At 55.8% G+C, this 62,526-nt stretch overlaps 1 protein-coding gene across 2 annotated transcripts; it reads right to left on the bottom strand.

Moving 5' to 3' along the window:
• Window positions 1-603: 603 nt before the first annotated feature.
• Window positions 604-58,893, bottom strand: PLEKHA1 (pleckstrin homology domain containing A1). Of its 2 annotated transcripts, XM_055118814.1 has the most exons (13): window positions 58,704-58,893; window positions 43,347-43,507; window positions 33,679-33,735; window positions 30,122-30,167; window positions 26,950-27,047; window positions 23,752-23,877; window positions 21,595-21,735; window positions 19,968-20,036; window positions 14,784-14,848; window positions 13,352-13,415; window positions 5,478-5,567; window positions 4,181-4,221; window positions 604-2,931 (listed from the first exon to the last, which is right to left on the bottom strand). In XM_055118814.1, the coding sequence occupies exons 2-13, from the start codon at window positions 43,485-43,487 to the stop codon at window positions 2,748-2,750; spliced, it is 1,122 nt and encodes a 373-aa protein (XP_054974789.1). In that variant the 5' UTR covers window positions 43,488-43,507; window positions 58,704-58,893; the 3' UTR covers window positions 604-2,747. The 2 variants fall into 2 exon arrangements, with proteins under 2 accessions (XP_054974789.1, XP_054974788.1); XM_055118813.1 differs by lacking the exon at window positions 4,181-4,221.
• Between the last annotated feature and the right edge of the window lie 3,633 nt (window positions 58,894-62,526).

The following is a 62,526-nucleotide window of genomic DNA, read 5'->3' on the forward strand; positions in this document are numbered from 1 at the left end:
AGCAATTTCCTATCAAGTGATGCTTTAAGAATTTGCAGATTTGGGGGGCTGGAGTGATAGCACAGCGGGTAGGGCGTTAGCCTTGCACGTGGCTGACCTGGGTTCGATTCCCAGAATCCCATATGGTCCCCTGAGCACCGCCAGGGGTAATTCCTGAGTGTAGAGCCAGGAGTGGCCCCTGTGCATTGCCAGGTATAACCCAAAAAGCAAAAAAAATAAATAAATAAATAATAAAAATTGCAGATTTGGGTAGGAGGGACCATACAACAGATATGGAGGGTGCCTTGCATACAGCTGACCCCAGTTTGACCCCAGCACCCCGGGTGGTCCCCCAGCACTATCAGGAGTGATCCCTGAACTCACAGAGTCTGGAGTAAGCCTGAGCACATGGGGGGGGGGGTCCTAAGATAAAATTAAATGAAAAATATAAACTGCAAACTACTCGCAGATCTGCAGTTTCTTCTACTTTCAAAGGATACCAAGTAACTCCTTCATCCATAAATATGTAAATTCAAGTCAATTACCCAAACACAATCTGGACGAGTTCTATTTCTATTTAATTATTCAGAAAAAGTAGCTGAAGCAAAGCAAGTGAGAAAGCAGTGAGAACCAATTTTGAGCAGTTTATTCTCAATTCATTACAGTGTTTGACATATGAAGATAACAGGCGTAAACAGTGGGAAGCGCTTGAATATCCCCCGTTCCAAAAGAAGACGTGTCATATACACAAACAAAAACTGCAGCAAATATTAAGGTGTTCAAAGGAACTTTTTGATAACTCAGATGTGACATATTTACAGAAAGTATAAGTCTTAAAATAATTAAATAATTTTCATAGAATTATAAAAGTATCGAGATAAATATTAGGAGACCCTGACAATCACACACAAAAAAAAACCCTTTTTCCTCGGCTGCGGAATACAGGGGGTACGTCTATAAAAAAATTCCAAAATAGAGCTAGTATTTATTTGGCCACCGTTAAAAATATCAAATCACCAATACCAAAATAGGCTAAAATGCACATGCAGTGTGGAAACGGTACCAAGGAAAAGAGCGCAAGGCTCCCGACCGTCACGAACGGCCGGCCCGGGGCTCAAGGCGTCCCCGTGAAAGAGCCACATCCACGGGTGTGTCAGCACAAGTCACTGCCTCCACTTTTCCGTTCCGCCGGTTTCAAATGTGGATGCACACAGGAAAACAGAATGTAAATATAACTTTCAAACTATTAGCTTATAAGAAAAAAAATTTAAAAAGTTAAGTGGTGCATTCTCGCCACATGGGGGTCTGGGAACGGATGCCAGGGAACTGGAGCCCAGGGGACCGTGACCTCCGGGCCCCCCTCTGCAGGGGGAAAAAAATCTCTTTTCCCTGGACGTGCAGTTCACTGTAGAAAATGAAAAGGAGAAACCACGGCGATGTGCAGAACTCAAAACAAAACAGTACTGTCAAATAGCAAAATGTAAAAATAGCAGCATGTGAAACTCGAGACTGTTCTCTTAAGCGAGTTTAAGAAGACGGAACCGCACACGCGACACTTAGCTCAGCGAGGGCTGTGGGCGCGAGCCGGGGATGAAGAATGCCCCGAGACGCGCGTCTGCGTGACAGCCCCGGGAGCGGCTCTCTGCTGGAGTTGGGTGTTTCAACACGTACATATTGCACAGGGAGCAGGAGATCGATGCCCTGGCACCTGACATAAAACGACCCATTTGTCACGGTCAACTAAGTTACTGAAAATTAATCTTATCCTGATGTCTAAGACCCGTCAAGTGAAGCTTTCGAACCCAGGATTCTCAAAACTGCCCAACCAAGATTCTGCGACAGGCACTTGAATCTAGGTTGGAGGGGGTGAGGGGAGGCCCCACGGCAGGGCTGCCACCGGGGGGTCTGATGCAGGACGCCACGTCTCACCTGGGGGGTCTGGGGCTGGGACAAGGCCTGCCGACAGAATCCGGTAAGAGAAGCCTCTTCCGGAAATTCCACACGGAAACAATTTTCACGCAATGACGGCTGCAGGTGTTGACCAGACATTCCCGAGATGCAGCTCCTGAAATCCTAATTTTCCCTTTTCTCTCCCCGCCGTGCAGCCCACAGTCAAATAAAACCCCTGGTGCTAAACTCTGCACCCTCCTCTCGACCCACGGCACCCCAAACAGTCACGATCTCCAGAGTCTGTGTCATCTCTCGGTTTTACAGCACCTCAGACAGGGCGCGTCTCCCGCTCTCCCCCTGCAATGTCCCATTCGACAGTATCAGCCAGGAAGCACGTCTAGAGAGTAAACACCTAACGGGAAGTCAGAGTAGCAGTTTATAGATGACCAAAATAATTAATAAGCATTTTGAATATTAAGACACTTAAATGTTCAAATTCACTAGGAACACACACACACGCGCGCGCGCACACACATGAACACACACCCCCAAATCAGAACACACGCGAAACTGACACGGGGACGCTTGGGTTTTTGCCTTTCTTTCCTGTTTCCCAGGAGATTACATTTGGTTCGGCCGCGCCCTGGATTCTTGGTTTGCCAGCTGAGAGAAGGCGACACCTCAGAGGCAGTGTGACCGAGCGCGGGAAGCCACCGTTCCGCCCTCTGGCATCTTTGGCTAGAAGGTCCCGGGGGCGGGTCGCCCGCGCCCGGCTCACACGTCGCTCACGGGCAGGCTGGCGTCGTCCAAGTCCACGGGCTCCCGGCCGTCCTCCCGGGGGCCGCGGGCCCACCGTGCTTTCCGCAGCGCTTGCTCAGTCACTTGGGAAGCTGGTTCTCTTGGAGCGACAGTCTGGACCTTGACGTTCCCTGGCTTGACCTTGGCAAGAGATTCGTAAAATCCTCGCTTCTCCACGGCAAGGCTGGAGGCCAGAGAGTGGCTGCGGGCGGCGGCGGCGGCGGCGCGCAGGGGCCGGGGCTCGGCGGGGCCGGCGGGCTGCTCCTGGGGAGAGGGGTGACGGGCGGTGAGGGGGCGGCCAGCCGCAGCCTCCGTGTTAGTAGCTCCTCGGCGTGAGACGCTGCTCTCCGAAACACAAGCACGGCGCGGCGAGGCACGGCACACGCAGAGCAGGGCAGGGCAGGGCAGAGCAAGGCAGGGCAGGGTAGGGCAGAGCAGAGCAGAGCAGAGCAGAGCAGGGCAGAGCAGAGCAACAGAGCAGAGCAGAGCAGGGCAGAGCAGAGCCATGCAGTGGCACGCGCGTCCCCCCAGAGCGATGCGTTAGGAGCGAGCTCAAAGCGCCAGCCAGCAGCCACTGCAGCTAAGGGACCTGGCGGGGCGGGGGGGAGGGTTCCAGTCACGGCCCTCGGGGGGTCTGGCGGCTGGTGGCCCGGGCTCAGGGCGTCTGTGCTCCACCACGCTGGCCGACAGCCCCCAGAGCTCAGGAAGATGCAAAGTGGGAACAAGGACAGAGCTGGGCGTGGGTCACGCCCAGACAGCAGCGGGGACCCTCGCTCTGCTTCCCTGAGCTGGACCCCGCTAGTGACTGCGGTCTTCACGTATTTATCGACCTTTGAGTACGCATTTAACGCCTTGAGGTTTCAAAAGCAGGGAAAGGGTCAGTTTCACTAACGCCCGCGGAGAACGAGCCGTGGAGAACAAAGCCGGTGTCCGCCCGGGCCCAGCCTGCGGCTGCCGGCGAGAGCCGACCGTCCAGCCCCGTCTACTGTGCTCGAGGACGTGACTGGTGGCATCAGACCAGTGCGACAAATGCCCTGAACACCAGCCACTGGGCCTGACATCTCAAAGGCCGCACGCACGTGACCGAGCTCCGCCGAGGCAGACCCGGGTACGAGTCCGCGGAGGTACATTTATTTTCAAGTGGAAGAGTAAAACACGTGTGGAAAGACACGGGGAGTGTCAAGACCGAAACTCGTGGCATTCAATTGCGAGACGAGAGCTGAATGGGATTTTCCCATCAGTGACTTTTTTGGGGGGAGCATTTGGGTTCTGGTGGATTTTTTTTTTGGTGTTTCGTTCTGTGTGGACTTAAGCATCCGAACCCGGCCTGACGACTGGAGGGAAGGAGTGTGCGTTAGTGCGGACAAGGCCAGTCGGGGTGACTGCGGGCGGCAGCCTGGTGAGCTCGGGCTCCTACGGCCGGCGGGCGGGGGCCGGCCGGGCCCTCTAGTAAGAAGGCGCGTGCATGCGCAAGCCCGGGTCCGCGCTGCCGGCCGCGCTCCTCGCCGTGTACCTCTGAACACACGGGCTCGACAGCCTTCGGGCCTGCCGCATCTGGAACACAGGGCAGAGCCGCCGTTAGAGCCACCCTGGACGGGGAGGGGGAGCAGAGAGTCGTGCGGACAGGGCGCGCCCCCAGGCCCCATCTGCCCCCACCACGAAGCACCGAAACGTGAAGGCCCGACGCGGACAGTCCTCTTCCCAACAGTGCTCAGGCAGAGTCCGGGGCGGCCGCGGAGAAGGGCCCACGCACCACAGGCAGCTACAGACCAACGCTGGGGAGGAGGGGGGGGGAGGGCCATGCGGCCAAGGGGGGGACTCGGACTCCCTGGCTCATGGTCACAGGCCCGGGAGCCTGCTACGGGACAGTGACACCAGCGGGAAAATGAGCATTTATGCAAAGGGACTCAGCACGGAGGACACCGGGCTGCCTGTGACCCGCCTCTACAGTTAAATGGCTGCATCTCCCCCCCCACCCCCGATTCCTCCGTCGAATTTGCGTTTTCAGGGGCCAGTGATCAGAGCACTCTGGAGTCCAGTCTTGGAGTCACTCACACAGGGCCAGTGAAAGCCACTCTGCTGAGTGCTCTGGGCCCTGCCCTTGTCCCAGAGTTAGAAGCACAGGACCGCAAGACAATGACGGCAGTGGAAAGGCGGCCGCCTGCACAACTCACTTCCTCGGAAATGGGAATGGAAACCGGACACGGGAAATGCCGCCGGGAACACGAGGGGGCACGCCAGGTCCCCGGGGCCCCCCGCGGTCTGTCAACCCGCACTTACGAAGGCCCAAAGACCTCCAGGGAAACGAGAGGAAGGAAAGAGGAAGCCGAGAGGGTCACAGAACCGTGGAAAGCCCTGCCGAGAAAGTGCTTCACACAGCTAGGCCGCCTGACAAAGAACCTGCCCATTTACACCAAACGTGGGCCCGCTAATAAATCAGAATTCCTGAGACAAAGAAAGGAAACGTTCATTCTTTAGCTGCCCTGCTTGTGCACTGGACACAATACAATGCACAGAAAGTCGTGTATACACAACACTCCAAGGAAGCATTAAATTAGAAATGCATTATTCTCTGCGAGTCCAGTTGGTATCCGAGTCATGCAATGAAACCTCAACATGGAAAGAGACCAGCAGGATTGGGGGGGGAGGAGAGGAAATAACCCACAGGCCGGGGCGGCGTTGGGGGGCAGTGCGGGCCCAGCAGAGTGGACGCACACAGGAGACGCTGACCGGCAGGGAAATAACTGCCAGACCGGGGGGTCGGGGGTGGGGGGTGGGGGGAGTACCGGCCCGGCGGAGTGGACACATACAGAAGACGCTGACCGGCCCGGTCCCCGCTGCGCCACGATGGCCCCAGACACGGCTTTGATCCAACTGTGCATCTCCTCAGGGCTGTCGGCCTGCGGGGAGGGAAGGGCTGGGTGAGTTCTCGCGCCCTGGAAATGAGCTCGCAACCAGCCCACGTCTGTAGCAAAATCACCCTGAGGCACTGATTCCCCCAAGTTTTAGAGAAAAAAAAAAAAAACTCCTTAAAACTGGGATTTGGGGGGCTGGAGCGACAGCACAGCGGGGAGGGCATTTGCCTTGCACGCGGCCGACCCGGGTTCATTTCCCAGCATCCCATAGGGTCCCCTGAGCACCGCCAGGGGTAATTCCTGAGTGCAGAGCCAGGAGTAACCCCTGTGCATTGCCGAGTGGGACCCAAAAAGAAAAAAAAAACAAAACTGGGATTTGCCTGAGGAAGTTTCTCTGCGGGGCCCGAGCTGGGCACTTAACATGTGACTGACGGCTGGGCCCACCGAAGTGTCAAATGCGTTCTTTTGGGGAAAATGAGAAGGAAAGCAAAGATCTCGTTCTGCTTAATCTTCCGTGTTACGGTCTGAACCAATCACTGCACCAACCATGTGGCTCAAAGACCAACCGAGGGCTGGGGCGGGAGGACAGCGGGGAAGGCTTTTACTCGCCCTGCACATCCCACGCGGTTCCCCGAGCACTGCCAGGAGGATCCCCTGAGCATCACCGGGCGCGGCCCCAAGATGAAATAAAAAAGCGCCCCAAACCAAACCTAACTGAAATAATTTAATGTTATTGACTCTAGATATAACGGAAAGGCAGTCACAGTCCACAGTGCTCCAGCGCTCGGCAGGACACAGCCTTCCCCCGTGATTAAAACCTCACTCTGCTCCCCGGGGCCAGAGAAACAATACTGAAGAACCCCAACTACCCAAACCACCATCCCTTCACTGTGTCTTTGTTTTTTTCTTTTTGGGTCACACCCGGTGATGCACAGGGGTCACTCCTGGCTCTGCACTCAGGAATTACCCCTGGCGGTGCTCGGGGGACCATATGGGATGCTGGCAAACACCCTACTGGCTGTGCTATTGCTCCAGCCCCTAAAACAGTTATTTTTTAAATCTTTTAAATCTTTTTTTCTGGGTGCCAGAAATCGAGCGTCGCATGTGTAAGTCAAGTTGCTGAGTAGAGAAGCTGCCCTGCCGACCCACTGCTCTTTCCGAAGCTGTAGAGAAAGAGATACAGCGATATCTCCTGTATCGCTTAGGAGATACTCCTGGCAGTGCTCAGGGAACCACAGGGGATGTGCAAGGCAAGTAAAAGCCTTTCCTGCTGTCCTTCATGACTCCACCTCCTCCTTTCCGTAACTTCAGCGGCTCACACAGCTGGCTGTGGGCCCACCCCAGTACAGTGCTCACACAGCTGGCTGTGAGAGGTCAGACCCCAGTGACAGTGCTCACACAGCTGGCTGTGAGAGGTCAGTCCCCAGTGACAGTGCTCACACAGCTGGCTGTGAAAGGTCAGACCCCAGTGACAGTGCTCACACAGCTGGCTGTGAAAGGTCAGACCCCAGTGACAGTGCTCACACAGCTGGCTGTGAGAGGTCAGACCCCAGTGACAGTGCTCACACAGCTGGCTGTGGGACCGACCCCAGTACCGTGCTCACGGTCCTGCTGGGCGTGTGGGCTGGCGGCAGGGCAGCCCTAAGGCCCGGTGCCTGCGGGCCAGACTCTCCACATGCTGCTATCCCCAGGCGGCCCTCAAACGTCTGCTTCTAATCTAAACACAGGCGCCTGTGGCCCACCGGAGAGCTGGAATCTTTCCTTCAAACACTGAATTCTATCACCAAAAATGACACACCAGGTGTCCGAGCTCTGCCAGGAGTGCTCCCCGAGCACAGCGGCGTGACCCAAGCCCCTCGACCCCCACCACCAAACCGCACCTAAGCTGGGGGTCCAGGCGTGGCTGGGTGTCCGCGCGTCCACCCCCCCTGCGGGGAGCCGCCATCGCCACCAGCCTCAGGGCCACCGTGCGCGTGAGCCCGTGTACGCCACAGCCTCAGGGCCACCGTGCGCGTGTGAGCCCGTGTACGCCACAGCCTCAGGGCCACCGTGCGCGTGTGAGCCCGTGTACGCCACAGCCTCAGGGCCACCGTGCGCGTGAGCCCGTGTACGCCACAGCCTCAGGCCACAGTGCGCGTGTGAGCCCGTGTACGCCACAGCCTCAGGGCCACCGTGCGCGTGTGAGCCCGTGTACGCCACAGCCTCAGGCCACAGTGCGCGTGTGAGCCCGTGTACGCCACAGCCTCAGGGCCACCGTGCGCGTGTGAGCCCGTGTACGCCGCAGCCTCAGGGCCACCATGCGCATGTGAGCCCGTGTACGCCACAGCCGGGGGTGCCCCGGACAGACAGCGGCACACACAGCGCCACAGCTGGGCTGCTGCAGCTCAGCCGACACTGCGGGCCCTTCCCCCGTGCCCTCCCATCTGTCTGTCTGTCTGTCTGTCTGGGGATCACCCTGGCAGTCTCGAGGGCCGCTCCCGGCCCTGTGCTCAGGAGTGACCCTGCCGGCACTCCGGGAACCCAGGGCAGCAGGACGCCAGCAGGAGCCCGAGCTCCTGGGCGGGCAGTGCCAGCTCGTCTGGGAACCGCCTCTCTGCCCCAGGGACTCGCTGCAGACCGCATCCCAATCTGCTGGTCAGTGTCTCTGACCACTTTTTTTTTTTTTTGCTTTTTTTTGGGGGGTCACACCTGGCGATGCTCAGGGGTTTACTCCTGGCTCTGCACTCAGGAATCACCCCTGTCGGTGCTCAGGGGACCCTGTGGGATGCTGGGAATCGAACCCGGGTCGGCTGCGTGCAGGGCAAACGCCCTCCCCACTGTGCTGTCGCTCCAGCCCCTTACCACGGTTTAAACCGAGCGAGTGGTCTCACTTGCCGTGTTGTATAAAAATAAAAAGAAAAGGCTCGGGCGAGGGAAGGGACGCCTCACCGCACCGAGCCAGGCACAGGGCCTAGGGCAGCAGCCATCTCTCCCGCCACCCGAGTTCGGTATCCTCCAGCCACTTCCCCCACCCCGGGGAGGTTGATGGAAGCCATAGAAAAGCAGGTGAAGGGAAAGGAAACTCAGGAGCTTTTGTCCAAACAATTGGCCTTTGAAAATGCTAATGAGGATTGCCAGGCCATTTTGCGCCCCATTAAGTAGAAGGAGGATATTATGGGATACTTGAAGGCATGTAGGAATGTTGGTTCTATCAAGCATCAGGCGCGCATTAATGCAGTTGAAGCCTGTGCCATACAGAGGCAAGATAAGGGCAAATGTTTTAATTGTGGGAGATCAGGCCACTTCCGCAAGGACTGCAGGGCACCTCCAAACCGTGCCACTGTGAGAGCACCACCTGGACCTTGTCCACGATGCCGTAAAGGAAACCATTGGGCCAGAGATTGTCCCTCCAATCTTGGTGTGGCTGCTGACCCCAATTCGGGAAACGCAGTGGGGCCAGCCCCAGGCCCCGAAAAATCAGGGGATATTCCCAGCTGCAGCCCTTCTCCCCAGTGTGGAGCTTCAGAGCTCCAGTCCGTAGATTCACTGCAACCAGCCACGGCAGGGAGCAATGCCTTGGATATTCCCTGCCCTGATACAGTTACCATCTGCCTCACCCAGAGTCCCGACACATTAAATTCTGAAGTAAAGGGACAAGATTTGAGCCCCCAGGTAGAAAGGGAGCTTGCTCAAGTGAACCTTGCAAGCAGCACATCAGGTTTTCATGGTTGTCTGGAGGATTTCCTGACAGTGAAGGTAAAGGCGTCGCCAATCTCTGACGCCACTCATGGAGTGCATCTAGAATCTCAAGGACAAGCGGCTGAGTTCAGGGAACAGGAAGCTACCCCGTGTATGGGACATGCGGAGCTGAGTTCTATACCTAATGGGCAACAGGTTTTGAGCCAGGATAAAAGCAAGGAACTTTGGAATCAAAGAGTTATGTCTGTTGGTGAATTTGCACTGGCTAACCGAGCAGAACTCTGTGTAAAAGGGCTCAGCTACCCTGAGAGGCCTCAGTCAGGCCAGAGGTGGAGAAAGCCTTGTCTAGTTTCTAGTCTCAATTCCCAAGATCATCTGCCAGGAACTCAGTCTGGACAACCAAATCTCAGGTTTATCAGAACCTGTGGTGATGTGCCAGTTCCAAGGAAGGTTATTCAAAGATTCAGGCTGGTACAGTTTTATTTTTGGGGAAGTGAACTCCCACTTCTAGTTCGTGAGATGCCACCTCTGGAAAAACGGCTTCAGGGCCAGTGGGTACGTGGTTATTCTCCCACTCGGCAATTGCTTATTGACCCAGGAGGCACAGAGACGCCTCATTCCTGGGTGCTCACCCACTCAGCCACTACAGATGCTGAGTCTGGTGAGGGACAGAAGGCATTGTCACTAGGATACTTCTGCTTGTGTGTGTGCATGGTTATGAAGCAGGTTATTTCTGATATCAGGAAAGAGCTTCCAATGAGGGCTGTAACTTGCCACGTTGGTTTCTTCATTGCCCATGTGCCAGGGCTGGCTAATATAATCTCAAACTCAGTTTATGTTGTTGGTTTCTTCCCTGGTATCATGACTGTGTCTCTAAATGCATCAAACACTATAATTCAAAAATTGCTTCAGCAGCTACAAGCTGTTTTACAAAAGTGCTTTGAATTTTTTTTCTTTTCCTTTATTACTCTTATCAGATCTCATGCTGATCTTACTGGATCTATGACTTGAGCACAGTTTTAAAAAAAAAAAAAAAAAAAAAAGGAGGTATGCCCCGTTTGACTCCTTGTCCTTGACATTGTTTTCTTTAAAAATTTTGAATTTACCTCAAGGAGAGCCATTTACAACAGCTGAAAGGCATTTCCAGGAAGGTGCACAGGCTCAAGAAACTACTAATTCTCCTATTTGGATTAAAATTGACAAAAATTGGATAGCAGGGAGACTACTCATTCGAGGAAAAGGCTATGTTTTTCTTTCAACAGATATCTCCACCAAGAAACTTTGGGTCCCGTTTTGCATTCCGTCAGGAGCCGAATTCATCTGCCCGCTTTAACTTTCAGAACTCTGCAGTTTTACAACCCTCCAAATTCCAGCCACAAGCCACCGCCAAACTGATTTCAGCTGGCAGCCACAAGAAAACCAGAGGAGGAGTTTGCATCAGAGAGCCTGCAGCAAAGGCCTCTAACTCCTCTAACATATCATGAGGTCACATTAAGAGCATTCCTTGTATCTTTCTTTCACAGGTTGTAGAAGGACAACGCCAGGACCCCATATTTTGGATTAACAATTCCTTACTTTTACCCTTTCCTTGGAATTCACAGGTGCCTCAGTTTCTGAAGGAGGAAGGAATGACTATTAATAGGAAAAACTTTTAATTTCTTTCTAGAATAACTGTTCGTGTCGGAGTTCCCCCTGTCTCTTTCTCTACCTCTAGGCATGGAGACGTACCAAACCCCAATGATCGAAGCCTCTAATAATAACTTTAAAGTGTTTTTTCCAAACATAAGCTAGGTTACACAGATATGACTGCCAGTGAACCTGACCAGAGAATGGCTGCATTCCCCTGCTGAAGGACTCCTGACAGAAGTTGTGATGCTCCTGTTCCAGTGCTCCCTGCCTGATCCAGTACTTCATGAAGTTCATCAGACTCCTATAGCTGCTCCCCTAGGACTCATTGCTGTGACCACTACTGCTGCTGTTGCGGAAACAACTCTTCAATTCTGATCCAGACACTTCATTTCTTCAGAATGGGACTGACTGACTCTCATCATTGGTGACTTTCCTCACCCTTGGACAGTGCAGGACAATTGGACGCTTTATTATAAGCACTGCTCTGGCCAAGGGTCGGACTGAAATTTTACTACAATTTATAAGACTGTATTGTGTTTGGTATTGTTCCTCTTTCTATTTCAAATTTTTGTAATTTTGTAAACAGAAAAGGGGGAGTTGTTGGATGTCATTGGTTTGTCCTTTCTCCCCTTGCCACTAGGATTTTAGGTATATGGATCACGCCCATCAAAGTTATGTTCATACAGTCAAAAGAGTAGAAATAAGCCTGGTATGGCAATGTAAAGATAATCAGTGTATGGATGCAATAGATTTTTTTCTTACTGCATCACTTTAATTTGGATTTTTAACCTGATGTATTTTAACAGAAATTTAACTCTTTGTTTTAGCTTGTGCGCCCTTTTGATTTCCTTTAGATTAGAATTATGCTTTATTTTGTATAACACTCATGTTGTAAAATTTGACTGAATTTTTATGGGATAATGTTAAGAATCATTTGTTAGCATATAATATATATATGAGCAGTTAGAATAATGGATTTGTAAATTCATAGTACCTGTAATAACTATCCTTCTGGTATTGGGTTTTCAGTTATATGGCAAAGTATTTTTGATGAGTTAAATCTATGATTTTATATGTATGAGTGAGATATTGTCTTTCTCCTCTCTTCCTGTCTTTTGAATAGTTTAGTTTATAGCCATTTCTTTTTGTATGGACAAAGGAAGACATTTAATATTATGCCTTTGCAATTGGGATTTAATTGGCTTTGAATATTATTAATTCCCGGGCATCTGCTTTCTTGACTGTAGCCTTGGTTACCCTCAGTTCCTAGCCCTCTAAAAGGCAGGGTCCCAACGTGGGACGAAGAAGGACCCAGGGCAAGCGGTAAGTTGTGTGCTACCCTGGCATCGAGATGGGCCTGGCCAAAGCGCCTAATGCTTAACTATATGTTAAGAGCTTGGTCATGGGATGTCATTTCATGATCCAAAAGCAACGATGAGACAGGGCCCTGCTAGGGCTAGGAAAGACTAATCTGGCCTGAGCGCTGTAGTCTGAGATCGAGGTGACTCCCGGAGAGCAATTCTAAAAGTTTAATGCATCTCTTGCTATGCCCATACAAAATGATTAATATTGTGAATGCTTATATGTTTTCAGACAAGGAGAGGAGAAACACAACCATTGGGATTTCATCCTTGGATGGGTCCTGCTGAAAGAGTATCTGTCCTAGAGAATAGGTGTTCTGCTAGTGTTATTGAACCTTTTGTGCCTAGTATTTTATTTTATGGTTAAAATCTGTTCTAAACAAAAAGGGGGGAGATGTTGGAATATTTCCCCTTTTCCAGCTGCCTTCTGGAGTTTTGTCACAGAAACCTTTTGTCACAGAAACCTAGCTGATCTTTGACCCCGCAGATCTAAGGTGCTAGCCAGAATTGATTTGACATTGTAGATTCCAGGCTGCAGCCCAGCCTGGTCTTTGGGATGTAAATCCGAGTGCTTTCAGCCCAAAGAAGGCTTCTGTTTTGGTTTTGTATCTTCTTTCCAGGGGGCCTAGATTAAGGGCCTGCAGATACAAGAGAATTATGTTGCCTCAATGTTCTTCCTGTATGATCTTTTGGTGCTTTTGGTGACGTCAATGTATTGCGCCCTTTAGAAGGGCCATGATCAATAAAAGGGGTTGGGAGAGAAGGTGAGGGGGCGGAAAGTGTATAGAGGCAGAAAGTGTATAGAGGGCGGAAAGGTGTAGAGAGGTCGGGAGAGTGTATAGAGAGAAGATTGGAATAAACTGCAAGTTAGACCAACCATCATGGCTCCGTTCCTTCCTTCGCCTGCCACATCTTTGCCATCAACCTGCCCGGGGTGGGGGAAGTGGCTGGAGGCTACCGAACTCGGCTGGCGGGAGAGACAGCTGCTGCCCTAGGCCCTGTGCCTGGCTCGGTGCGGTGAGGCGTCCCTTCCCTCGCCCGCGCCTTTTCTTTTTATTTTTATACAACTGGCGTCCCTGGGTGGGCCCGAACCACCATTTCGTAAGCAGCAGCTTTATGTTTACATCATTTCTAAATTCCACCTTGTCGGGAGCATCTTACCTGCACGTAGAAAGTTCGTGACGACGTGACGATTTCAAAGAGGTTGTCTCTCATCATGATGTCACTGCGACAGAGAAAGCAGCTGTCTGACAGCTCCCAGGCCCGGGTTAGCCCAGCACCAAAACACAGTCACAAGGCCAATGTAAGAAATCAAACGTTCCTGAACTTATACTTTAAAATATTTAATAAAAACAAAATTATTTTAAATGGATATTATAGTTTAAATTTTTATTTTACTATAACTTATACTTTTATTTTTATCATTTTTATACAGTTAGATATATTTTTTTAAAAGTTTGTAAAATTTTTAATAAAAAACTCTTCCAGCTGGAGACACCAGTTTGCTCAAAGAAATAGTAGCATGGTCGATACATCCTCGTATCGTAGCTTACACATACCTCAAAATATTAAAGTGATATTAGCTTGTTAAATACGACTGTACAAAGCTTGCAATGACGCAATTTCTGACAGATATTTCTCTGGACTTAGTTACTAAAATACTAAAATACTGAAATCCAAAACCGTGCGGCTGCTAGTGTGGCCTCTAGACCTCAGATCTCTTCATTCTCAGCAATGGAAAACAAATTATCAAATGCTTCCTTTTCAGCAGGTCCGACTTTAGTGGGGGGAAACTCCAAATAATAATAGTGAGGCTTTTCTTTTTGAAATATTGAATGTAATCAAAGTAAAGTGAAAATAAAGTGAAATTTATCAGTTACACAGGCGGGGCGGGGGGCTGGGCAGGTGGGGGTTGGAGGGAGGTATACCGTGATTCTTGGTGGTGGAGTATGTGCACTGGTGAAGGGATGGATGTTCGAGCACTGTGTAACTGAGACTTAAACCTGAAAGCTTTGTAACTTTCCACATGGTGATTCAATAAAAAAAAAATTTTTTTAAAAAGCCAAAAGAAAAAAAAGATGACTGTACAGTTAAACTCATATTAGATTTCCCCCTTTCCATTAATAAGCACAAGAATTGTTTCTGCAAATTTAATTTCCAAATAAAACGAATGCAGACCTTTATTCTCGCAAGTTTTTTCAAGGGCCTCCTGAGCGCCAGGAGCGAGGGGAGGTCTGAGCTGTGGCAGCAGGTCAAAGGCCCTGGCGCCGTCCCCTCCCCTCCCCCGGGGAGCGCCCCTCGGAGCAGCCCCGATGAGGCGGCCCAGGTGACCCGTCCTCCGGGCTGGGCGTTCTCGGGCTGACTGAATTCCAGGCCCGGCCGGCTGAGAACAGCCAGGCTCCCCGGGCACTGATGGGAGGAGTCCCCCCACACCACACACACACACACACACACACACACACACACACACACACACACACACACACACACACACACACACACAAGGCTAGGACCAACACTTGCACACACAGCACAGCAAGCATCACGCAAAGGCGACTACCGTGTCACGAAGCCGGCCAGGCACGGCACCTACCTCTGCTTACATTCCTGGACCTTATGAACCTCTTTAAGTGGGATCACACGGAGGGGTTCCTTTTCCTGGCAAAAAAGAAAAAGAAAGGAAAAGCAAACAAACAGGTAAATGACATGCATACCTTCCTGCGGCAAACAAACAGGTAAATGACATGCACTCCTATTAAGGGTTAGTTGCCTTACTTGGCAATCTGAAAATTATGCTTCTTTCCAGAAGCAGCAAAGACACAAACCTACTTCCGGGAAGTCATCTAGTATTAAATAGTTTAAATATTATATAACCTGGAGCACATTAAGGTTTGAAACAAGGGCACAGGCATAAAAGTCATCACCACATCACTCCTGGCCTGGGTGACAGTGCCGCTTAGTCGGTGGCTCTAACCATTAGGCTTTCTCCGTGGTCCCCACACACACACAGAATGCAGCACTTCCTCCTCTGATAAAGGGGAGGGGGGCAGGGATGAACACCGCCTCTCTGCTTTCAGGGGTGAGAAATGGCTCGCAGGTGGGGCACATGCTTTGCAGACGGAGGCCTGGGTTTGATGCAAGGCACCTCACGGTCCCCCCGGAGCCACAGCAGGCCTCAGACACCAAGGGCATGGCGCCCAAACGAACAAACGGGAAAACCGTTGCTTTGATGAGAATCTCCTATTTTAACATGCTTCAGCTGCTGAGGAGCCTAAACACCAGGGTGTGTGCTGAATTTTAGGTGTGGGATTTCACTCACACTTTGATAATCCTACAAGATACGCATTAAACACTGTTCCCTGAGGGAACGGAAGATCCACAGGGGTCTCACTTGAGGCTGCAAAACTGGATGCCAGAGAGAAAGTTGAGCTAACAGCGGTTTCCAACTACACAACATGTACACGGACATTGCATAAAACCTCATACCAGGGGCTGGAGCCTTAGCACGGCGGGTAGGGCATTTGCCTTGCACATGGCCTACCCGGGTTCGATTTCCAGCATCCCATATGGTGCCCTGAGCACCGCCAGGAGTGACACAAAAAACAATAAATAAATAAATCTCATATCGAATTTCATTGAATGATACTATGAGACTAAGACAGAGGATTATTTTATGTAGCACTTCAAAAAAATGAGATAAAATAGTAAAATTCTGAACACATAAATCTCCAGAGTTTTATGTAACAGTTCATTTTAAATTGCTTTTGGACTGTGACTATATGACTTATCAAAAAATGGCATACAAAGGCTTCCTATAAACCCTTGTAACACTATTTCCAAATGTAACTTTGATACTTGCTACGTCACTGCGCGTGTATTTAAACATGATTTCTGTGTACATACAGTTTTATTAGACGGAGCAGGATTCCTTTTACCTATGAATGTGAGACCTTCAGTGTTGGCTTCCTTCCAGATCGGGGCTGCTCTCTGCTCCAGCAACAATGCAAAAGCCCAGCTAAGGCCGCCTCAGTCTCCCCCAACTCAATACTGCCTCACGCCAGCCTCATTCGCCCAGCACCAGCCTCATCAGCCACGGGAAGACCATGTCCCTCCTGGCAGGGCCGGGCCTCAGTCTCGGCTCCCGGCCCCTTGCCCCCTTTGTGATATGGGTCCTGTGTGTTTTTTCTCTTTCTCCCTCTCTCCCTCCTTCCCTCCCTCCCTCCCTCTCTCTCTCTCTGTGCCAGCCTTGCTCCGCCGACACACTAGCTGCAGGCAACTGCCCGCGTGTGGCCGTGTGGTTTGCCCTGCATGGCATCCAGACCCTCCCTCACTTGCCGTCCAAGCCCAGACTGGCCGGCAGCTGCAGCCACGCTGGCCCCTGGTGAGGCAGCTCCGTTCGGCATCTGCTGTAACGCTCTGTCTCCCACCCCGACCCGGCCCGGCCTGCCCCAGCTCTCGGGAAGCCCTTGCTGGGCGACTCGCACTGTGCAATGGGTCACAATCCCTGCTTCCGGCTGTTTCTCCTGTGGCTGGAAGGCCCCCGCGGCCCACTCTTCAGCCGCTCTGACCTGTTCCCGTCCTCCTCCAAGCCACTGGCCGCTTTCCCTCACAGACGGGGCCTCTGGGCCCAGCGCTGAAACCGGGCCGATTCCTCCGGCCCTGGCCCCCCCTGCAGCCGCTGTGGGCGAGAGGTACCCGGCAATCGGGCCCGGTGCCCTCTGCGAGAGATGCCGGGTCGCCCCTCACAGGCGGAGGCCCCCTCTGGCGGAGTGAGTGAGCTGCCTACCTCTGTCTGCCGCCCTCTTCCTCCAGAGTCTCCCTTTCTTCAAGTCTCTTAACTTTTAGAGTGGGGGGAAGGGGGGCTCGGGCCACACCAGACTGTGCTCGCGGCTCATGCCTGAGGACCACTCACGCCTGGTGGGCCCTGGGGACCCGGAGCCCGGCTGGCCGTGCACAAGTGCCTCACCCCCCGTACCATCTCTCTGACCCCAAGTTTCCCGGTCTTGAAACTCTGAACCCACGACAAAGGCCCGAACAGCACAAAGAGCTGGTTCTCCCCAAGCCTTTCGAGTGGGCTGCCGGCCTGGCCTCTGCCCTTCGCACAGACGGCTCCTGTCCCCACGGCTGCCAACACCCCAGGGTCCCCCAGATGCCTCCGGGCAGTCCGAGGATTCGGCCCGGACCCAGACCGCACCGATGCCCAGCTGGGCCCACGGGGCAGCGCGTGCTGCAGGGTCCACCCGCGTGTGCCCGCGGCCCCTCGACAGGGCCGCCTCAAGCTATGCCGCTCTCCTTCAGACCATCCCGGCGGGTGACAGACAACTACTCAGGCGTCTCTCCTCGGGGGGAAGTGGATGCCTCTGGAGCTGGCTTGGCTCTCGGGCCCCCGTCTCCTAGGGTCTCCCCCGCCACCCCCGTCTCCTTCTTGCTCTCCCGGAGCTCTGCCATCCCCCCACTTCCATTCATCTGCCTCACCTGAAAAGTTCAGGCCCAGGGGCTGGAGCAATAGCACAGCGGGGAGGGTGTTTGCCTTGCACGCGGCCGACCCGGGTTCAAATCCCAGCATCCCATAGGGTCCCCTGAGCACCGTCAGGGGTGATTCCTGAGTGCATGAGCCAGGAGTGACCCCTGTGCATTGCTGGGTGTGACCCAAAAAGCAAAAAAAAAAAAAAAAAAAAAAAAACGTTCAGGCCAGAACCGTCTGGGATTAACGGGAAGGCAGCGGGCAGCAGCGAGCCCGAGTGAGGAAGAAGCCCCCCCCACCCCTGAAAGTCGTTACAATTTGTGCTGTTAAGTGTTTTAATCTCTGAAGTATGTTACAAATTCTCTCCCCCAGCCTTTCAGCTGCGCATTTGTTTAGATTTTTTCACACTTACTGAAAAACCTGGAAATCTTTCAGAGATGCACCCAAATAATTACAGATAAAAATGATTAACGCCTAGGATTTGCTTCCACACACGAACAGGAAGTGGGTAAAAGAACAGGAGAACTGGGGGCTGGAGCGACAGCACAGCGGGGAGGGCATTTGCCTTGCACGCGGCCGACCCGGGTTCAATTCACAGCATCCCATAGGGTTCCCTGAGCACTTCCAGGGGTAATTCCTGAGTGCCGAGCCAGGCGTAACCCCTGTGCATCGCTGGGTGTGGCCCAAAAAGCAAAAAAAAAAAAAAAGAGAATAGGATAACTGCAGCCGTGCGGTGGCCGGGAAACCTGGGCGACAGATTCGGAAGACACGGTGCTTCCGAATACTATTCCAGCTAGTTTGTGTTGTGCTGTGTTTTCTTAGTGAATTCACGTGTGTGGTTCCGGGGACCGAATCCAGGGCTCAGGCGCAAGGCCTGCATTCCGCGCCCCCACCCCGACGCCAGACCCTCAGGATTCCTCTCTCAGATTTACAGCATATCCACCACGCAAACTCTGAAACTCTGGAAGTGTTTCCACAGGCGTTCCCGTCCTACTAGGATGACTGTGGGGGACGGGGCAAATGTCGAGTTCCCCGGGAAGCCAGGGCACCGCTGACTGTTCTCTTTATTCCCAGGGCCCCACACTCCGCCTCAGGACCCCGGGGAGCTGAATGCGCGTGTTGCAGGGCCGGCTCTCCCCGAGAGAACGGGCGTGAATGCCAGGCAGCGAGTCAAGCTGCCTGCCAGCCCGGCACCAGAGCGGCCCTCTGAGTCACGACAGCTGGTTCCATGCCACTTTTCACCCTTCCCCAAACACTTGCGGGCGCTCTCCGCCAAGGGCCAGGCACGGCGCCGCCCACAGAAGGCCCAGAAGAGAACGGCCACTCCCCAGAAGCGCACGAAATGGGCGCAGAGAGGAGAACACGCAGATGGGCACCGGGGCCCACAGCTCGGGGAAGGCCCAGAGTCCAGCACCCAGAGACGCCCCAGGAGAACAGCGTGGGAGATTTCTGCCGTCTGCCCGCCCTCGGCTCCGGGCCCCGCTCTCCAGCACAGCCCTGCCACCAGCTAGTGGAACTTCTTAGGTTTAAGTGAACGGATGTTAAGACACGCAGGGTCTAACTTGGAACTTAAGGCTTGCCAGGCAGGCCAGCGACACTGACGCGCTCGGTGGCCGTCGGGGGACGTGGCCAGCAGAGACGGAACATCTGCACAGGGCCCCCGATCTGCACCGCGGACAGGCAGCTCATCCGACCACCCGCGGCAGAAGGCGGGTCACGGGGAAGGCAACGTTCAACCTCTGCCTCCGGAAGAGGCGAAAACATCTCACGTCAGAAAACGAAGTCAATCTGGAACAAAAACGGTCGAGGGAAAAGAAGGCAAAACCGGAGCGTTTCCTTCTAGAGATTTCTCTCCCCCACCTTCTCTTTGGATGCGTGTTCACAGGAGACCTGCAGACACTGACGGGTTGGGGGATTCTGCTTCTTTCAGCGGGAACGCTGCTGAGAACGGACCCTCTGCACTCAACATGCTTTTGACAAAATGCCACTGGCCAAAAACCATTACAACAAAGCAAACCGCACATCTCAAAGGCAGAATTATTTTAAAAGCAGACGGGGATAAGAAATGATATCAGGGCCGGAGCAATGGTACAGCGGGGAGGGCGTCTGCCTTGCACAAGGCCGACCAGGTTTGATCCCCAGCATCCCACATGGTCCCCTGAGCACCGCCAGGAGTGATTCCTGAGTGCAGAGCCAGGAGGATCCCCTGAGCATCGCTGGGTGTGACCCACCCCCCAAAAAATTATATCCACATGTCCCAAGTGTACAGTTTTCAAACATTCTTAAAGCAACAGTTACGACATGGCAACGTACCAGTTCGGACTTGAAGTAGCCTATCGTGTTTTCATCCAGCTGAAAGTATCTTCTCTTCCAGTTTTTCATCTAGCAGAGAGGGACAGACAGAGCCTCTGTTTCTAAGAACGTCAAGTGTCACTAACCGCAAGCGACCCTGCCGTCAGCCCCCGCCCTCCCAGGGCTCCTCCCGGGCAGCTGCGTTTCGCTCACCGCCCGGCCTCTCTCTCCTCGTTCAACTCTGGTGGTTGGCGTTCAGCTTCTGTCTTTTTAACCCTCGGTTACCCCCAGAATAGCACCTCCCCCGCCCACCCCCCGCCCCCAGCACGTAAACGCTGCGGAGCTGGAGAGCAAACACAGGAAGCGGCCCTGAACCACACCAAGTTTCCCCGTCCGTAGGGCGCGTGAATCTCTCTACGGGCACTTTAATTCAATGAGACAATACAGGGGATCTGCTCCGTCCAGACAATCTTTTTGCCGATGAAATGCAGCTGTTGTGGGAAGTACTTTAGTATCTCACGGAACTGGCAGTTTAGCCTGAAGAGTGACAACCCAGCACAGCTCTTGGAAAGCCTGAAAAGTCCTTCAGCAACGTGTGTGGAAGTAGATAATGGACCAAACGTGACGGCCTCTCGGTGTCTGTGCTGCAAGCCGTGATGCCCAAAAGGAGAGAGAGAGTATGGGGAATACTGTCTGCCATGGAGGCGGGGGAAGGGTGGGAAAGGGGGGGTATACCGGGGATATTGGTGGTGGGGGATGTGCACTGGTGGAGGGATGGGTGTGTGATCATTGTGAGATTGTAAACCAAACATGAAAGCTTGTAACTGTCTCACAGTGATACAATGAAATTTAAAAAATTAAAATTAAAATTAAAAAAAAAAAATCCTCCAGTGAGTCACGGCCTGAGAGCTGCCCGGCAGGCAGGCCCCGGGCCACCTCCTCCAGCCCGCAGGTGGTGTAACAACTGGGACTGAAGGGCCTTCGCGACAGAGAGTCACGAGAGAGTGATGTGGAGTCGCAACATGACTGTCCCCACGTGATCAGCTCACACCGAATGACTTAAATCTCAGAAAGCGGCTGTGGCTGGAACTGTGAGAAACGGGGGTTGAGGGCGGGCCAGATGGAGCCCCTGCTCTGAATCGGGGGACACTGCCCCCCCCGCCGCCCCTGCCCACACCCCCTGCAGAGCAGGAGCCCGGAGCCCGAGGCCCAGAAGGGAGAGCCGAGGACACTGAAGCGGTCTGCTCAGCCCGGCTGCCCAGGGCGGCTCTGCGGGGCGGGCACGGGCAGTGCTGGGCGGGCCCCGTCCACGCCCCTGAAATACCCGGGTCCCTGAGAGATCGGACAGTGACACGCCTGCACGCCGGCCAGGGCCAGACACCCCCGCCTGGCGTCCTCTCCCCAGGGGAGACAGGACCACAGCACCACAGCCTCCTGCCTCCACCCAGCTGCCGGGAAAGCGTGTTCAGGCTCCACTGCTCAGTGGCGAGAAGCACCCTCCCGGCCCAGTGCTCAGCGAGCATTCAGGCCGGAGCACTGAGGGCCCACTCCCGCCGGGGAGCCCCCTGGCCAGGCCGCTGGCCTCTCCCTCCCACGGGGCAGGTGCCCGCGCTGCCCACCAGGCCGCACGGCTCGCTGGGCCACTCACCACGGCGCCTTGCTTCACGCAGTAGCCGGCCTTGATGACGGCGCTGTCAGGCGGCGGCCTGGCCGAGCAGTAAGGGAGGTGGCTCTGGGAGCGCTTCAGGTGGGTCCTGTCCACGCTCTCGCCACACTCGCCGGCTTCTTTCTGAAACCAAGCAGAGCCCCAGGAAGTCCTTCTCGCGCCTGCACCACAGGGAAAGCGACCGAGCCCTCGCGCTATCGTATCGCCAACCTGCGAGCCCGGCTTAGTCCAGCCGGAGAAACACCCGCTGAAGTGCTCGCCCGGGGCTGCCAATCGCACCCTTCCGCCCCGCACCCGACGCCCCTTTGTCTCCTGCCCAAGTCCGCCGCCCCCGCTCTGAGGCCTGGCTGTGTTCGAACCCAAGTGCACGGGGTCACGGGAAGCCATGAGAGCACACGGGCACCAGCGGGCCTGGGCACCGGGGGCAGCCCGCAGAGGGCTCGAGAACCCCGCCACCGTGCGCGGGGGGCTGCGCAGGGGACGCCTGGAGACCAGAAAAGAAACCCCCGCTGCGTCTTACTCCAGCGACACCGCTAACACCGACACGGAGTCCCGAGCAGGGACCCTCGGGGCCTCGCCCAGCGTCGCCAGCTGGTCCCGCCTGGCCCCGGAGTGGTGCCCGAGGTGTGGAGACGCCGCCAGATGCTCACCTGAGCAGCTCCGAGCCCAGGCCGGGTGCCAAGAGGCTGCTGGGCACGGCGGCACGTCCCGTGAGGCCTGTGTCTCGGGGTGAGCGCCCCGTGCTAGGCCTGCACTCCCCGTGCGGCTGCCCTGCTGCCCCGGGCGTGCCGGCGTCGCTCCCCTCCCCCTGGCCCGCCCAAGCACCCGCACGGAGCCGGGGCCGACTGCCCGACGGGAAGCTACGGCCTCGCGTGCTTCCCCGTGAGCTAACACTGACCGTCCAGCCCACCACCCACTGCAAACGGCTCACAGGGAAGGGGAAGCTCGGCCTCGGGCTCTGCCTTAGGAAGAAACATCTCACCTCTGACACCCGTGGGTCTCTGACCTCCTGATGAGATTTTTTTTTTTTTTGTCTTAGGTTGTTTGACTGGCGGGGCACAGGGAAGGGGGGCACTGTGGAGGGGGGGAGGCATACCCTGAGTTACTCAGGGCCTACTGCTGGCTCCATATACTCAGGAATCAATCCTGGTGGGCTCAGGGGACCAACCGGGGTGCTGGGAATTGAACCTGGATCCCCCACGTGCAAGGCCAATGCTCTATATCGGCTGCAGCATCTCTTTGGCCCTGGATGGAATTTCTACTCATGAATTTTTATCATACCTGTTTCGTTTGTTTGGGTTTTTTTAGTTTCTTTTCTTTTTTTTCACCAATTTTTTTTTTTCCCTTTTTGGGTCACACCTGGCGATGCACAGGCGTTACTCCTGGCTTTGCACTCAGGAATCACTCCTGGCGGTGCTCAGGGGACTATATGGGATGCTGGGAATCAAACCTGGGTTGGCCGCATGCAAGGCAAACGCCCTACCCACTGTGCTATTGTTCCAGCCCCCCACCAATGAGTTTTGATAATTCTTTATATACTCTATTTTTTTTCCCCTTTTTTGGGTCACACCCGGCCATGCACAGGGGTTACTCCTGGCTCTGCACTCAGGAATTACTCCTGGTGGTGCTCAGGGGACCCTATGGGATGCTGGGAATCGAACCCGGGTCGGCCGTGTGCAAGGCAAATGCTCTACCCGCTGTGCTATCACTCCAGCCCTCCCCCTCCTTTTTTTAGGAATATTATTTTTAAGAATTCCCAGGCTGGGGCCGGAGAGAGTACCGTCAGTGAGGAGCCGGGTAAGGAAAGTTGCCTTGCAAGATAGTACAGTGGGGAGGGCACGTGCCTTGCACACAGCGGACTAGGTTTGACCCCCGGTCCCCCGCACGGTCCCCTAAGCAGCACCAGGAGTGATCCCACCTGCTGGGCCATCTCTGCGGCCCTTACAAATCTTGTTTCTGAAGACAAAAGCACACGGAAGCCGGGGAGAAAACATGCAAAGTGATTTTTGTGTGTTATCGTGGACTCTCGTGAGACTAGGAGCAGGCGCGGGGTCACAGGCAGCCGGGGGCTCTGCCGGAGAGGCGCGACGCTTCAGCCGGCAGCAACGCGGCAGGAGGCAGAGGGGAGGCGGCTCTCACCTGCGTAGGGGTGATGATGGGCACCCCGCCGACGATGTCGGTCCTGTAGGACACCTGCTTCTTCCCACACTCCCCCGGGCGGCTCGGATGGTCAGGATGAGGCTGGGAGTCGGTCTGCTTTGGTACCTAGAGTAAGTCATGGGTCACTCTGCTACTGGCACCACGCGAGAGGCCCTCGTCCGAAAGGCCACGCAACACTCTTCCACTGACACACAGGCTGGAGCGCGAGAGTGTGCATGTGTGTGTACACACACCTGGTGCACTTCTCCTGCTGGCCTTTCTGCCAGTGAAGCTTTATTCCCCAGCCCCCGTGCGCCGAGTGCCCAGAGCAAGCGGGGCTTTATGCATTCTCTGCCCTTCCACCCACCCTATGCATGGGGCACAGTTCGAGCCCCGAGCACGGCGCAGTCTGGCCTGGCTGGCTGACGGCCAAGGCCTGGCCCCTGGGCTCCGAGCACTGCTCAGGAGGCTCCCCAAAATAAAGTGAAGCTAAATTAAAAAATAAAATGAAAGCAAAGAAAAAAAATGGAGGAGGAGGAGGAGGTAGAGGAGGTGGAGGAGGAGGGGGAGGGGGAGGGGGAGGAGGAGGAGGAGGAGGAGGTAGGGGAGGGGAGGAGGAAGAGGAAGAGGAAGAGGAGGAGGAGGAGGAGGAGGAAGAGGAGGAGGAGGAGGAGGAGGAGGAGGAGGAGGAGGAAGAGGAGGAGGAGGAGGAGGAGGAGGAGGAGGTGGGGGGAGGGGAGGAGGAGGAGGTGGGGAGGAGGAGGAGGAGGAGGAGGAGGAGGTGCTAGTGAGGAGGAGGAGGAGGAGGAGGAAGAGGAGGAGGAGGAGGAGGAGGAGGAGGAGGAGGAGGAGGAAGAGGAGGAGGAGGAGGAGGAGGAGGAGGAGGAGGTGGGGGGAGGGGAGGAGGAGGAGGTGGGGAGGAGGAGGAGGAGGAGGAGGAGGAGGAAGAGGAGGAGGAGGAAGAGGAGGAGGAGGAAGAGGAGGAGGAGGTGCTGGTGAGGAGGAGGAGGAGGAGGAGGAGGAGGAGGAGGTGGGGGGAGGGGAGGAGGAAGAGGGAGCAATATTACATACAGTGAGAACCAAAGGAAAAATGATCTGTTCAACTGTATTCCTAAAGGTGACCCACACTCTCTCTTTCAAGAAGCTGAACTTAGGGGCTGGAGCGATAGCACAGTGGGTAGGGCGTTTGCCTTGCACGCGGCCGACCCGGGTTCGATTCCCAGCATCCCATAGGGTCCCCTGAGCACCGCCAGGAGTAATTCCTGAGTGCAGAGCCAGGAGTAACCCCTGTGCATTGCCAGGTGTGACCCAAAAACCAAAAAAAAAAAAAAGAAGCTAAACTTAGTGACATGGGAAAATTTCCAAAGAAAGGCTTTCATACTACCAAAAAGCATATAAAAGTTCACTTTCTTCCCTCATTATCTTCCAGAAAGAAGCAGCACTGTATGATTTTCTTGCCTAAGCTCCTTAATAAGCCCGCTGCTGCTAATCCATCCTTCTAATAAGCAGAGCGCTAATTACAGCTTAGTTCCAACTCTGCAGTTCAAGAAATGGAACTGCAGTTTACAATAAAATGGGCGAGGGGCAGGAACGGGAGGACGCTGGTAGGTTCTGCGCTGCCTGATCCTGTCCTGAGTTAGATGATGTCTGGACGAAACAGCTTTCTGACGGCCTATCAAGCCTACTTGACCCTGACGAAGTTGTAGCCACTCTGCTTACAAGGGAAGGATTTTTTGTTTCTTTTATACGTATTCATATTTCGAAATGCAAATAAGGCTGCAAGGCTACAAACACTACTAGAATGTCTTCCTAAATTTCAACTATTACCCAAACCCGGTTACCCTGACATTCACGAAAGCTAAAGGGCCACATCATCACTGAAGAAGAGGGCCCGGGGCAACAGCACAGCGGGGAGGGGGCTGGCCTGGCATGTGGCTGACCCAGGGTCAATCCATGGCACCCCACAAGGTCCCGGAGCTCTGCCAGGAGTGATCCCAGAGCACCAAGGGGTGTGGCCCCCAAACGAAAACAGAGCAGCGCCAGAGTCCGCGAGGACAGAGACTCGCACCGTCTCTCCCTGCACCCCGTACCCCTACACCTGCAAACCCTAAACCACGAAGCCCAGGACATCACTATATTCCACCTTCCCGGAGAAATTCCCCGAACACCGCATCAGCGAGAAGCCCTTTAGTCACGCGTACTCCTGAGTCCGCCCGAGAACTCCCCCCGCCTCGGCGGCAGCCCCGAAATAGCCTGTGCGTCGTGAGCAGAGACCGCGTGGGCGTGCTCTGCCAAGCGCTCGGAGCCTGTGCTGGCCCGGGAGAAGGGCTCAGCCCTGAGAGCGGCTACGCTGGGACACAAACACGGAACCCCCCGCTCACTCGGGACGGCAGCTTCCAAGTGGCGCTGCCCGTGAGGAGAGGCGGTGCCGAGGGCGAGGCTAGGAGGGAGCCAGGCCTTCCTGACGACGTCACCGTCCCACCGGGACCACCTAGGCGCACTGCCCTCGGGGCTTAGGGGACTCGCCTGCACGAAGCCCAGCGCACCTTGTACCAAGGGTCATAAGAGCAGCTTAGTCCGAAAGCAGGAAGCAGGGGCACAGGGAGGCAGCATGAGCCCGGCAGCCCTGAAGAGCACTCCGCTGAGAGTAGTGCCCCAGGACTCGGGCCTTCCGATCTAGACAACCCCGTCCCAGCACCTCACCTCACCTTAGAAGCTGCCGCCTCCCCTTGCCGCTGCTCACTCGCCCCCTCCCCAATCTAACGCCCCGAACAGGTCAGAAAGATGGGGGCAGGCGACTTCACTCTTTAGCGGTACCAAGGAGGGGACCCGGGGGCTTAACACCAGAGCTTTACCACTGAGCTACACTTCCCTTTATTTATTTATTTATTTATTTTTATTTTTTTGCTTTTTGGGTCACACCCGGTGATGCACAGGGGTCATTCCTGGCTCTGCACTCAGGAATTACCCCTGGCGGTGCTCAGGGGACCCTATGGGATGCTGGGAATCGAACCCGGGTCGGCCGCGTGCAAGGCAAGCGCCCTACCCGTTGTGCTATCGCTCCAGCCCCTACACTTCCCTTTAAAACAAACTCTGAATGTGTGAGCTGGGGACACTCCAGAAGGTGGGTCTTCAAAAGGCAAGCATTAATTTCCAAACATTAAAAAAAAAAAAAAAAACTAAGAGCAACATACTTACTGTAATTTTTATAGCTTTGTTCAACACATTCACCCACTCTATTAGGTCCTGTTGGTCATTGGCTTGTAGGAAGTATTTCCTCATCCCTGCGTTCATAACTGCGGAGAATCAAAAACATAAATCTTTGCATTTGCCATCTCAAAATCCAAGTGCGGACGCCTAAAATCTCTGCTAGGTTGAGGACCGTGTATCTCTAGGTTTGGCGGGGTTTTGTTGTTGTTGTTTTGGTTTGGGGGTCTCACCCGGCAGTGCTCAGGGGTTACCCCTGACTCTGAGCTCAAGAAGTACCTCTGGCAATGCTCGGGGGACCACATGGGATGCCGGGGCGCAAACCCAGGCCGGCCGCATGCAAGCAGGCACCCTGGGGTAGGGAGCTGTGCTGCCACTCCGTCCCCTGGAGACTGTCCAGGGTTGAAGGAAATGCTGAAACAGATAGGGTCCACCCTGCCACTCAGAGGTGGGGGTCTTTCTCACAGTCACATGGTTCTCATTAACGAACACACCGCAGTTGGTCACAGACAGTTAGGCTGTTTTCAACTTTGGACATCACGTACATGCGTTTCTCGTACTCGGGCTAGCAGTCCCACAGTGTGGGTTTCTGCTCGGGTGGCACCCAGCAGTGCTCAGGGCTCACTCCGGGCAGCACCTGGAGGACCACAGGGGCTCAGGAACTGACCCTGGGCTGGCCGCACGCAAGGCAGGTGCACCAACCGCTGCACCACCTCTCCAGCCCGCAGACTAAACTGGCTTCCCTTCCTGTCCCCCTCTCCTCTCTCTTCTCCCGCTCCCCTCCCCTGCCCACCCTCTCCCCTCCTCTCCTCTCTGCTCTTCTCAGTGCTGAGGAATGAACGACACCCCCGGCCCCAACGGCATAAATTTCTCAATGCAGAGATGCTGGAGCAAAGGAAACTCTCGATTAACATCTGCATATATGTGACAGTCTCCTCCCCCAAGGTCGAGCTCATTTCCATTCCTCTGCAAGCGGGCGTTCGGACGCAAAGGCCACCCTGTCCGGCACTGGCCACTGGCATCTGAGTCACCTCTGTGACCTGAGCTCTGGGACACGCAGGTGGGAGCCTGAGCTTCCTAGGGGCCGTCCCTGCCAGTGGGAGCACTGATACCTCTGTGCTGGGAGCACGGGGAGTACTACCTACCTGGGAGTACTGCTCCTCAAGAGTACTACCTACCTGAGAGTACTGCCACCTGGGAGTACTACCTACCTGGGAATAATGCTCCCTGGGAGTACTACCTACCTGGGAGTACTGCTCCCCGGGAGTACTGCTACTTGGGAGTACTGCCACCTGCCGTGCTGGGAGACGGGGTCGGGAGGGACGGGAGCGATCCCTAAGGACTCTCTCCAGCTGCAGCTGTAAGCCCCAGCTCCCTTCATCACCGTGTGGGGCTCGTCTGTCTGGGAGCCACACGGCAGTGCTCGGGCTACAGTGCCAGGCTGGGGGGCGCCTAGCCGGGGCCCTTGGGGGCCAGCGTCACTCAGCACCCAGGACCCGTGCAAAGCATGTGCCCAGCTCCCGGAGCACCTTCCAGCCCCGTCTAGAACTTCCCAGTGGATTTTCTCTCGACGTTTCTCACTCCCCCTCATCCTTGCCTATCGCCTGCTCCTCCGTTGCTGCGTTCCCGTGGCGGGGCCTCCCACCGCCCCATCTCTCTCCTGGCATGCACCTGGCTGCATCCACTCATCAATTCAGCGTTTTCCTGCTCCCTGTCATACACGTGACAGTTTTCTCTCTGTAAGGGGGAGTGGGGGGCGGCTGTCTAGTCCCACCTGACACTGAGGTGCTAAATTCCAGGTTGGGCCGGAGCCTGGGCAGGGCTGCTGGCCGCCCCGCCCCCACCTGGCAAGCGCTTCTCTGAGAAACGCCCTTAGAAAGGGGCGCGGCGGGAGGGTGGGGCATTGAGCACTCAGGGTACTCAGGGTACAGACTCCCTGTGGCCCCCGCCCCTGTGCCAGCTCCTCTGGGCAAGGGACCTAACACAGCACCGCACTCGTGCCACTCCCGCACAGGACGCTCACCCCGAGGCTTCCGCCTCTGCCCGCAGACAGCCAGGCAGGTCCCTCTGCCCGCCTCCTCCTGGCTCTGTGCGGTCCAGGGACGGAACCAGAGTCGGCTGCGTGCAAGCCAAGTCCCTTGACCCCTAACCTGCCTTTCCAACCTCCGTGTTTTAAAGTGTTTTCATGTGGCGCCAGGGATTGACCCCAGGGCCGTGCACGTACTCCGCACGTCACCCTAAGCCACATGCCCAGACCCCTCAGCCTCCCCTTTCTGGAGAACCGTGAACCAGCAAGTACCTTTCTGACTTCAGAGTAAAGAATTCCTGCTGCTGTCCGCCAGCCCTCACTTCTCACCCAGTCCTCGGTCGTCCCCGTCCCCCCCCCCCCCCGCTGCAAAGCCGCCCACTTCGAGCTCCTTCAGCACCCGGCAGCCCCTCCCTCCCCTGCTGCCTTTCCCCGCTTCTGCACCGGACACTCTCCCCTTGGACACTCTCCCCTGCATCCCTCCCAGCAGCCTCCGACTTGCTGATCCTCCCGCCTGATGCTTTTCCTCATCTCTCCCGGCTCCGCTGCGCTCCCGCCGACTGGTCCTCACTCCTGCTGGGGCTGATTAATACGAATGCCAAGATGAGGGGATGCCGGGGAGACGGTCAGAGGGCGAGCGCCCAAGCCTTGTGAGCTCGAGGCCCTGAGTTGGACCCCTGGCACCCCAGGGCCCCCAGGGCCAGGGCACCCGGCGCACAGCCCCAGGCTCGGGCTGCAAGGACCGTGAGGCCCAGGAGTCACGCTGGTGTCGCGGGCGGCACTGCGGGGAGTACCGAGCCCTCCACCGGAGCGAGCCGAGACAGCGGCCACAGAGAGACAGACAGAGGGGCCACGAGGAAGAGCAGAGTCCAGCGACCATCTAGGGGCTGTGCCTGAGAAGCACTCGGTGAGCCGCGGGTGCGAGTTACACGGTGTCTGTGACTGTAACTTGGCTCCTCCTGTGACCGGGGGCGGGGAGCCGTCGCAGCCTGGGGTGCACAGCAGGCAGCCGGGGCCCAGCTCTGTGGCCCTTCTGTGGTGCCGGGGACTGAGCCGGGCTAAGCCCCTGGCCTGCCCCCAGCCCAGAGTGTCTTCTGTGCTACGTGACACCGTGACAAGCGTCAGATGAGTACTTACCAAAACAGTACTCAGCCTTTGGCCTCAGCTTGGTTGCATCGCTAACCTGGCAGAGAGAGAGGGAGGAGTCACTCGGTCCTTCACACATAGAGACACACGGACGGGGCCTCCCAGGAGCCACAGAGCTAGCAGGGCGGCAGAGGAACCACAGCTGAAAACTACGTGGGTTCCCAGCGGCAAGCAAGGTGTGTAGGACAAACGACTAGCGCCCATGTTCTCCTCGAGCAAACGTCTCTTCAAGGGACCGTGAAGAAGCTGAGAGTGGGAACAAGGGAGCTGTTCTGCGCCATGTCGCACAGAGGGTCTGACTCGGTTTCCAACCCGTCCTCCACACACACGACTGGAAGCTGTGAATCCTTCCCCAACTGCGTGATCCTAAACTAGCAGAGCACTGTCAGAGAAAACGGTGGTGGGGAAGGAGAACCTGCCACTGAGGAGCCAACCCCCCCCCCCAAGCACTGACCTGCGACAGGGAGAGACAAGGGGACCAAGTGGCCGCGGCTTGGGCAGTGGCCGCCTTCCCACCAGCCTCCTCCTCCCACCGCCCACTCACGGCTCTGCCACGCGGTGCCCAGCGCGAGGGCTGGCACGTCTGCTCAGTACCCTCCCACAGAAGCCTGAGTCTGGGGGTCCCGGCCGGTCCTGACCACAGACTCAGAGCTCTGAGTCACAGTGAAAAATCTGCTCCAGGGGCTGGAGCAATAGCACAGCGGGGAGGGCGTTTGCCTTGCACGCGGTCGACCCGGGTTCGAATCCCAGCATCCCATATGGTCCCCTGAGCACCGCCACGAGTAATTCCTGAGTGCATGAGCCAGGAATGACCCCTGTGCATCGCCAGGTGTGACCCAAAAAGCAAAAAAAAAAAAAAAAAAAAAAGAAATCTGCTCCAGCAGTGAATTCTGGAGGAAAAACAAAACTCGGCACGTCTGAAGTGAGCACAAACTGTACGAGTCCGACGTCAGCACGCCGCGAGACAGAGATGAAAGAGCCGGGGACGACAGGGGGGAAGGTTCTATTTTAACGAGAGCAGTGGAGGGGCAAGGGGGGGGGGGGGCGGGAGGCGGCCAGCAGCTGGTCAGCCGTCCGCCTGCCTCGGTGAGGTGACACCGAACGTTCCAAATGCCAAGGCAGGGCCAGAGAGACAGCACAGCGGGGCGCGGGCTCACCCTGCAGGCTGGGGCCCAGGTTCCATACCCAGCACCCCCGGCGGTCCCCAGAACACTGCTGGGGTGATTCCCGAGTGCGGAGCCAGGAGGAACCCCTGGGCACTGCTGCGTGTGAACAGAACCAAAAATAAGGATTTTTTTTTTTTTTAACTACCCAGGCAGGAGAGATGCCAAGGCACCGTCCCAGCCCCAGCAGACGGGTTTCCACGCAGGGAACTCCGGGCCTTCTCGGAAGGATGGGGGCAGTTCCCCTCCCTGCTGGCGGCCCCTCGGCCCCCAACGACACCCGACTCCCGGGCACATGAACGGCCCAGCTGCACAGCGGAACCGCATCGGGCCGCCAGCTCACCCCAGACCCACGATCCCAGGGGGTGAGGCCACACGGGCGAAGGGGCGGCACCTGACAGCCCAGCGGGCGCACGGCAACGCTCATGGGGAAGTTGCCGGGAAGCCCCCAGACACAGTGAGTGGACACAACAACACGGAGGGCCGGGCCGGCAGCAGTGCCCAGCTCAGGCGTCTCCGACAGCGACTCGGGAGCACTGCTGTGAGACACACAGCGAGCGTCACGAAGTGACGTCACTGCTCTGCTTCCTGATAACCCCATTGGTCGTCTGGTTATGACATGCATGTGAGTGAAGTAAATCTGTCCGTGCTGCCTGGGGCGGGACGGGGACTGAGGACACGGGCGCAGTGCTGGAGGGAAGACCCCACTGGGGCTGGACGTAGAGGTGAAAGGGAACAGAGAGACCAGGCAGGAAGAAGCCGAGGCCCAGGCCGCCGAGCGGCCCCCTCCCGCGCGGCCTGCTCTCCCGGGGCCACCCGGAGCGTCACAAGGGTGCCGAAATTCTCACACCATCCAGCAGAGACTCCGGCAACGGAACAGACTTGCAGTGCTGGAGACCTGCGCTCCCTACGCAGTGGAATCCCGTGCTTGCGCGTATTCGGCTCCGTGAATTCGGGCTGAGGCTTCTTAGATACCTTCCCTTGCAGAACTCGTAAGCAGTGCTTCTAGGCAGTGCTCTTTGGTCGATCGACATAACACGGCTTTCTCACAAAAGGCCTCCCTTTAACGGTATCGCCCTGGAAGTTCTTTTTTTTTTTTTTGGCCAAAGAGAATAAACGGCTATTGTGACACTGATAATAACGAAGTATGACATTCACTGAAACAAGTCGGGGAGGGAGCGGCGAGGCTAGGCCCCTTGCTGGCACGTGGTCCAACGCTGGCTTGATTCCCGGCCCCAGAGATGGGCCCTCAGCACCACCAGGTGTGACTCCCAAGCACAGAGGCAGAAGGAAGCCCTGAGCCCCTGGATATGGGCCCCTCCCCCCAAAAAAGAAAACCAGCAAAACAGTAAGTGTTTTAGGGGGCCAGAGTGATAGTACAGAGGGTAGGGCATTTGCCTTGCACAGGGCCGACCTGGGTTCGACCCCCAGCACCCTATATGGTCCCCCAAGCACCGGCAGGAGTGATTCCTGAATGCAGAGTCAGGAGTAACCCCTGAGCATTGTTGGGTGTGACCCAAAAAGAAAGGCACTGGAGCACTGTCATCCCGTTGCTCATCAATTTGCTCGAGCAAGCACCAGTAACGTCTCCATTGTGAGACTTGTTGTTACTGTTTTGGGCATATCGAATACACCACGGGGAGCTTGCCAGGCTCTGCCATGTGGGCGGGATACTCTTGGTAGCTTGCCGGGCTCTCTGAGAGGGGCGGAGGAATCAAACACGGGTCAGCGTTGTGCAAGGCGAAGGCCCTACCCACTGTGCTATCGCTCTAGTCCCAAAAAGAAAAAAAAAAAAGGTGTTTTAGACAGAGGCACACTGAAAACTGGTCTTGAAAACCTTCGCTGACGAACCCCATCTAGGAGAAGCGAAATGCGCATGCACTATTAATCCGGCTTCCTGAGCAGCGTCCAGGCTCTCTCCTGCAGTGAATCCCAAACAGACACCACACAGGGCCACCTCCTTTCCCTCTCCCTATCCCCGAAACTCCAGCACAAAAAAATGAGAAAATAAAGGAGGGATTAAAAAAAAAAAAAAAAAACCTGCTAAAAAATTTACTGACCCCAAATTTCTTAAAACAATAACAGTCCTGCAAAAAATGCCAGCCCAAAGAAGAAAACAGTGAAAAATTGAAAAAGTGAAATTCTGGGGCCTCCCCAGCACTTCCCCAAGCTACGATCGACCCGTTGGCAGGTTTCTCCGTATGGTGCCCACGAGGTGAACGCTTCTGCAACGTTCCACATCCTCGCCCCAAGTTAGTCAGGCACCTCCCAGACAGCGACCTTCAGAGCATCAAGCAGGAAACCTAAAGGAAGCCATGGCGCTTGCTCACACGCAGGACATTTAATCTACACACGAAAGCAAGGTCAGAGAGAAACAAAGGCTACCTTGGAAATGTAGGTGAGTTTAATGGCTCCAACGCGGGACGATCCGGAAGGCAGGTTCTGGAAAGAAATGCATTCACATGTGATTTACGTGCATCGTTTTTGTCTTTACTTAGTGTTCTACACATGCTAAGGGACATTCAAACATCTGATTTTCTAATATCATACCCATACTCCGGCCTCTTAAGTGCAAGTATTTACAAGTCTAAACCCAAGCTGATCGCACAGCTAACAGAACGGAAACTCCCCTGTGCCAGCGTGAGGCAGTCTGTAAGAAAAAAGCCATTTTTATCATTTTGCTAAATTTATTTTCTTCTCCATTAGCTTTAAAGACTTACAAAGATTAGATTTTGTTCCTGAAAGCAATGGAAAAATTATAAGCAAAGCAATTTCCCTAAACGCTAATGGCATGAACTCACCACTGCAGAGGTACCCCACTTGGAACCAGTTCACCTAACCAGAGAGATGAAGAGAAACAACGGCCTTAAATGATAAACTAGAGGGGCTGGAGTGATAGCATAGTGGGTAGGGCATTTGCCTTGCACACGGCCGACCGGGTTCAAATCCCAGCATCCCATATGGTCCCCTGAGGACCGCCAGGGGTGATTCCTGAGTGAAGAGCCAGGAGTAACCCCTGTGCATTGCCGGGTGTGACCCAAAAACCAAAAAAAAAAAAAAATGATAAACTAGATCACAAGTTTAACAGGCATTTACGGGATATTTTACCCCCAAATAGATGGATTTACATGTTTCAAGTGCATACAGACATTTAAAGAATTACACACGGGGACAGAAAATATGTATCAATAAGCATTTTTTTGGGGGGGTGGGGCCATACCCAGTGGTGCTCAGAGACAGATGTGGGCTAGCGTGTCAGGGGCCTTACTCACAGCTGTACTATCTGTCCAGCCCCCAATCATCTGGGGTGTTTGGGGGGGGGTGGGCAGGGAGGGGTACACCCAGTGGTGCTCGGGGCTCACTCTGGCTCTAGGCCCAGGGATCACTTTTGATGGGGCTCAGGGAACCACACGTGGTGCCAGGAATAGAGTCCACATGGGTCACACATGGGCGAGTGGCCTCCCCACTGTACTATGGCCCTGGTCCCTCCCATCAACTTTAAGACTATAATCACATCACACATGTCTCTGGTCTCAATTCCCTAAGGTTTTAAATTAACCACTGGAAGAAAACTGGACATTAAATAATATGCTCCTCAATAACCATTAGGTCAATTAAACTGAGGAAAGGAAATTAAGGAGAAAATTTAAAACCATCTGGAGATAAATAAAAATGGGGGAAAAAATGTTCAAAACCTTTGGGATACGATAAAAGCAGTACTAAGAGGAAAGTTAATAGTGATAATAGACCTTTATTAAGAAGCAAGAAGAATCCCAAATAACCTTACAGCGAAAGCACAATGTAATGCAATTTTTTTTTTAATTCATGCACTAATAGAGGTTGAAAAGGCATGGCAAGATTCAACACCCATTTAGAATAAAAACTGAGCAAAGTGGGGACAGGAGAAGCGCGTTCCCGCAAAAACCCTCCGTTTCAGACTGAGTGAACCTTCCCCCTTCCTACAAATGTTGCTATTTGTATACCATTAATATACCATTCGTGTTTTTTTTTTTAAATGGCTGCAACTTAACACGGCTGAGGGTAAAATTAAGAGAGAAAATCATTTCTGATTCAGGCTACCGAGGAAAAAGGTGAGGAAGAATGAAGACCATTTAGGGTGTATGTAAGCTGTTTAACTGGGGTGGGGAGGGGGCAGCCGATGGCACCCAGGGCTCACCCCAGCCCTGTGCCCAGGGGTCCCCCTGACAGCTGTGTGCAGCTGGAGTGCCTTAAACCCCTGGAACCATCTCTCCAGCCCCGTAAGCTGAACCTGAAGGGAAAATGTTAAAACACGAGAAACAGGGAAGAGTATTCCCGCAAAGAAAACAGGGCACGGGGGCTACAGCGGGTCAGGGACCTGCCTTCGACCCCCGGCGCCCCACATAGTCCCACCAGGTGTGACTCCTGAGTGCTGCGGCAGGAGCCCTGGGGGGTGTGGGCGAGGGGCTCTGAGAACAGGGACAGAGGGTCATGCGGGTGAAGCAGAGAACAAGGACGCCAGGCACGGAGGAACTAACTCTCGGAAACGGGGCAGGGCGTTCGTACTGTCAAGACTCTGACAGGAGCCCCCGGGACACAGCTCCGAGGGCTGGACGGCGGCTCCCGTTCTATGGGGGGAGCCCCGGGCTCAGTCCCCGCACCAAGCTCCCCGCAGGAACCCTGCAGGATGCTCTGAGCACCGCCAGATGTGGCCCCCACACAAAACAAAAAATAGGAAGCTGAAACCACGACAGGAGGCTTGGACCGCTCTGGAGCACTGTAGACTTACTGTTACTGTTTCTGGCATATCGAATAAGCCACAGGGAGCTGGCCAGGCTCTGCTGTGCGGGTGGGATACTCTCAGTAGCTTTCGGGCTCTCCGAGAGGGACAGAGCACTCGAACCCGGGTCAGCCGCGTGCAAGGCAAACGCCCTCCCCGCCGTGCTCTCGCTCCAGTCTACGGCCATACCACCCTGAACGCGCCCGATCTCGGAAGCTAAGCAGGGTCGGGCCCGTTTGGTACTTGGATGGGAGACCCGCTCTGTAATCGGAATTATTTTATCTTATAAAAACAAGAAAAAGTAGAAAGGAAGACGGCAGGAGAACCAGATAAAATCATCCGGAAAGGGGGCTGGATGTGGTGGAGCGGCGGGAGAAGCTTGGGCTGCCTCAGCCCGGCCCAGTCCTCCTCCCGGGTTCAACTCCCGGCACCACACACGGTACGCAGAGCACTGTCAGGAGTGAGCCCGGAGTCCGAGCCAGGATAAACCCTAAGTAGGACTGACAGGGGGACCCAAAAAACAAAACAGCTTTTAGAAAAATAATCTGGAAAAACAGTATTACAAGACTGACAGATTCCAAAAAGAAAATGCAACTCCCGGCACCCTGTGTAGTCCCCAAGCCCCGCCAGGAGTGAGTCCCGAGCACTGCAGGCTGAGGCCCAAAAACAAAAACAAGAACAGAAAAAAAGGAAAACTAAAACTAGGTTTTGGGGGTCTCCTCTGTTGTAGATTAAATAAAACCAACTTCTGAAATGACTTAACAAGGTACATTAGAAACACACTCCGGGTCCTTCTCCTGAGCGCCAGGAGGTGCCCGGGGCCTCTGCAGGCCTTCCCGGAGCTAATTACATGGACGCCAGGCGGCCCCAACAGGACCTGGTCATTAGCGAGACTATACACAACGTAGGGGCTTCAAAATACTCATCATGAATAAGTATGGATATAAAAATGGCAAGTTTTAAACTTACCTTGGCTATGCTTTTATTAAGAAATGTTGTATGGGGGCTGGAGCGATAGCACAGCGGGTAGGGCGTTTGCCTTGCACGCGGCTGACCTGGGTTCGAATCCCAGCATCCCATATGGTCCCCTGAGCACCGCCAGGGGTGATTCCTGAGTGCAGAGCCAGGATTAACCCCTGTGCACCGCTGGGTGTGACCCAAAAAGAAAAGAAAAAAAAAAAAAATTAAAAAAAAAAAAAAGAAAGAAATGTTGTATGTTATTGGGGGGGGGGGGCTTTTTCTCTTTTCAATTCCGAACAAAGGAAATAAGATATTGATTGTATTCAAGAACTAGATCCCAAGTGACCTTTTTCAACACTGCTACACTTCCATTCATGGCTGGAGCAACAGCACAGCGGGTAGGGCGTTTGCCTTGCACGCCGCCGACCCAGGTTTGATTCCTCCATCCCTCTCAAAGAGCCCAGCAAGCTACCGAGAATATCCTGCCCGCACGGCAGAGCCTGGCAAGCTCCCCGGGGCGTATTCAATATGCCAAAAACAGTAACAAGTCTCACAATGGAGACGTTACTGGTGCCCGCTCGAGCAAATCCATGAACAACTGGACGACAGTGCTCCAGTGTTACATTTCCATTCAGAGTCTTTGTCTTAAGTCTTAGACGTCTGTTATTCTCACCAACTGAGCACAGCCCTAAGGCCCTGCAGGAGAAGAGAGACAAGAAACCAGGTTCTGACCGTGTGACATACAGGGTCAGAAATGAAGCAGTGGCAGCGGCAGGACAGAGAGCTTAAAGGGCTGAACGCAGGAGGAGCCTGGGTCCATCCCTAATATCACACGGCAAGGCCCCAAAACCGCAACAGTGACCGGGAAGTATGACGGCTGGGAGATGAAGGCAATTCAAATACTAATTTCTATGTGCCACTAGGAAGAAATTGCTGCCAAGCTGATGAGAAAAAAGTGGGATTCAGAATGTATTTATTGCTTAGGGGCCAGAGAGAGAGTGCAGCGGGCTTGCTTTGCACACTGCCAGGTGTGCGATCCGATCTAACCCAGGTTCAATCCCCGGCACCCCACCGGGCCCAGACTCCTAAGCACGGCCAGGTGTGGCCCCAAAGCAAAAGGCAAAACATAAAAGCAATACTTAATAAGGAACAAGAAACTGAGCAGGGCACTGACGCTAACCAGCCGCTCACCCTGAGTTCCTGCCCCCGCTTCCCTGAAGGCTTTCTCTCGAGTCCCTTTAAGTCCGAGTTCTCTGAACCAGCTCACAGGGCTGGGGCACAGGTTCTGCCACCAGGAGCCTGGGTCAGTCCCGTGGGCACCGCGTGGTCTCCGGGGCAGCCCTGGGAGTGATCTCTGAGCACCGCCACGTGTGCTCCTGGATGCATCAATAAATAACGTGCTTCCGAACACACTCAATTCATTACCCTCTGCGGCACTACCCTGAAACTGAACCAAGCCCAGGAAACCCCCAGTGGGCTCCTCAGGACACACAACAGGTTCCCGCCCCCACAGGGGCTCACTCCCCTGGGCGCGACAGCCGGCAGCGCCAAGCCGACCCTGCAGGGCTGGAGGGGGCCACACAGTGACGGGCATCTGACAGGCCAAACCAGCACCCCCCACACGCAAGGCTCACGCGCCACCACTCTCTTCAGCCCCACGGAGTGGCGCAAAGAAAAACTGAAAGCAAAACAGTGCTCATAGAGCCAAAACGGCTCCCTTTAGACAGGCAAACAGAGCGTTTCCTATTGCTGACGATACGAACGTAGCACAGTACCAGACTGCATTGCACGAAACTGACATTTTTAGTAGATTAAAGGGCTACGTGCTGGCAGCTTAATTCAAGGCGTTCTCCTAAAGTTTTCGTGGAAAATAAATTTTTTTTATTACAACAGTTCAAAGTGACACAAAGCTGCCACTGGTGGCTCCTACGGCGGCTGGCGGACTCGAAGAGATGAGCTGGGACCAGGTGAAGACGTCTGGAATTCTGAGCTAGCTCAGGGCTCCGGGTGTAGACAAGGCAGGAGCAGAGCCAGGCTCAGCCCCGGGCACCAGCCGCACCAACACCCCCACCCTCTGCGTCACCAGGCCTGGACGGGGCAGGTCTCCACAGGAGAGGGTCCGAGCAATTCAGTGTCCACCATGCTGGGCTGGACAAGAATCAATGGGAAGGGTCCCCAGGCCCCCGGCCTCTGCTTGGGAGGCCCCCCAAAAAAACAAAAGATAAAGTTGTGCACCACATTCAGAAAGACCAAGGTGCTGACTAGACCACAGAAGTCTGCTTTGGAAACAGTACTGGCTCTCCAAAGGGGCGTGGCCTCCTGCCGGCCGCAGTTATTATTTTTTCCTTCAGTGTAATAGGTACAGTCTGTTTCTTTGAAAATCACCCTAGCCACCTCAATCACTCTATGCAAAACAGCCCATTAGCTTGTCCTAACTTCACAAACACTATCAGAGAATAATGGAAGCTGGGCAAAACCTTCATAAAGAGAACATAGCCTTAAGCCTTCACTAGAGGCCCCACATCGATCAGGAAGAGCGCCTGAGAGTAAGGAAGAACTCTAGAGTAGGAACAAGGCTGCCATCAGAAACAGCACAGTCAGAGCCCCCCACCCCCGCCCGACAGCAAGAGGGAATAGGAATAGACAACTACAAGGTTCCAGCTCTATACTGCCATAACAATATGAAGAAAAAGCGAAAGTCCCCTCCACAAAGAGAGGGAGAAGATAAGATTCCAGAAACCTCAGCAGGGGCTACTCACATCTACGACCTATCAGATAAAGAATTCAGAGAGGAAATCTTGAGAAGAGTCGACATACTCCAAGCAACCATGGAACAGACATCCAATAAATTAAGGGAGGATATGAATGAAGCGTGGAACGGTCTACCAAAAAAATGCAGGAAGAAATGAGAGCAGGAATTTCAAAGCTACGAACAGGAGTCACACAATAAAGGAATTGGTAGATGAATTAAAAATCTCAGTAGATGCGGGCCGGAGCGATAGCACAGCGGGTAGGGCGTTTGCCTTGCACGCAGCCAACCCGGGTTCGATCCCCGGCATCCCATATGGTCCCCCAAGCACCGCCAGGAGTAATTCCTGAGTGCAAAGCCAGGAGTAACCCCTGAGCATTGCTGGGTGTGACCCAAAAAGGAAAAAAAAAAAAAAATCTCAGTAGATGCCCTCAACAGTGGAATGGCTACAGCCGAAGACAGAAGCAGTGAGCTTGAAGACGAGCTGCACAAAGCTTACAGGCAACAACAAATAATGAAAACAGGACTGGCGACCAAGAGCAAGCCAGGGCAGACGCGAGTACTGGCTCTCCCTCCTGGAGCCGGAAGCAAACCTTCCCCGAACGTCCTGGCTCGGCTACTCGGGACCCCCTGCCCGTTCTCCGGCTGCGTCTGGGAGGTCACTTCACCTCCTGGCCCCGGTCAGAGCTATCCTCCCCGGTCATTTCCAACGTGAGAGTCTCAGGGAGACGGACGCCCTCTGCCAGTCACCATCAATCCCACCACTTCTCGGAGGCGAGTCAAACGTCCCAGCTCGGACGGTTCCTGCAGCTCCGCTGAAGTACGAAAAGCTGAGCAGAGGGGAAACCCCGAGGAAAAGCATTTATGATGTGTAAAGCCAGAGAAGCAATCCCGAAGGGGGTGTTAAACGCAACGTGGGACATCCCATGGCCAGTCCAGCAGACCTTGGGCGAGAAAGGTGACGACACGTGAGGCCCGGCATGGGCCAGGAGACCCAGGAACTGAGTGGGGTAAACAGTAATTAGAGGGAGTCGCACGGGGTCACTTTCCCCAGGAAGAGGAGCTGGGGAGGAACCGTGACAGAGAGAGAGAGATGGGATCATAAAAGGGAAGTATCTAATTTACATATTTAAAAAGGCAAACAAGCTTTTGCTGTCGACCTGTCACTCTCCCACTGGCTCAGGCAAATAAATAAACCCCTGGTTGCAGAGCCCGGAGACTGTCAATTTTAAAAGCTGGCCACAGCCAGAAATGAGAGTAAGACTGGACGTCAACAACAGGAATAGAATAGGCAGTTCCTAGAGAAAAGAGAGAGAGGGGGGAAAAAAAAAGGTCTTACACAAACTCAGCACCATATAATATAAACTCAATTAAAATGCACACCATTCTCCAAAACTGCAAAGACGGAGAATCGGGGTACCCACAGATCGAAGGGCAGAAGACAGCAGGAACTAGATTTCGGGTCACAGAAAGCAGACACTAGTCCCAGTACGACAGATCTTTCTGGACTTCAGGGAGAGTCAGTACCTGCCAGTACCGACAGCTCAAAAAGGAAGATGGGGATGCTGAGTGTCCCGCCTCCGACGGCGGAGTAATACCGAGGTCTCGAACAACTCAAGCTCTATACAGACAACAGCAATTCAGGAGCAAGGGTGCGTGGGTCTTCGACGACGCCGTCAGGGTGCCCAATCCTGCTCTAGGGGACAGGACGGACACCCCTCCGCGTGCAAGCAGCCCTCCGCCCAGGCTGCTGGGGTCTATGCCCTCGCGTCACCTTTCAAAGCGCAGCTCAGTGAGAAGAAAACGTTTCACAGACGGAGAAGGCTGAGGGCTGTGTGCTGGTGCCCCGGCCAGTCTCGGGGGTCCGAGTCGAAAGCCTCACCCCTGCAAGGCATAAACTGCCACTCCGGCCCCTCGCCCAGACTAAACGTACCCTCTGATCCACTCCTCTCTGATCGTGAGGGCGGGACGCCAGCGCTGACTTTACGACACTCACTCTCAACGGCTAGACGGCACCAACAAACCAGAGTGCCGCCAACTCACATGTTCTAGCACCGCGGCTGCCCCACAAGGCCGACACGTGTCGGCTCGGGGCCGGGAGGAGGCACTCGAGCACCCTGCGAGGGAAACCGGTTGGGTGAGACGGGAAAGAGAACGGCCCCCGAGAACACTGCCCCAGACACGAAGTTGGAGAACGGGCCCCGGGTCGGCCCCGGGCGGCAGGGGGTCGCCTCTGCGGCCTGCCCCCGTCTCGCTCCCGACAGGCCTCGAACCCGAGCGGTGCTCACCCTCTCCCTGGGGAAGAAGGCAGGAAAGGGGAGTCTCGGCACTTCTGGGCATCCGGGTTGCAGAAACCCAGGCCTAGCCCTAAGCACTCCACCCCCCGCCCCCCGCCTCCCTCCTCTCCTCTCCCCAAGGAAAGTTTCTGCGTGACTCTTCGGCCCTCCCAGGTCAGGTCTCCGGCCCTCCGCTCTCAGCCCTGACTGCCGAGGGCCCGGGCTGAAACGCAGCACCAACAGCTCAGGGGATGAAAGTCTGCAGAGGCCCGGGCGGGTCCCCCCACCCCCACCCCCTGCATTGTGGCTGGAGTGAGCCCAGAGCAGTGGAGCCGACAGAAAAGGCTTTTGAAATGTCAAGTAGGGGGGTCAGAGTGATAGTACGGAGGGTACGGCGCTGGCCGAGCCGGGTTCAATCCCCGGCAGCCCATGTGGTCCCCCAAGCACGCCAGGAGCAGTTGCTGAGTGCAGAGCCAGGAGTGACCATCGCTGGGTGTGACCCAAGGGGCAAAAAAAAGAAAGAAGTGTTAACTAGGGCTGGCTGGAGGCGGCAGAGGGGGGAGCGCCTGCCTTGTGCATGGCTGACCCAGGTTGGCTCTCCGGCCCCCGTGGGCCCTTGAGCACCGCCAGGACTAAGCCCTGAGCACAGCGGGGCGGGACCCCAGAACAAAATAAAATGGTGTTCAGTGGTTTTAGAAGTTAGCTAACGCACAGCAGTCTCGTTCTGGAGACAGTTATCTTACATCTCAGTGACCTGATAGTTTCCAACAGGGACAGCATTTCTCTCTTAAGAAAGAAAAATCACGGGGGTGGAGCGATAGTACAGTGAGGAAGGCGGCTGCCTTGTATGCCGCCTCCATGCCGCCAACCTGGGTTCAATCCCCGGCATCCGTTATGGCCCTCCAAGCACCATCAGTGTAGGATTACATAGCCTCAGGTAGTTTAGGTTTATTAGGTTACTCCCGTCACAGTGCTCCCATTCCTCTGTGTTTATTTGTAACTTCTTTCTTAGTGTTCTGTTGACTTGTAAATAGAGTAATTTCTGAGTGCAGAACAAGCAGAAATCCACCCCTGAGCACTGTTGGGTGTGACCCAAAGAGTCAAAGAGATCAACAGCAAGAAAGGGTAAACGTCTCTAGCCGAAAAACCGCCCTGTCACCCCGGGGAGTCTGAACAACTGCAGCGGCAGTGGCGGCGGGGCGGCCAGAGAATGACTCTAACCTAGGGAGACGCGCGGACGCCTGCACGGTGCAAACACCCCAACCCTGTTCCTACAGGCTTTGAAAGGAAGTCCTGGGGTGACACAAACCTGCGGGTTGTCCATGTACCACACGAAACTGTCCTCCGTGGTGTCCAGGATGAAGTACCGGCGGAGAAACTTCCCGCTGTTCTCATTTTCTTCGATGTCGAGGAAACCACAGATGCGATTCTGGCGATCCACATAAGGCATTTCTGAGCCTGCACATTACACTGCGAAGGAGAAACACCAGCAGTCAGGACGCGCCCGCCGGGGTCGGGACGCCACTGCCCACCTGAGCGAGGGCTGGTTGCCGCGACGACAAAGCAACACCCTGAACCGGGCCCCACTGGGCAGCTCTTCCCACCAGGCGCTTGTCACCTCGATTAAACGATCGTTCTTTTAAAACAAAACACACAGGTGAGTGGGACCAGCCAGGCGCGGCAGAACAGCCAGTAGGCGTTGGCTCTGCACGTGGCTGACCTGGGTTCGAGACCCAACACCCCAAACGGCCCCCCTGAGCCCCATCAGGAGTGGTCCCTGGGCACAGAGCCAGGAGTAATCCCTAAACACTATCAGGGGTGGCCCCAAAACCCAAACGATCCAGACGAGAGACCCCAGCCCCAAGTTCACTATCCAAACCTTAAATCCCTCCCCCTTATAAACCACGATCAGCTTGCAGGAGAGATCAGCTGGCAATGTTTTTAGAATATTTTTAAATATCTAAATATTAAGTATTTTTAGAATATTTTTAAACTCACAAGAGAGTAACAGCCAATCCGTGCGGGCTACTTACACCAGGCGGGGTCCAGGCCCTGCACCCCCACCCCAGCGGGTCCTTCCCTAGGAGGGCGGCTGTCACCGCCGTTCACACGAGACAGTAGCCAGAGAAAGGGCGGTGACTTTCCGAGATTTGGTAACAGGCAGATAATGAATTATACATGAACCCAGATTTTTTTTTTGCTATAATAGAGTTGATATCTTTTTGTTTTGTTTTGGGGGCCACACCAGGTGATGCTCAGGGCTCACTCTGGATAGAAACCCAGGGACCGTGCAGGATATAGGGATCAAACCCAGGTCAGCAAGCTGTACTAGGGTCTGGCCACAGGAGGGTTTTTAGCTTAACCCCACTCCTTCCCGGCTCTAAAACCCTGAGATTTGTTAAAGCCCAAGTATAACTGGCAGCCCTCAAGAGCAGAGATAAGGGGCTGGAGCGATAGCACAATGGAAAGGTCGTTTGCCTTGCACACAGCCGACCCGGGTTCGATTCCCAGCATCCCATAGGGTCCCCTGAGCACAGCCAGGAGTAATTCCTGAGTGCAGAGCCAGGAGTAACCCATGAGCATCGCCGGGTGTGACCCAAAAAGCAAAAAGAAAAAAAAAAAAAGAGCAGAGATAAGAGATAAGCAGGGGCAGTGCCCCCAGTAGGGCGGAGTTAGAGCCTGCTCATCTCCCACGGGCCCCTCAGCTGTTCCAACAGCTCCGACAGGCACACGGACCACAAGAGGGGTCTCTGTCAGACCGAGTCTGGACCCCAACGGCTGACAAGGAGGCGAGGAACCTGGTCGCGGCCCGCAGGGATCCAGTCTCAAAGGCCCAGCTGCGGCAAGCAGGACAAGCAGCCCAGACTCCAGCCACAGGCTCGAGGGAGAGGTGGGAGAGGCCAGGCGGAAACAAAGAGACAGACAGGACGGACTGAGACTCCTTTTCCTCCTCCCGGCCACGACCCATTCAGATTCAGAACTACTGAAAAGTTTCCTTGGGAGCTACAGATAAAAGCCATCACTCAGGTGACTAGCATCTTTTAGGCTCTGGCCACCGTGATGCTGAGCTGCAGACAGGTCCTCATCTGCATTTCCATAGGGGGCAGGACTCCTCCTGGAAGGTGACTTAGCAAGGTACTTAGTCCTTTGTTTAAAGCAAAGGGGCCGGGTTCCCAAAGTTATTTGGCCCATCACCCACTCTTCAGGAAGGGGGAAAAAAAACCTGTAAGTGAAGAAAGAGAAAGGCCATTGCACTGGAGGCCAAGGACAGCCCCCGGGGCCATTCCGGCCCCCTCTGGGCACCTGGGAACCAAGGATACAGGCTCAAGGTAAATTTAACTTCGAATGAAAACCGAATCAGAACCCACCCAATACAACGCGTTTCTGAGAAGGCAGTGAGTGTGTGCAGAGAAATGGAGACACCAAAAACGCTGGAAACCAGAACTTTCTTTTGTTTGTATGTGTTTGCTGCACTGTGGCACTAGGAGTCAATTTCTTTAATGGAGATAGCCAACATTTTTAAAAAGTCTTAGAAAAAAAAAAAAAACTCACCTTCCCCAGAGCTGATGCCAGAGCGTCTGCAGAGCCAACCAGTGACAGCCTTTCAAAGACCAACCCTGGGCCCCATGGAAAAACCGGGAGGAGAAACAGAAACTTCCTCAGAGAAATACAAACGGCCAAAAGGCACGTGGAAAAAATGCTCTATATCGATGATCAGGGAGCTGCAAACCAAAACAACACTGAGATACCATCTCACACCACGGGCAGCGGCACACACCAAAAAGAACAAGAGCCGCCCGCGGAGCAATAGTGCAGCAGGGAGGTGTTTGCCTTGCAAGCAGCCGACCCGGGCTCAATCCACAGCATTCCACATGGTCGCCTGAGCACCACCAGGAGTGACTCCTGAGTGCAGAGCCAGGAGCAACCCCAGAAAGACAGAAAAAAAAAAAAAAAGAACAAGAGGGGCCGGAGCGATAGCACAGCGGGTACGGCGTTTGCCTTGCTCGCGGCCGACCCGGGTTCGATCCCCGGCATCCCATGTGGTCCCCCAAGCACTGCCAGGAGTAATTCCTGAATACAAAGCCAGGAGTAACCCCTGAGCATCGCTGGGTGTGACCCAAAAAGCAAAAAATAAATAAATAAAAGTAAACCTTTCTCTTAAAAAAAAAAAGAACAAGAACAACCAGTGCTGGCATGGGGGAGGGGAGGAACTCTCATCCACTGTGGGTGGGAACGCCTACTGGTCCAGCCATTTTTGGAAAATAATATGGGTATTCCTCAAAAAACCGAAAATTAAGCATCCATTTGACCCAGCAATGCCACTTCTGGAAATATACACGAGGGCCACAAAAACACACCCGCTGAAATGCCTTCTATGCACATTTATGCAGCAGTATTTATAGCAGCCAGGTTCTGGAAATAATCCAAGTGCCCGAGAACAGACAACTGGTTGAAGAAACAATGGTACGCCTACACAACAGAATACTATGCAGCTACCAGGAAAGTCAAAGTTCTGAGATTTGCTTATAAATGGATGGACATGGGAAGTATCATGCTGAGAGAATTGAGTCAGGAGGAGAGGGACAGACATAGATTGGTAGCACTCATCTGTGGGATACAAAAGAACACGGCATGAAACTAAAACCCAAGGGCAGCAGAAGCCAGGGCCAGGACCACTGGCACATGGCCGGGAGCTGGGACAGAGGAGGAGCCACTATGGCAGAGAGAGTTGGAAACGGTCACTCTGGATAAAAACTGCACGGACAGTAGGTGAAGGCACAGACATGATGACCTCCCAGGGCCATATTGCCCAAAAGGAGGGAGAGACAGAGACAGAGACAGAGAGACAGAGGCTGGCAGGGGAAGGGAAGGCGGAAGGAGAGTGGGGCATGGGTGGCGGGGGAAAAACACTAGTGGCAGGAGGGAACATTTTATGACTGAAACACACCCCCGGGAAGCGCTTTGTAACTGTGTATCTCATGGTGATTCAAGTTTAAAAAAAAAAAAAAAATGCTGGGACAGCTCCTTACCCAAGTGGTAGAAGCTGACTTGAAAGAAATCGTACATGTAACACAAAAGTTACCATCAAGTTCCTAAGAAGTCTTCATGACAGGGCAGACAAAGGCACGGGAGCCTGAACCTGGGTCTCCTGACGAACTGAACATATATATTCTTGTTCTGCTTTGTTTTCTGGGTTTGGGGCCCCATCTGGCAACGCTCAGGGCTGACTCCTGGCTCTGCACTCAGGAATCACGCATGGCAGGGGACCATGTGGGGTGCTGGGGATCGAACCCGAGTCAGCCGCATGCAAGGCAAACACCCTACCCACTGTACGATCACTCTGGCTCCATACGAAATGTGTTTCACCAAAATTTATAACTTCTCTTTCAGAGACACCTAAGAAAGCAAAATAGAGGTTGGCGAGACATACAAAGGCTGAGGGGCTTTCCTCGCATGTTTTAACACAGGTTTGAATCCTGGCACACCAGATGGTCCCCGAGCCTTGCCAGGAGTGATCCTTGAGCACTGAGCCAGGAGTAAACCCTGCGAACAGCCAGGTGTGTCCCAACACTCCCCACCCCACCAAAAAAAGGGGGTGGGAATCAAATATGGACCAGAGATAAAGGGCACCAGCAGATGTCTGCGAGCGCCTCAGCAGGGCAAGGCCCCGGGGCACAGGAGCAGCCCTTGCCACTGAGCTGGGGATGGTCCCCGAGCCCACCCTGCCCCCCTCTGGGATGACCTCCGCCCTCACACACAAATAAAGAGAAATTCTTAAAACCAGCCACAAACTGGGGGAGAATATGCAGTATAGACAGCTATCAAATATCTGTGTTTTTGAGGGCAGACGAGTAGTTATTACAATTTGATAAGACCAAAAAAGGAAAGAAAAATGGGCCAAAAAAGCTGACAACAGAAGCTATGTGAATAGCACATAAGCAGATTTTTTAAACGATCATCATTGGGGCAAGAGGGAACACAGCGGGGAGGGGGGGGAGGAGGCAAAACTCGCCCTGCATGCAGCCAGTGGGCGGTCTGACCCCCGACACCACAGGTGGTCTCCCAAGCCTGCCAGCAGTGACCCCAGAGCACAGACCCAGGTGTGGCCCCAAAGACAAATAAACCAAAAGATGGTTAGCTAGGAAACAAGAGTAAGACGGCACCACACACCTGCTAGCATGGCTTCACCAGAAAGCAACAAAGGCCTGATGATCCCCCATGCTGACAGGATGTGCAAATCTCTCTCACACATGCAGACGGGGCGGCAGGAACGAGAAAGGAAGACAGCGGAAGAGTTGGTATAGACTTAGAAATACCCTTATCTACAACCCAGCAACCCCACTCCTGGGTACTTATCCAAGTTGAACAGAGAGCTAATGTTTACTCCCTCCATGCAAATATTTATGCCATCATTCTTCACAACTGCCAAAAAGCAAAAACAATCCAAATGTCCTGTGGCTGGTTGAAAATAAACCGTAGTACCAGCGTTACAATGGAAAGCTGATTAGAAACACAACAGAGCCAACTACTCGTAAAGACGGCCTGGGAGGCTCTTCCATCTACTCTGCTGGAACACAGCCAGGCCGACAGAGAAACGGGGACAGAGGACAGAGCGAAGGGGACCGGGCGGGGGGGCCCCAGACCGTCCCACCTGGCAGCTGTGGCGGGGGACGCCATGACACATGTCCCACCCGTTACAGAGAACTGCAGTCCACATACACCACAACTAGCAGGACCGAAGAGCAGGGGAGACAGTGAAAGGCCACGGATTGGGCCGAGGTGAAGGCCGAGCTCTCGGGGGGGCACGGGGCTGTTCTACCCCCTGTCCCGGCTGCGGGGGGCTGAGCTCACGGAATCCCACACCGCGGCCTTGGATGCGGGCTCGCGGGTGAGCACCGGCCTCACCCATTGGGAGAGCAGGGCTGAATCCTCGGCACAGTGGGGTCCCCCAAGTGCCACCAGGAGTGAGCACACGGCCCGGGGGAGCCCCAGTGACTATCAGGTGTGACCCCCCCAACAGCAAAAATAAATGAAATAAAACCCAAATGGGTGAAATTTACCATACGTGATTTATACGCTGATAAATCCTGGTTTTTCTTCAAAACCCCAGAGTGGCTGAGATTAGAGCCTGTCACCGCCCCCACCCGGTCAGAGCGGGGCTGCCCGGCCGAGACGCGGAGAGTGACACTTCCCAGCGGCACGTGCTGGCTTCGTGGCGATCCCATTTCTGCCATGCTGGCGAGAATCCAAACTCCCTCACTGCCGTCGTGATCTACGACCATGAGATCAGTGACCCTGGCTGTTCCGGGGGCGAGCGGGCTCTGCCCAGCTGCGACAACGAACTCGGTGAACGTGCGGCTTCTAGATGCCCCAGGCCCAGCCAAGCCCCTCTGCCTCTGCGCAGCCGCCGGCCCTGGGCCCTGGCACCCCAGACCAGAGGCGGGCACCAGCAACCCCCCCCCGCCCGGCTCCACACGCCCACAGGAGAGGGCACTCGCACATCTCTAGCTTCACCCGACAGCGAAACGGGACACGCGTGAGTGCAGAGGGCACGTCACAGGCCAGTGACAAGGCCAGGCCCCACCCCCGCAGCCAGCCAAGTCGTCTCCTGGAAAAGTTCCTGGAGGAAACGACAAGTGCCATTCCAGGGAAGGTGGAAACGGTGAGGAAGTGAACCAGCCTCATTCCGGCAGGAGAGAAAGTTCGTGTGCCGAGAGAGAAGTCCCAGCCAGCCCCCGCGTTCCCGAAGCCAGAGCCCAACGCTCTCGGGGTCTCTGAGGGCCGCGGGAGGCGAGGGCGGGGCAGCAGCGGGCAGAGGCTGGTTCCAGAGACTGCGGAGAGCCAAACCGGGTGTCCCGCGCGGGCGCAGCTGCGGCCCCACGGACGCCACGGGAGAACAACAGATTTTCAACACGGGTGAAACAGCCTCCTCGTGGGAAAAGCCCAGCTAGGAGCCACGCTGGTGTCTCACTGCAAGGGACGGGCTGGTGCCGAGGGTTTACCCGGCAACCACCGAGCGCTGCGCGGAAGGCACTCGGCCCCGGCTCCGTGCAGGGCTGGCACGCCTGGCGACAGCACGCGTGTTCCCACACGGCTGAGCGTTTTCTGCTCCTCGTGAAGGCAAGACTCCCTCCGGCCCGGTCCAGTGACGGCCACAGACGAGAAGGGCAGTGTCTCGGGCCTGCCCACACAGCAGGACCCACTGGCCCTCCCAAGTCTGCCATCTAAGAAACACGCGTGGCACGTGACGGCTGCCCCGGGCAGAGTCCGCTGATGAACCTGGGCCCTGAAGACCTTCCGGGAAAGAGTCCCGGTCCCACAAGGCCGACACGCCAAGGAAGCGCGGGTGCCAGGCGGGCGCACCGCAGGCACCGGCCCGTCTGCCGTCCCGACCCTCCCAGAGAAGGGGGCCGGCACCTTTCCTGTTACCCAGAATCCCACGAAACGGGCGAAACCCCACGCGCCTGGCAGCACTCTCCCAGGGAGACGACCAGAGAGGAGGGTCCCTTTCACTGTCCGTGGTCCCCAGTCACGCGGCCTCCAGCTGTGAGTGAGCAGCACAAAAGGGCTGTGCACCCCCCGCCCCCAGGCGAGCTGCTGGAAAGATGTGCTGCCCTCTTGAAGGACGGCCGGGGAGGGGGAGGGGAGGGGAGGAGCGGGGACAGAGAATCTGCAGGAGCAGCGCAGCCACCCCAGGTGAGCACGTGATCAGGGACCACGGTCAACGGCGAGCAGAGCTGGGTGAGGCCCCGGTCAAAGGGCGCGAGCACTGCAGCATGAGGTGTGAGCCCCGGGGAGCAGCAACGAGGCACCCCCCAATCCACAAGGCTGCAGGGAAGGGGGGTGGAACGAACAAAGGCGGAGTCGAGACAGCGGGTCACAAACAAAGGTGTGTTTTGCTGTCAGGAGGCAGAAGATGGCGAGGCAGGGGAGCGGCTCTGCACGACACCCGGCCCAGAATTACTCCAGGGCTGTAAAAATAGCCGCCGTCACTCTGAGACCTCGCTGTGACCACCGGCTCGGTGAGGCTCCCGGTGAACAGGAAACCCACGCGGCGACGCGTTGCTAGGGAACAGCCCTGCGGTGCCACACCAGGGCCCCCGGCAGAGAGGACGGCGGCGACCCTGACCGAGCGCCCGACTGCCCGCTCCGTCCGGACAAGGGTCCGAGCGAATACCCCGTCTCTCAAAACCGGCTGGGCAGGCCAGAGCTGAGCACGTGACTACCCCGAGCTGACACTGCGCACCTCAGGTGGGCCGACGACCTCGCTGCAGAACGTGAGACACCGTCCCCCCGGGCTGTGGGCCATGACCATCTCGGCGTGGGCAGCTTCCCGGCAGCTCCTTCCTCCACACGGGGCTCACGTGGGGACCCCTGGACTGCCATCTCCAGCCCCTCTGACAGACAGCTCAGATCTCACAAACGAAGCTCTGTCTTGGGGGCTGGAGCGAGAGCACAGCGGGGAGGGCGTTTGCCTTGCACGCGGCCAACCCGGGTTCGAATCCCAGCATCCCATATGGGCCCCTGAGCACTGCCAGGAGTAATTCCTGAGTGCAGAGCCAGGAGGAACCCCTGTGCATCGCCGGGTGTGACCCAAAAAGCAAAAAAAAAAAAAAAAAGCTGTCTTTAGGGCGTGGGCACAATACCCCCCCACACCCTGGCCACGGCCACTCTCCCGTGCCAGGTCCCATTTCTCTCCCACCTGCAAGCCCCGCAGAACCATCTTCAAAACAAACCGAACGTCCCACTCCTCACACACACGCGCGGCTGCCTCCTGGGCCGGGCCTCCATCCCCGCAGCGTCAGCGACCCAGCAGAATGGGCGTTTTAGCATTTAGTGTATAGACACGTGCACGAGCACAGCCAGCAGACTGGGCCCACGGGGTCCCCGCGGGTCGGGTCCCCAGCACCGTCTGAGGCCCAGAGCCTCCCCAGGAGCAACCCCTGAGATGACTAGAGAAGACATTACAGGAGATTATTAATAATCGGATGATTATTCTGCGATGACCAGAGAGGCACGTGGCTGCAGGGCGTGAGGGTTGGGAGAAGCAAAATGACCCCAGGGCAGGAGTGAGCCCTGAGCACCTCCACGGGGTGTGCCCCCAGGCCAAAATTTTTTTTTTGTCAAGATATATAATATTTCTACTCATCTACTTCCTCCTGGCGCCGGTCATTTTACAGAGGCGACAACGAAGGCACAGAAGGTTTTGAAATGACTTGCCCACAGTCATAGCTAGGAGGCGACAGAGCCGGGAGGCCAACGAGGCAGGCCGGGCCCCGGGACCCCGCCGTGTCCGCTGTCGGCCACTGCTCAGAACTGCCCACTTCAACTGCTCCTTGGGACTGGCGGGGCGTCTCTGAGACCCCTGCCTTCTGGGCTAGACCCACTCACACCCAGTAAGTCAGAATCTCGACAGGCGAGACCTCCGTGTCATACGCCTCTCAGGGCTCGAAATAAAGGCTGAGCACTGCATTAAGGAGACCCCGTCGATTCCAGAGTCATCACCAGAGCTCCCCTCCCCCCCAATAATGGTTGGGTCCCCCCCAAAGTCCCCCGTCTGAAACTGGGCCACTCCCGCACCGGACACGCTCCCACTCAGGGCCTTTTAACTCACAGGTCCTTTTCTCAGGGAACCTCCTCCCTCGGACACCCTGGCTGCCACCCCCTCACCGTCTCGCCGCCCCCCCTTCATTTCCCTTCCTTGCGTTACTCCTCCTTACCACGGACGGCTGGCGGACGCTATCACCAGCGCAGAAGAGGATTCAGAAGCGAAAAGCATTTGTCTGGCCATCCCAAAGGCAGGCGCCTGAGCCCTCAAGTGAGGGTCGCGCTGGTCCGAGACCCCCGGCCAAACAGGGTCCTGGAGACGGCGCGGGGCCTTAAAGCGCCTTCCCGGCCAGAGCACGTCCACACTCTGGAGAGGCTGGCGGTGCCGAGGCGACTCCCCCGGCCCCCGTGAGGGCCCCGAGCTGGGTCGGGGGCTCAGGAAGCAAAGCGCCCAGGGCAAGTGCGAGGCCATGAAGCACAGCGTGAGGCACCACGGCTGGGGGTCTCAGAGAGAGAAACTGCTCAGGGGTCTCCCTGAACCAGGGCGAGGGGCCACAGGGCTAGAGCATGGGCCTTGCACGCAGAGGCGCCAAGTTAACCAGCCCCCCCCAGCTCCCCCCAAGCCTCGCTAGGTGCGGCCCTGAGGGACTCCGGTCACTGCTGGGAAGTGTCCCGAACCGTGTCTTTCGCTTCTCACCTGCTTCCCCTTCTCGCTCCGTGCCCCGAGGACGCTTGAACCACAGCGCCCAGAGCACAGGAGGCGGTTTCTTTTCCCGGTTTACTGTTGGTTTCTCCAGGGCCTGAGTCAGTGACCGGCACACGGAGAGTGTTCAATCACACGGCAGGTTCTTGTTTTGTTTTTTTGCTTTTTGGGTCACACCTGGCGGTGCACAGGGGTTACTCCTGACTCTGCACTCAGGAATTACCCCTGGCGGTGCTCAGGGGACCATATGGGATGCTGGGAATCGAACCCGGGTCGGCCGCATGCAAGGCAAACGCCCTCCCAGATGTGCTATCGCTCCAGCCCTGACACGGCAGGTTCTTGGATAAACGAACCATCTGGCTCCATCCACAGAGGACCTGCTCCTTGTCACCCGCCATACCTGACAGGTCCGTCTCCATGCGCCATCGAGACATGCTAAGCGAGGCCTCACTGCGCTAGCTGAAGGGCGTGTGAGGGAAAGTGACGCGAGGAACCAATCAAACGCTTGTGTTTCCCAATAGAAAGTTGCCTTATTCCTCATCTGACAATAACTCATTTGGGAGGTTTAACTAACATTTTTTCTTTTTTTTTCTTTTTGCTTTTTTGGGTCACACCCAGCGATGCTCAGGGGTTACTCCTGGCTTTGCACTCAGGAATTACTCCTGGCGGTGCTCGGGGGACCATATGGGATGCCAGGGATCAAACCCGGGTCGGCCGCGTGCAAGGCAAACGCCCTACCCGCTGTGCTACCGCTCCGGCCCCTAACAGTTTTGTTTAGATGAGGGAAGGGAAAGATTAACATGTCTGTCTGGATTCAGAATTTCCTAAGAGCTCGTAGGAAGGACAGACAACCGTCCTTAGGTTCTGTTATGCTCTAAGGTGTAATTTGACCAGAAAGTCATCAGAAATCAGCATAGCTTATGCACCACCACCTGAGAAGCAGAAAGTCAAACATCAGACAGAGGAGGGGAGGAGGGGGGGGGGGGGAAGGCCTCTCCTCGCCCGCAGCTGACCCTGTTTAATCTTCTGCATCATAAATCGGTGTCCTGGGCACTATCCGGAGTAACCCTGGAGCAGCCCTGAACACCGCCAGGTGTGGTCCAAACCTCACAATCCCTCCCCAAAGCCTGGCTGCATGTAACCCGCCTCACCCCTACATGCACAGGAGGCCAGCGGAGGGAGGTGGGACTGGTGGAGAAGGTTCACCCTCAGTAAACTGTAGGCCCAGTGTGGACTCTCCCGGGAGAGCTCATCAGAAAGTTCAAAGCCTCAGGTGGACACCAGTGGCCTGACCTCAAAAGAGGGCTTCCAGGGCACCGGCTAAGGGAGGCCCGGGGGAGAGCTGGGCGGAGCTGGCAGAGGGCACGGGGCAAGGCTGCCCATTTCCCTGCCCAACACCCGTCCGAATAGGAGGCGGACGGGTCACCCCCAGGGGCACAAGGCAAATCCATCCTCCAGCCCGAGTGTGGCGGGAAGGGTGGGGGGGTGCGATCCTAGGGCAAGGGAGGGGACAAGGGAGGGGACGCTCCAAACTGAAGAGGAGACGGAAGGTCGAAACTGAACTAGATTAGACCGGGGCTTTTTATAGCTGGAAATGGGAGGAAAGCTATCATTTGGTGTCCGTGTCATTAGCAGCCGGGGAGGGGAAGAGGAAGAGACTCAGATCACAGTTCCCCGTGGCAACCCCGACTTGTCCTCTGTCTGTTCCCACCCCACTCAGACCGCTCGATCACCTGAGGACACACGGCACGGACCGGCCCTTCTGCCCTGTGCACCGCGGCAGGCACCTGACCGGGGAATTCCCAGGCGGGATTTACTGCCGGGGAAGCCGCGGCAGGCGAGTCCTCTGCACTGACTCCCGTTCTGTCTGCGCGCGCCCCTTCCCGAGAGGTTAAGTCTACTAAGGACTCCAGAGTTCAATGGTCACACCATTACAGGCTTGGCTGTCTGCAGCAGTAAAACCACAAGTTCTTTTTTAAAAAAATGAAACTCGCAGAGTGACAAATCAGATAAGGGTTCCATGCAGTAAAAAAAAAAAACATTTACGACACAAAAATGCCTGAATAGCTAAGATTCCTAAGTCTTCACTCGGTTTGAGATAGCCCAGCCGGGCTGGAGAGACGGAGAGGGGGTCAGGTGCCGGACTCGCTCCACTCCCAGAGCCACACCTGGTCCCCCAGCCCTGCCAGGAGGGCTCCCCGAGCAGAGCCAGGAGGAATTGCGAAGCCCTGAGCTCTGCCGGGTGTGGTTCAAATCCCGGCCCTCCCTCCCCCAAAATTCTAAAGGACAGATTTTCTTTTATGTCCAACAGGCATTCCGTTTCCAGAAAAGCTTAAGATGACCCTCCCCCCCCATAAAAAAAAAACACTATCTTCCTACACCAGAGCAATTCAATTAATCAAAAGGCTTACCAAAATAAACAGCACACATGTCCGCTAAAATATTTTCTAGGAATAATAAATTATGACGGAGCACTTTGTCATACAACAACTGCTGGGACAAAAAAAATATTAAGAGCTCAAATGGGCTTCATGCTACTTGTGAAGTAAAATGGAATCCCACTGACCTAACAAATTCCAACAGGAACTTTTGTTTTTCTAATGAAATATCTTTCTGGGGGGGGAGGGAGGCAAACCCAGTTGTGCATAGGGCCTCCTCCTACTCAAGACACCACCTGGCAGGGCTGGGGCGGGGCGGGGGGGGGGGGGCGACCACAGGGATGCAGGGGTGAACCCACCCCGTGCAAGGTAAGTGCCCCGCCCCTGGGCCATCTCTCCCGTCCTGAAACTATCTCATCTGTCCAGAAATGAGCCGGCACAAAAGGCTAGTCTGTTAGGCCACCAAACGCCACTGCTCCAAGAGCACTTTCGGGACACTATGTCAATGCACTCTGAAATGTTGTCTTGGCAAAGAGTCAAAGGAGTTACAGGGGGCTGGACTGGAGGGCACAGCGGGGAGGGCAGCGCAGGGCAGGAGTAAGGCCTGGGCACTGCCGGGTGTGGCCCACAAGGAGAATCGCGGTCAGCTCTTCATCTCAGTGGAGCAGGGCGATCCGGGGCAGGAGAATCGGCTTACAGTTGGAAATCAAAGTTTCGGAAGCCCAAGAGCGCCGGTGCCAGCGTGCCAGCGTGCCGGGCGGGCGGCAGCGAATGCCACCTCCCCTGAGCCCCTGGGAAAAGGACATCTCTTCCCCGGCCCTCAGGAGTTCCTCACGCAAGAGCCCCTGCTTAGGGGCTAGCAGGACTGCAAAGCCTGGAATTACGGCAGTCACTTACTTCATACGTTTCATTCTGGGTTACAAATTATCCATCTAGATTGCTGGATTTATTACAGTCCAACTCTAAGAAGGCTCAAACAAAAGTTTGGGTGGTTTGTTTTATTTTAAGCTGCAGAGTTTTCAAAGAAAAAAAAAATCTCTGGCAAAAATGTTTCCATCCTTCCCAAGTACTCCCTTAGAGGTCTTCCATGGCTTCTCCTGGGGTCTGGAGAGAGTTCGGCGGGCAGGCACCCTTGCCACGCAGCTGACCAGGGTTCAATCCCTGCCCCCCACACACACACAAGTTCTGCATTCACTGAGCTCGTAGCCAGGTTTAAACCCTGAGCAGAGCCAGTGTGGTCCCATAACTTTTTTTAAAAAGATCATCTCCTCTCTTTTAATAACAATGTGCTGGGCTGGGGGCCATGCCCAGAGCCTGGGGGCCGGCAGCCTCCGGCCCCCACTGTGCCTCTAAAGAAAATAATCCCACCCTCTTCTTAAACACCGCTTAAAAAAGTCCCTCCAGCATCTTCCTGACAACTGTGTGCTGAGCCGGCCCCAGCCCAGTCTGCCCCTTCACACACCCCCTCCAGCGCCCTGCTGCTGCTAAAACTGGAATATGAAAAGATACAAACCTGCTACTTTGCCCCTCCCCAAAGCAACAAATTAGTTAAACTACTAATTAGCAAGATAAAGTACGACATGAAACAGTTTCACAGGTATAAAGTCGCACCTCTCCAATGGAACGAAAGTTACCCTGAGCACCAGCTGAGCCAGGTCCCTCTAGTGCCCCCCAAAACCCGGACTCCGCACAAGGAACTCACTCGGGGGGACACCCAGCGGGGCTTCGGCACCGGCAGAAACGCACTCGCATTCTCCCACAGGCAGCCGGTCGCGCTGTCATACATAAATAACTAAAACGTAATTACTACGGGGGTTGGCTGGGCCAAGGACCACGGGCGACAGCGCATCTGGGGAAACGGCTGGTGCTACCACCAAAGTGCGCAGGAAAAACGGGCAGTTTAGCCCGGACGAGCCTGACTGTGGATGAAAGAAGCTCTTGGGCTGGAGCGAGAACTTGACCAAGGCAGTTTCTCTCCGGGTTTTCTCTAGATCGCGCCCAGTTTTCTCTCTCGGAAGCGTCCACGCCGGGCGCCTGGACGGGGCTGGGCAGCGCAGCGCACGCGTCCGCGGGCACGGGGCAAGGCGACGGGCGGCCCGGAGCTTCACAAAAGAGAGACAAAGGCAGAAACCTGGTCGTGCGCTCTCTGCTCCGGTCGCTCGGCACGCGGGAAATGAGATTTGCTCGTCAGAAAACGAATTCGCAAAGGGCAGCGACTTCATTAAAGCGAGGACAATCGTATTAGGGCAGACCGGGACCCGTCGTGCTGCCCGATCGATGGGCCGGGCGCGGGCGAAGGAAGGAGCAGGCGGCGCGGGAAACGGCATGGACCGGCCCGGGCGGCCGTCCGCCCCCTCCAGGGGGCCGTCCCGGGGCGCGTGGGGCACGGCCGCGGCGCCCTCGGACACCCCCGACGGGGCCGCTCTCGTCCCGACCACCCCGTTTCCCCGCCGGCGAGCGATCGCACACCGCCCGGCCCCGCAGCCCCGACGCCCGCCGGCCCCGCGCCCCACCTGCGTGACCTTGGGCCAGCCCCTGGCCCCCGCGCCCCGCCAGGCGGGCACCGCGATGCCACGACGGGGGCCGCCCGCCCGCGGCCGGAGCGCGCGAGCCCCGACGCGAACGCGCACCCCAAGGCCAGAGCGCCGGCCCGGGCCGGGCAGCCCCCCGCGGGCACCCCCGCGGGCACCCCCGCAGCCGCGCCCCTCGGCCCGGCGCCGCCCGCCGGGAGTCCCCCGCGCGTCCCGCGGGGAGGGGGGGGGCGCGACCGTCCCGAGGGTCGGGGCGCCCCCGAGAGGCTCCGGGCCGGACGGCGCCGGGGACCCGGGCCGGGGGACGACGCCACCGCGGCCGCGGGACCGGGACGCCGCCCCCTCCCGCCGGCCCGCAGCCCGCGCGCGCAGGTGAGCCCCGCCGCGGCCTCGGCCAGGTGCAGCCGCGGGGCCCGCCCGACGCGCCGGGCTGCAGGGGCGCGGCCGCCCCGCCACCCCGCGAGCCCGGCCCCCCGCGCCCCCGCGCCCGCGCGCCCCGCACTCACCAGCGCCCGCCGGCCGGCCCCTCGGTCCCTGCTCGCCGCCGCCGGCTCCGCCCACCCCGCCCCGGCGCGGCCGCGCTCCGCACGCCCCACTTCCCTCCGGTCGCCGGCCCGGAGCCCCCCGCAGGCCGCGGCCCCGGCGCGCACAGGCTCCCCAGCCGCCCCGAGCTGCGCCCACGACGGCCCGCCCGCACACCGCGCACGCGCGCACGCGCCGCCGCGGCCCCCAGACGGCCGCCGAGATTCCGGAGCGGGCACTCCCAGCCCGCCGAGACTACAAGTCCCGGCAGGCCCCGCGCGGGGGCCGGCGGCGTGGCGGGGGGGCGGGGAGCCGGCCGCTTCCTGGTCTCGGGCGCGGCGGCCTCGGGCGTGGGCGGGAGGGCGCGCGCGGAGCGCTGGGCCCCGGCGCCGCGGTGCAGCCTGGGAGTGGTAGTTTTCCAGGCCCACGGGGCTGGGCTCGGCGGGGGAACGCGGGGTTCTCTGATGTCATCGCCGCCGAGAGCTTCGAGGCACAGGGATCTTTAAAAATAGCCCTTCGCTTGCAGATGATTTGTTTGCAAGCTGCCCCGTCGTCGGCCCGGGAAGCGTGAGGTCTCAGGCCGCCGGGGGACCTAGAGAGAGACGCTGCGCCCGGTCCCCCGCACCGAACCCTTCTGGCTAGAACCGCAACTCCACCTCCTGCTTACAGAGATGTTAATAGGACCGTAGGAGAAGAAAGTTACGGAGAGGACTAGCGTCCGTGCTCTCAGGAAAGCGGGAGCAGGAATGTGCAGTCCCGTGTGTGTGTGTGTGTGTGTGTGTGTGTGTGTGTGTGTGTGTGTGTCCGTGCTTTCAGGAAAACAGGAGCAGAAATGTGCAGTCTCGTGTGTGTGTGTGTGTGTGTGTGTGTGTGTAAGCGGGAGCAGAAATGTGCAGTCCCGTGTGTGTGTGTGTGTGTGTGTGTGTGTGTCCGTGCTTTCAGGAAAACAGGAGCAGAAATTGCAGTCTCGTGTGTGTGTGTGTGTGTGTGTGTGTTCATAAAGATTTAACGTCTTTGGGGGCCAGAGCGATAGCATAGCGAGTAGGGCGTTTGCCTTGCACGCGGCCGACCCGGGTTCGATCCCCAGCATCCCATATGGTCCCCCAAGCACCGCCAGGAGTAATTCCTGAGTGCAAAGCCAGGAGTAACCCCTAAGCATTGCTGGGTGTGACCCAAAAAGAAAAAAAAAAAAAAAAGATTTAACGTCTTTGGAGAGGTCCACATGATACGCAAGATGCATTTGTTCCTCTGAGACCAAGACGCTTACGCTCACGGGGCCTGCAGTCGATGAAACTCCCTAAATAAGACACTATCAACCTGAATGAAACCGCGGTGCGCCAGAAGACCGTGGAGGAAGGCTTTCTAAAAAGTGATGTTTGGGCCGGAACCTGAAAGATGGGGATTACTTAGGCCTGCAAAGAGCTGGGAAGAGGGGCTGGAGCGATAGCCCAGCGGGGAGGGCGTTTGCCTTGCATGCAACTGACCCAGGTTCGATTCCCAGCATCCCATAGGGTCCCCCAAGCACCGCCAGGGGTGATTCCTGAGTGCAGAGCCAGGAGTAACCCCTGAGCATCGCCGGGTGTGACCCAAAAATTAAAAAAAAAAAAAAAAGCTGGGAGGAATTGTGTGCCACCCTCCTCCCCTGTGCACAGCGCGCTGCTGGGCTCTCCGTAAATATTTGTTCCGTTTCTGTCCTTCTTCCTTTCCATGCCCTCCCACAGCCTGAGATCACATCCTTCCCCCTTCAAAATCTTTATCAGCTCCTTCAAAACATCCTTCCTGTGGGAAGATGTACAGGAGACAAATCAGCGTCCAGCGGGAGAACAGGCTGTCCCGCGGCTAACCAGGCCGGAGCTCTGCGCCTGGAGTCTGGGTGGGGACCCCAGACCCCGTCTGCTCGGAGTGGCTCAGAAGCCTGGCTGTTCCCGGCCCGGGAGATAAGACAGGGGGCAAGGTCCTTGCCGTCAGCAGGCCGACCTGGTTCCATTGCCTCCACCTCGTATGCTCCCCGAGCACCACCAGAAATGATCCCAGAGCACAGAGCCGAGAGTAAACCCTAAACACGGCAGGCGTGGCCCAACCTCACCCCCCTCCAGCTCCCCCTCCCCACCCTGTCCCCACACCCACCAAGTCTGGGTTCTCCTGGTCCCTTCACTTGGCCTCTACTTAGAGCAAGAAAATCAGATGTGGCTGGAGAACTGGAGAGACGCAGAGGCAGGGCGCTTACCTTGCATGGGGCCAACCCAGATTTGATCCCCACCCCCATGGTCCCCTGAACCCCACCAGCAATGCTCTCTGAGCACAGAGCCAGGGAGGTATAAGCCCTGGACCTTTCCCGGTGTGACCCAAAAAAACAAAGAAAGAAAACATCAGCTGAGGGCTCGCCTCTGCCGGTTGGACGGCAGCTCAGCTGAGCTGTTCTCTAAGGCACAGGTGGGGTGAAACTCAGCTGACCAGGAGAGACTCACCTGGGTGACCTCAGGCGGAGGGACTCTGCCTTTCCCTCTTGGGGGGGGTCTCCATGGCTCACTGGTAGTATTCTGAGTCCCAGGAACCGGCCCAGGTGCAAGTGCCTGCAAGTTCTGTAGCTCCGTCTGTGTGGGTTCTAAATGCTCCTCCTCCAGTGCTCAGGAGCAGCGTTTCCAGGAGGGTCACTCTGCCTTCCAGAAACCCTCGCTGGGTAACCCGGCTGAAGCGTATCTTCTGGGGAAGAATGAGCCTCGTTCTCATTTCCTTGCCTGCAGAGCGGTGGAAAAGGCGTCCGTCACCTTTAAACACCGACCCCATGGCGAGTATCGGCCTTTGTTGGGGGGTTCCCTTTGGTTTGGATTTTTGTGTCATGCCTGAGCCTGGCGGTGCTCAGAAACTACTCTGGCTCAGTACTCAGGGCTCTCTCCTGGGACTGAGCCGGAATGGGGGGAATCCACCAAGGGCCTCCTTCATGCAAAGTCCGTTCCTGCCCTTTGAACCATCGTCCCAGCCCTGTTTCGTTTTTTCACTAGAGGTGTGGATAACATTCAAAACTAGGGAAATTTCACGTCATAATCCCAATGCCACCTGCATGCGGTCTGCAGACATCTGGGCTCTCCTTCCTGGGCTAGAGTACCTGGACAGTCTCCAGCTTGGGAATTCTAGAAGTCTCTAGACAGAAGATTTGGGATATGCTTAAATTGAATAAAGGATGTCTTAGGGATCTGAAATCAGATTCGAATTTGACATCCTGTGTCAGAGCTGACAATCGAGCCCCGAGATTCAAGTTCCCAAGAAAGTCGTTCAGTTCCCGCAGGATCTAGAATCTCCCCTTGGTCATCAGCGGCTGCATCACTGGCTCAGTGGTTTTGAAAGTATCCCTCCGCTCCTTTTGCCGAACCAGTCCCAGAGACTATTTGATTTTGAGATTCACACTTACCATGAGGGGAGTCCGAAAGAAGGAAGAAGGAAGAAAAAGAAAAGAAGGAAGGGGGGTGGAGTGATAGCACAGCGGGTAGGGCGTTTGCCTTGCACTCGGCCGACCCAGGTTTGATTCCCAGCATCCCGTATGGTCCCCTGAGCACCGCCAGGGGTAATTCCTGAGTGCAGAGTCAGGAGTAACCCCTGTGCATTGCCGGGTGTGACCCAAAAAGAAAAAAAAAAAAGGAAGGAAGGAAGGAAGGAAGGAAATGGAAAGAAGAAAGAAAGAAAGGGAGGGAGGGAGGAAGACAGGGAGGAAGACAGGAAAAGGAAGAGATAAGAAAGAAATCTGGGGGCTGGAGCTATAGCACAGCGGGTAGGGTGTTTGCCTTGCACGCGGCCGACCCAGGTTCGAAT

The sequence above is a fragment of the Sorex araneus genome, chromosome 11 (genome assembly GCF_027595985.1).
Source record: "Sorex araneus isolate mSorAra2 chromosome 11, mSorAra2.pri, whole genome shotgun sequence".
Lineage (NCBI taxonomy): Eukaryota > Metazoa > Chordata > Mammalia > Eulipotyphla > Soricidae > Sorex > Sorex araneus.

Bases quoted from the DNA above. Each gene is read 5' to 3' on its own strand.
- PLEKHA1 (XM_055118813.1), bottom strand. From the start codon at position 43,487: ATGCCTTATGTGGATCGCCAGAATCGCATCTGTGGTTTCCTCGACATC. The intron at 21,736-23,751 runs GTGAGAGCCGCC...GCTTGGTTTCAG, and splicing joins CCATCATCACCCCTACGCAG to AAAGAAGCCGGCGAGTGTGG. The intron at 5,568-13,351 runs GTAAGATGCTCC...CCCTCCCCGCAG, and splicing joins CACGAACTTTCTACGTGCAG to GCCGACAGCCCTGAGGAGAT.